Source organism: Leptodactylus fuscus, chromosome 4 (genome assembly GCF_031893055.1).
Source record: "Leptodactylus fuscus isolate aLepFus1 chromosome 4, aLepFus1.hap2, whole genome shotgun sequence".
NCBI lineage: Eukaryota > Metazoa > Chordata > Amphibia > Anura > Leptodactylidae > Leptodactylus > Leptodactylus fuscus.
Window position 1 is genome coordinate 19,544,918 of NC_134268.1, and position 72,089 is coordinate 19,617,006.

At 45.8% G+C, this 72,089-nt stretch overlaps 1 pseudogene; it reads right to left on the reverse strand.

The window, feature by feature from the left end:
- Nucleotides 1-33,346: 33,346 nt before the first annotated feature.
- LOC142201120 (uncharacterized) lies at nucleotides 33,347-55,403 on the reverse strand (annotated as a pseudogene).
- Between the last annotated feature and the right edge of the window lie 16,686 nt (nucleotides 55,404-72,089).

Genomic DNA, 72,089 nt, shown 5'->3' on the forward strand with positions numbered 1-72,089 from the left:
GAATTCCCAGTCAGACAATGGCACTGTATACCAGTAGTAAAAATTGTGGGTGCACGTAACCCCAATATATTCTTTGAATTCCCAGTCAGAAACTGGCACTATATGGCAGTAGCAAGAAATGAGGGTATTTATAACCCCAATATATTCTTTGAATTCCCAGTCAGACAATGGCACTGTATACCAGTAGTAAAAATTGTGGGTGCACGTAACCCCAATATATTCTTTGAATTCCCAGTCAGAAACTGGCACTATATGGCAGTAGCAAGAAATGAGGGTATTTATAACCCCAATATATTCTTTGAATTCCCAGTCAGACAATGGCACTGTATACCAGTAGTAAAAATTGTGGGTGCACGTAACCCCAATATATTCTTTGAATTACCAGTCAGAAACTGGCACTATATGGCAGTAGCAAGAAATGAGGGTATTTGTATTCCCAATATACTCTTTGAATTCCCAGTCAGACAATGGCACTGTATACCAGTAGTAAAAATTGTGGGTGCACGTAACCCCAATATATTCTTTGAATTACCAGTCAGAAACTGGCACTATATGGCAGTAGCAAGAAATGAGGGTATTTATAACCCCAATATATTCTTTGAATTCCCAGTCAGACAATGGCACTGTATACCAGTAGTAAAAATTGTGGGTGCACGTAACCCCAATATATTCTTTGAATTACCAGTCAGAAACTGGCACTATATGGCAGTAGCAAGAAATGAGGGTATTTGTATTCCCAATATACTCTTTGAATTCCCAGTCAGACAATGGCACTGTATACCAGTAGTAAAAATTGTGGGTGCACGTAACCCCAATATATTCTTTGAATTACCAGTCAGAAACTGGCACTATATGGCAGTAGCAAGAAATGAGGGTATTTATAACCCCAATATATTCTTTGAATTCCCAGTCAGACAATGGCACTGTATACCAGTAGTAAAAATTGTGGGTGCACGTAACCCCAATATATTCTTTGAATTCCCAGTCAGAAACTGGCACTATATGGCAGTAGCAAGAAATGAGGGTATTTGTATTCCCAATATACTCTTTGAATTCCCAGTCAGACAATGGCACTGTATACCAGTAGTAAAAATTGTGGGTGCACGTAACCCCAATATATTCTTTGAATTACCAGTCAGAAACTGGCACTATATGGCAGTAGCAAGAAATGAGGGTATTTATAACCCCAATATATTCTTTGAATTCCCAGTCAGACAATGGCACTGTATACCAGTAGTAAAAATTGTGGGTGCACGTAACCCCAATATATTCTTTGAATTCCCAGTCAGAAACTGGCACTATATGGCAGTAGCAAGAAATGAGGGTATTTGTATTCCCAATATACTCTTTGAATTCCCAGTCAAACAATGGCACTGTATACCAGTAGTAAAAATTGTGGGTGCACGTAACCCCAATATATTCTTTGAATTACCAGTCAGAAACTGGCACTATATGGCAGTAGCAAGAAATGAGGGTATTTATAACCCCAATATATTCTTTGAATTCCCAGTCAGACAATGGCACTGTATACCAGTAGTAAAAATTGTGGGTGCACGTAACCCCAATATATTCTTTGAATTACCAGTCAGAAACTGGCACTATATGGCAGTAGCAAGAAATGAGGGTATTTATAACCCCAATATATTCTTTGAATTCCCAGTCAGACAATGGCACTGTATACCAGTAGTAAAAATTGTGGGTGCACGTAACCCCAATATATTCTTTGAATTCCCAGTCAGACACTGGCACTATATGGCAGTAGCAAGAAATGAGGGTATTTGTATTCCCAATATATTCTTTGAATTCCCAGTCAGACAATGGCACTGTATACCAGTAGTAAAAATTGTGGGTGCACGTAACCCCAATATATTCTTTGAATTACCAGTCAGAAACTGGCACTATATGGCAGTAGCAAGAAATGAGGGTATTTGTATTCCCAATATATTCTTTGAATTCCCAGTCAGACAATGGCACTGTATACCAGTAGTAAAAATTGTGGGTGCACGTAACCCCAATATATTCTTTGAATTCCCAGTCAGACACTGGCACTATATGGCAGTAGCAAGAAATGAGGGTATTTGTATTCCCAATATATTCTTTGAATTCCCAGTCAGACAATGGCACTGTATACCAGTAGTAAAAATTGTGGGTGTATATAGCCCCAATTCTATTGCTAGGGGACTTGCAGGGTATTTCTGGGGTGAAGGTGGGGGGGCACACCGTTGGAACGGGTATCGGGGTATATATCGGGTATACGGGAATACACTGACAGTGTATTCCATTCAGGATCCTGGGAAAGCTGGGTTGCGGCGATTGAGCCCGTCAGTGCCACGTTACACTGACAAGCTTCTCCCTGGAATTTAGCTCTTACAAGAGCTGTTGGTTGTCTTCTCCTTCCTATCCTAGCCTGTCCCTGCCTACCCAGAATCTAAGCCCTAGCTAGCTGGACGGAAACCTCCGTCCTCGGTGAATTGCAAGCTCAGAATGACGCGAACCTGGGCGGCGCTGTTCTTTTAAATTAGAGGTCACATGTATTCGGCAGCCAATGGGTTTTGCCTACTTTTTTCAACGTCACCGGTGTCGTAGTTCCTGTCCCACCTACCCTGCGCTGTTATTGGAGCAAAAAAGGCGCCAGGGAAGGTGGGAGGGGAATCGAGTAATGGCGCACTTTACCACGCGGTGTTCGATTCGATTCGAACATGCCGAACAGCCTAATATCCGATCGAACATGAGTTCGATAGAACACTGTTCGCTCATCTCTACTCTGTATCCCTTCTGAATGACTTCTCAGTATTATCCAATTTTTTCATGACACTCATGTATAGCAGCATATTTGGTATCATTTTCAAAATGTTTCAATTGTGACTGTATATTAGTTAAATCAGATTCAATTTCTTGCAATTTAATCTTTCTTCTTCTACTATGAGTTTCATAAGTCGGAACGAACAATCAGACAGAATCTCATTCCTTGGAGACATAAACTTCTCATTATAAACTGTTGTAGGAAACTTCCTGAGGCGCATCGGTACCATCTTATATTGTATATATTCCTCCAGAGTCACACAATCCCAAGATGTTTTAAGTTCTAAATTCATACATTTCTCCCATCTTTGCATCATAACGTTATATCAGCATTAGTTTCACCAGAAATAGGCATGTCCAGATCAAACACTGTAGCAATTTTAAAAGCTCTTTGAACATCACTTGAAACAGGATCTCGTAATGATATATTCTCCATAATACACTCCCTTTGTCATGCGGGCAGATGTAAACCAAATCCACAGGGAAGATACTCAATATGTCATCAATTCACTGACGGGGAGTTTCTAAAACATAACTTCTATTGTCTAGAAATATTAAAAAAAACCTCCCTTAATATATGAATAAGAACAATATAAATAATATGCGGTGTGTTATAATTGTCTCCATTACTCAGTACACACTTTGCTGTATCCCCTTGCACTGTCCTCTCTGGTAGGGTGTGTTAAAATGATGGGATATATTGCAGCTTCAATTTTATATTGACCTCACTCACACTGTCAGTATCTCCAAAATCCCCCTCCGGGATCTCATTATCGGGCCAGGGACGAAAGCTGAAAAAGACTGAACGAGTCTCTGTGTGATTCCAGCTCTACATATAGTTTAATAATAATAATTGTATATCGCAACCTAATATAGTGATACAAATAGAAAACAGAACAGACACCTACATTCCAGACTATCGATCTTTATCTAAGGAGGGAGAGAGAAATGATCTCCTATAACACTAGATACCTCTATTAGTATTAGCATCCTACTGTATATACAAACCAATGCGTATATAACACACGTAGCATTTCTGAGCATAATTGATAACAATGCTCATCCAAATACACCAGGTAAGATGCAAGTTAATATCGTTAAGAAATGGCACAGTGCATGAAGTATATAGCCATTACAATCACTGTCCAATATACCATAGCCCCTATGTATAACTGTATGCCAATAAATACCCTCATAAACCATTACCTTTAACCTGGTAATCCCAAATAGAAAGCAAATCCGTAAAGAGTTGACATGTGCAGTGGTGCAATTCACAAAGTCCCTGATTTCATAACTTTGGTCAGTGGCTACACTACAAAAATTCTTCCCTGTCATGATAAACGGACATGCCTTACAATGGCCACAACGGAAGGTTCCATTAGGACGCCTCTGCCGTAGCCAGTTCTTATTTATAGGTACAGTAAAATGACTTTGCACTAACCGGTCACACAGATTGCGTCCTCTCCTATATGTGAGACTTGGGAAGTCTGGAATCAAATTTCTGATGTTTTGGTCAAGTTTCAGGATATCGCAATAAGATCTCAATATAGACAGGACTTTGTGATTGTTCTCATCATAGGTACCGATTATCTTAAGTTGTGACTGTGATTCCTGTACACGAGGATTTAGAAAGTAAGACCTATCCTGGCAGGCTGCTGAGGTACGTTCGGTGCCAACAATTTTTTCGGATAACCATGTCGAATGATCCTCCCCTCTAGTTCATCTGCTGCCCGCTTATAGCCACTGAATGCCGAGCAGTTGCGCCTCATACACAAAAGTTGGCCTTTCGGTATACCTTTTTAAGGGATGGAGGATGGTGACTATCCCATAACAACAAGCTATTAGTTACCGTTTCTTTGCGGTACACCATGGTGGATACTAACAAGGTCCAAAAAGGAAATGTTGGTATGGCTAATGCTTGCGGTGAACTTCAAGTGGAGGTCATTCCATTTAATATGTCCACAAAGGACCAGAACTGAGCTTCAGGTCCTATCCAGAATAATAGGACGTCTTCTATAAATCTATACCAGATGGGTATTAAAAATGTCCATTCCTCCATCTCTAAAACAAATTCATGCCAATTGTCCCACCAGCCCAAATATAAGTTGGTAAAAGTTGGTGCGGCCGGGTCCCTCCTAGAGGTCCCGACCGCCTGGAGGAAGAAGCGGCCATCAAAGAGGAAGTAATTGAGTCCATGAAGTCCATGACGAACTGGTTATGAGCCATAAAATGACTCCCTCTGGACTCTAGGAAGAGCCTCAAACGCCTTATCACGGGGTATGGAGCTTTAGAGCGCCTCCACGTCCTGATCATAGTGCCTTCTGGGAAACTAGAGCCCTCAAGTTGGTGTGACACATCCATTGTATCCCTAATGTAAGAGGGTAAAGATAGTACAAATGGCCTCAGACACTTATGCCCATGGATAAGCTGTCAATCCCTGCAACTATAGGTCTTCCCTTCAGGGGATTAACCCCTTCGTGTATTTTTGGCAAAGAATAAAATGTTGGGATCACAGATTTATATGGACAAAGATACAGCCACTCTTGTTTGCTAAGCAACCCATCATTCAGTGCTTTATCCAAAATCATGCACAATTCTCTAAAGAATAAATCAGTATTCTACAGGCTCCAGGTCACAACAAGATGTCCAAACATAGACTTGCATTTGTCCAAATCCATAAAGACAATATCCCCCCCCCCTTTGTCCAAACTCTTAATGACAATTTCTTCATTATTCTCTAGATTACGTAGTGCTTGAAGTTGACAGTTACTTAAGTTTCTGCTCCTCGGGCCTCTTCTCTCTTCCTAATTTTTCTAACTTAGAAGTTACCAACTCCTCAAAAACATCAGTGTGTTTGGTATTAAACACCGGTGGGTTTATAACACTTTTTGGGTGTAGATCAGTGAAGGATATAACACCTCCCTGTCCCTTCTACCAGAGTGACTGTAAAATTTCAATATTGGGAAGGTCTTCAATTTTTACCCCCAATTCCCTACATCGTTGTTCATTAGAGTTCTGTTACGTTTGCGTCTACTGTATGACCAGACACAGAATACAGACTGCACCGCTAAGGGAACAGGGGATGGAGACTTTCCCTGATGCTACGGCGGCTGTCTAGGCCCTGCCTGCGGGTGGTGGTCAGCTGTTCCCAAGCTAGCCCTGGCCCCGACAACTCCTGGCTCTCTAGCACGAAGACCTAGCCGAAAGATAGGGAGAGAGCTAGGGACTGCGGGTACTAAGGTGGTCACCCCTACAGAAACCAAGGTGCAGCTGCAGACAAAACAAACAGGATGGGATGTGGTGGACAACAGACACGCAGCACAACACAATACACAACAAGAGAATGAGAGGAACAGTGGAGAGGTGAGGAAAGGGTTAACAGGACTGGGGCAAAACAAACTGAAATCCGAACAACCTTACAAATCTCAAGACAGTGACAGGCAACTAGGACTGAAGGACAGGGTAGAGTAGAAGTGTGGAGGGGAAAATCAGACTCACACACAAGGCAACACTCACACTGCTTCCACGTCAGTTGTAGTTTCCACAAACACTCCTCCTCCCTGAGCCACAAATTCAAGTTGGTTACAACAAAAACCGGCAACTAGTGAAGCCAGCCCCTCCTCCTTATACACCTGAGGTTCAATCCAAAGAACCTGAAGTATATTCTGAAGGCCGATACTCAATGCACAAACTGATGGCTCAATGGCCAGAAGACCGCAGAACACCGGATCAAATCCCCGACAAAACCCCAGCAAAAACGCACACAAATTCTATACAAGTATTCAGGTTGTGACAAATTCACTATAAACTTCTCCCCCCTCAGTTTGTGAGTATACCGGACAATATCTTTAATCCATGTGAACTCAACATGTAGTAGGAAGGGACAAAAGACAGGCCCTGGGATAACACTTCAACCTCCGTTTTACTCAAAATGTAAGATGATAGGTTGACAATTCTCAGCTCGTCCTTATGTGGTTCCTGATCACCTTCGTCCACAATATTAGATCTAATTCTCCCCTGGATTCTGTCTTTCTGCCTCTTAGATAGTGAGTGATGTTCGGAACTTCTGATAAAAACACAGTTTGATTTCTTGTGCCCAATTTTTATCCCTTCTCTGTTCTCTATTTCTAGACTTGTTTCCTCCTCTTCCCCTATTAGATCTTAGTGTAGGTCTGAGTCGGATGTATCCTCATCCAATGTAGAGGCACCTGACTCAACTGCAGTTAATGCATTCCTATTGTAGGCCCTGTTTTCCTTGAAATCCGCCAGATCTCTCTGGAACTGAAAGTATTTTCTGATTTTTTTATCATTGCCGTAAATTTTTCAACATTGATGTGTAGCGCTCACTCTTTCTTTTTCAATTCTGATATTCTAATAATCGTTTGGACCCAGAAGCGTCGCCTTTGCTGCCGCTTCTGTCTTCTCCACTTCGCCCTCATCCGGATCACCTTTAAGTCAAAGAAAACAGATGGAGGAATCGTTTTCCTCCTCCAGTCTCACCCCTTCCAAGTTTCCACAATAGATCAGAAGTGTCCTGAATGAAAGAAGGCAGAGTGTTAACAAAAGGTCTAAAGATACCATCCAAATATATCCTAACATTTTGACATAAACTTTATCCCCAGACACAATTGGTCTGCCTTTTAGAGGGGAGAGGCCTTTGTGGACCTTAGACAGACAATAAAAAGTTGCCTCCACCGGGTCCAAAGGCAACAAACAATCCTATAAACTTTTCAGATATAGGCAGCTCAATTTTTGAATCCTGTAACATATGACGTAAAATATTACTAAACTCAATGGCTGGGTTACGAACCAAATTCTGATAGTTATCCCTTTGTAGAAGGAGGCCTTCACACATGGAGACCTATTGGGTACATCCATCCGAACCTTTCCCCACTTATCGAGTTTGTTTGATTATTAACCCCTTAAGGACCAGGCCTCGTTTTTCAAAACTGACATGTCACTTTATATGGCAATAACTTTGAGACGCTTTAACTTACACAAGTGATTTTGAGATTGTTTTCTCGTGACACATCGTACTTCATGTTAGTGTTAAAATCGAATCAATATTTGTGTATTTATTACAAAAAAAGATAGGAAATTTGATGGAAATTTGCAAAAAATTGCAATTTTCAAAATGTGAACTGCTGCTTTTCAAACATAGTTATATCACACAAATACATGAATAAATATTATCTACCATATCTCTGCTTTATATTGCAATCATCTTTTGATTGTCTTTTAATTTATTTTGGATGTTACAAGGCTTACAAGTGTAACAGCGATTTTTCCAGATTTGCAAGAAAATTTCCCAAACTAATTTTTTAGGGACCACTTCAATTCTGAAAGGAATTCTAAAGGCCTTTATAATAAAAAAAAAAAACACCCCATAATTCACCCCATTTTCAAAATGGCATTTGGGAAGTTTAACCCTTTAAATATTTCACGGAAATTAAAACAATATGGAGACGAAATTTAGACATTTCATATTTTTCGATAATACATTCGTATAGCCGTAAAATTATCACATTCACAAAGGGTTAAAGGAAAAATTGTATCTCACATTTTATTATGCAATTTTTCCAGAGCACAGAAATATCCCACATGTGGGTGTAAATTGATTTTTGGGCACACTGCAGCGCATGGAAGGGAAGGAGCAACATTGGGTGTTTGAAAAGCAGATTTTGCTGGAATAATTTTCAGGCACCATGTCTCATTTGCAGAGACCTTAGAGTACCAATACAAAGGAAACACCCCCAAAAGGACCCCATTTTGGAAACTACACCCCTCTTACAGATCTCAAGTTGCTCTTTAAGTTGGACCTCCAGGACACCCGTGTTCTAACTTAAATCAGTCTGAGTCTTTTTAGGTATACAGAAGGGTTGGTTTCTTATGCTTGGAGCATTACATTGGATCCAGCACTGCATTCTGAAGACACATATGATAGATATAATTGCTAATGATGTATAATTTATTATGCCAGGAATAACTTTGCATCAAGTTATCGGTGTATCTGAAAGAAAGATATATCAGTCTATACCATGAAGAAGTCTGTATTGTTGAAGGGCAAGCTACTCTCTCCCTATTCCACCCCAGTAGTTGTAAATTCAACATTGAGGCCCTTAGGTCTCTGTCTAGTCTATGGATCCACTCTGACTTAAGTAATTTAGTGCGATCATCCACCAGTCGTAACGTTGAGATGTGATCCACAATCCAAAACCTCAGTTTTTCTCTGACCTTTTTCAACTAAATGTTTGAGAACAGGCAAGTCCAATTTCTTTTTCCTAGTTGAGTATCTACAGTATGTTGGTTTAATCTGTTTTTTACATTTCTCCCACATATAGGAGAAGGTAAGGACATTGTAACATGAGGAATAGGGTTGAGCGATCGGGATCGGAAAAGATCGGAATCTGATCGGCGATCGAGTAAATTTCACGATCGGAATTCCGACCCAATCTTTTCAAGCGGGATCACATATAGGAGAAGGTAAGGACATTGTAACGTGAGGACTAGGGTTGAGCGATCGGGATTGGATTCCGATCGGCGATCGAGTAAATTTCACGATCGGAATTCCGACCCAATCTTTTCAAGCGGGATCACATATAGGAGAAGGTAAGGACATTGTAACGTGAGGACTAGGGTTGAGCGATCGGGATTGGATTCCGATCGGCGATCGAGTAAATTTCACGATCGGAATTCCGACCCAATCTTTTCAAGCGGGATCACATATAGGAGAAGGTAAGGACATTGAAACGTGAGGACTAGGGTTGAGCGATCGGGATTGGATTCCGATCGGCGATCGAGTAAATTTCACGATCGGAATTCCGACCCAATCTTTTCCAGCGGGATCGAGATCGGAGGTTATCGCAAGATCGGCTCAACCCTAAAAGTGACTTTTCCCATAGAAACGCATTGACTTGAGCATCAGGGTTGGAAAAGATCGGATTCCGATCGTAGATCGAGCAAATTTCACGATTGATTTTAAAATGCAATTCCCAATCTTGAAATCCCAAGTTTGGCTCAACCCCAGTGAGGAAGTGTTGGATGTGATAAGTAGCTCTAGTTCAGGGGTATAAAACATGAAATGCAAAGAAATGACACAGCTCACTCACGATAATCTCGATGCTGCCAATGTAGATACTATAGTTTGTTCAGCGGTAAGGAGATGCACGGATTGTGAGACCTCATCGGCCTGAGGCATGAAGTATAACAGAAAAAAAAACGTCCAGCAATCAATCCCATCCAGTTAAAACGTAGCTTTTAATTTAGGAAATCATCTTTGCAAGACAAAGTTAAAAATGACAAGTGAACCCATGATGAAAAGTGGCGTCCGGCTGACGCGTTTCGGAGATGCGACTCCTTATTCATAGCCTAACAGTGAATGGAATTGACCCACATTTTAAGGTTCCTCAATCAGGCTAGAACCTGCGCCAATATGTAAACACACACCTATTCACACAAAAAATCTTCAGACTAGACCTAAACAACCATTGACATGAAATAATAAAGTAAACCCCTAAGAAGGCACTGACTATGACAATACAGGTAGTCCTCCACTTGCGACGTTGATCTGTTCTTACGTGGCGTCGTAAACCGTTTTTTTTTAATGTAATTCGCAACATACGTAAACTGTACCATATACAGTACAGTGTATTACCATAATAACAGTACAGTACTGTACAACGCTGCTTTCACTGTCGCTTTCATAGGAGCAGATCCCTTCACATGTTCAAGGATACAATCTTTATCCTTGATAATCATAGCTACAGTCGGACTAAGTCCAAGTGACCGGCCAATGTTTGTCGCTGTTTCCCCCTTATCAAATCGCTTTACGATATCTAATTTCACTTCCATGGTGATGGCCTTCCTTTTCTTCGATGCACTGCCATCAGAAGAGTCTGCCTTACATTTGGGAGCCATAATGAAGGGCAAAAAGTGATTGTGACAACGATGTAAATGGCGTACTGGGATGCTGGTGACGCTATCTTCCTCGGTCCCGAGCCGCTGCACACCAAATCACGTACAGTAGTTTGCGGGCTTTTCATACTACTGTACAGTACTGCGCTGTAAATGGGAGTCCTAACCACGAAACGTCGTAACTTGAGACCGTCGTAACCCGAGGACTACCTGTATATAGGAGAACTATAGAAACACTGCAAAATACAGAACAACAGAAAAGTGCAAAAAACAAACGTGACACCAAGAAAACGGTTGTCCTCTCCGGGTACGCAGCTACCACAGCAGGACAACCAGTCATTCCAAGCTCTTAGGGTCCATTCACACAGAGGATTTTGGCGCTGAAAATCCACGTGGAAAAAAAAGCCTCCCATTGACTTCATTGGGTTCCTTTTTCCGCTATCCGTTTTCATCTTTCACAATCGGCAGCGTATTCATTTATGGACAATAAATTATGGTGGATGATTAAATAAATTTTAAAATGTGCGGAGTGAATTGGGAACACGAAATTCTCTTCTAGATCCCCGGTAGTTTCTATTGTTAGGGGTTGCTCTTTGGGGGTCACTTCTGGTGTCTTCATAAACTGTAAATCTGGGGTGTCCCCTGATATCCGCTCACACCTCTTATATATTCCCTTCCTTCCTGTTCTAATGATTTGGAAATTTTTTTGTCTTCACGTTGCTAGATGCTAGATTTTCTTTGTATTTCTGGTGACGTGGCCATATCAGGGCTTGTTGTCTGCGGGATGAGATGCATTTTTAACTTATTGAATACATTTTATTAACTCTTTTTGCTGGATTAAAAATAAATAAATAAAAAACTAATTCTGGCAGTGCGTTTTACCTTTTAAATTATTCAACATATAGCGTACAGTATAAGTAACATGTGACCCTTATTTTGCGGGTCGGTACGATTACGATACCTCATTTATATTATTTTTATGTGTTAGAGGACATAAATCAGTGTTTTTTGCATCGCCATCTTCTGAGAGGCGTAACATTTTTTATTTTTCGGTTGACAGTGTTGGTTGAGGGCATATTTTTCGACGGATAACCTGCGCTTTTTATTGGTACTGTTGTGGGGTACATAAGACTTTTTCATCACCTTTTACAGCATATTTTATAAGGCAAAAAAATTATTACATCTGCAGATTTTTTCATTTTTTTTCCCCCATCGGTTCTATTGAACAGCTTGTTACGGACGGGGCGATGCCAAATATATATTGTTTTAATTAATTTTTAGTAGTTTTTTTTTATATATATATATATAATTCATTTTCTATAGAAAAAGGGAATTTTGGGGGCTTTTGAATTTTTTGAATTTTTTTCATACTTTATTTTTTTCACTTGTTTGAAAAAAAAAACAGCGGTAATCTGATTGCTGATTTCAATACTGTAGACTGCAAGACACAGACTGCACATGTCTTGAAGTCTATATAGGAAGTTAGTCTATGGAGACGCTTAGGGTGACTTCCTCTGGTCCCAGCAGTATCAACCAAGTAGCGGGGCTTGTAGCAGCCTGGGGTCACAGGCAAGACCCCAGGCTGCAGATTATAGATACCGGCGACCCCTCCCCGTTCTCACTGTGGGGGGTGACGGGAAATGTGGCAACACAGCGGAACCCCTTAGATGCCAGAGTCATGTTTGACCGCGGCATCCAAGGGGTTAATACCTCCCGTCTATGAAATCATGTGGTGTTTATATAAGGATCTGCTGAGCGGGATCTCAGAGGCTTCTAGTTGGAGTTGAATTGTAAACTTGCTGTGTCTCTCCTGTAGTCTCCTCCATGTAATGTCAGATTCTTGTGCTCCTCTTCTCTCCCCCATTCTGTCTTCAGTAAACTGAGGCTCCAGCAATGAATTCTCTGTTGCCTTTTTACCCAAATATCTTGATTTTAATCTTTATTTCCTCTCTTTTGCAGTTACTTTTAGATAAGAAGATGATCAGAACATGTCTACGTTTGCCAGATCCAAGTGAGAAATGAGGGGCCCCAAATACTGAGGGGCCAATGTTATAATGGCTGGAAATGGTTCTGATAATATGTAGGACTAGATGGCACTACACGTTATCACCGCTTCTCCTGACTGCCATGCTGCACAGTGTTAGGATGGGGTCCTGCAGGTTTCCCTTCCAGTGCACAGCACCACCTGCGGGTCAACTCAGTTCTCGGCGTCGTGCAGTGGAATGTGTGGAGTCTAAGTCCAGCTTTCTGCCTACTGAGCATGCTCGGACCTTTTGGAGGCGCTCAGAAGCTAAGTCCCATTTTCTCCCTACTGAGCATACTCAGACCTGTTGGAGCCGCTCGGATACTAAGTCCCATTTTTCCCATACTGAGCATGTTCAGTGAAGTTATGGCCACCGCCCTGTGAGTGGGGACTTGCCTTTTTATGAGACAGGAGGTCAGGGCTAGGTTCTGGTGTTAGGGCCCCTTCACATGGAGTAAATGCTCGCTCATTTTGTTTTTGTTTTCTTTTTTACAAATGTAAAAATGCGAACTGTCGCGTTTATTTACGCGCCACGTTTTTGGAGCGTTTTTTGGAAGCGTAAAAAAGCCAGCTTCATTAAAAACAAGATCCAGCCCACTGGGCAGGACAAAAAAAGGACTGGCCATTATTTAACCCCTTCCCGACATGCGCCGTAATAGTACGGCGCATGTCGGGTCTGTAACTATGGCGACTGTTTTAAGCAGTAGACAACTGGCTCTAATGCCTCCGATCGGTCCCCAGACCGATCGGAGGCATTAACCCCTCCGGCACCACGGTCAAAGGCGCCGCCATTTTGCCGGCTCCTGGAACATGCTCCAGGGCCGACGTCACGTTGCCATGACAGCCGGGAGCCTTTACAAGCCTGCAAAAGAGAGGATGATTTTTTGCAATGCATTAGCATTGTAATGCAGTGCATTAGTGATCAGACCCCTCTCCAAGTCAAGCTGCCTGTCCGTTATCTGGGGGGAGTCCTCTCAGTCTGGGAACACGAGGGGTCTGACGTCGCCTAAGGCTCCGGGTGACTGGCGCCGGCTCCTGGGCGTCCTCACTATTGTGTGCTTGCAGCGATGAGACCCGCAAGGAAGCCGGCGAAGCCACCCTGGAGGACCTAGGGACGGGTAAAGACTTGTGCCCCTCTCCGCTTCATGAGAGGAGCAGGCAGGTGAGCTTGGTGGGATGCTCTCCCTCTGCTGCAGCTCCTCTTGAGGTGGTGGTGGTGCAAGCTCCTGGGACCCACTGGCAATGGTATTGATAGAAGCCTTGTGAACAAAAGGAAAACAAAAATACTGTATAAATATACATTTGCAAAATACAAATAAAGCAGCCACAAAAATTAGGCTTCAAATACTCCCGGGAACACTGCCAGTCAAGAGAAACTGCAGCTCAGCTCAGCTCTGCACTCAAGCGGCCTGCTCTGCCTCATGAAGCGGACCCTCACACTCTTCCACCGTGTGCGCACATCATTTTCTATCAATATCAAAGACAAAACAAGAGAGAGCTGAAAGGTTAAAGGGCTATTCCCAAGGACATAATTGATTTGTAGATAATGAAAAGTTACAAACATTTTAGCATCTAGGAGTAAGCCAACTTTTGTCTCACTTTTTAACATTTTCATAGAATATCTTGTGGTCACAGTCTCTTGTCTTCCTTGGTTGCCAATGTCTACCACCATCAATGCAGGAACTTTGCAAGGTCCAAAAATCAGACATGATTTCCTTTATTGTGGGCGGGATATGTTCGGATACATGTAGTGTCCCTGTCTGATAAGCCAGCTCCACTACTAAACTCAGAGCTGGGTTCCTGATAAGACCCAGACGATAGAACGTTTCCAGATTTCATGGTGGTAACCATTGGCCACCGATCAGCATACTGTCAGCACTTAAGAAAAAGTAACAAAATCTGGAAAAAATCTGCAGAATTAGTCATTACTTATATTTGCTAAAATGTCTAACTTTTAAGGATGTACAAAGATAGATTGGATTATGTGCATGTCAGTAGCCCTTTAATCTAAAATATTCTGAGACCAAATGATAAAGAGCAAACACAACAAAATATATACATATTATATACTCACCAATCTGCTGTTTTCGGCTTCGTGAGAAGCTGGACCAATCTGTGAACATTTGAGTGCGGATGTGGATCCACCCTGCATCCCGGGCATGGCGATCGGAATACAGGGCATGAGCCTTGTCCCACAGGTTGGGCTTGGCGTGCAACCGCAAAAAAATAAAGAAAATCATTTTAAGAACAATTATTGGAAAAAAACAACAAAAAAGGGATACCGGTTTGGGGGGTTTGTTAAGATAAGAGGCTACAATGTTTTAAAACATACAAGCTACATGGAGCAATTTATTATAGTACAAGGGCAAAAACATGCACTGCCTTAACTTTAAAACACGTTGGATATAAAGGCTACAAAATGAAAATTAACGAAAAACATTGCACATAAAAAATTATAGTTAACAATGGAATTAAACAGCATGCATGCCTAGCATCACCTTACTAAATTAACTAGACGCTTCACATCCAGATCCATCCGATGGTATGGGGTTGATATTTTTTTGGCCCGGGTAGATATGATGAGGCTAAAATAAACAAAAAAAGTTGGGAAAATCAAAGATGATTTTGTTTGTAAAAAATGCAAGCAAAGTTATGAAATTTAAATGGTATGCTAGCTATAATGAAAAGCCTAGGAAATGAGGCACGTCTGTGCACATGAACCACATCCCCTAGGAATCCCTATACAGGCTCGTGTTTTGGGGACTTTAAATACACATTTAAACTAGCATTTTAAGCAAAAAACAATACAATAAACTACGGGCGTAAAAAGACGCCCGTAAAACGAAACTAAGAGAAAAATCCCATAGAACTCTATGGGAACACATTTTACGCGTGTATTTTTACACGTGTAAAATAGACAGAATACATGGAGCGTTTACTTTGTGTGAAGGGGCCCTTAGGCAGGATGCCAGACTAGGCGGCTAGGATAGCATTCCTTGGCCCAACCAGGGAACTGCCGTTAGGGACCAGAAAGCTGACTTAACTGCTAGGCACATAGCCTGACTATGCGCAATATCTTGTAAGAAAACCCAGCAAACCACCCCCTCCCGGCTCTAAGGTATATTATAAGCAAATTAGGCACCAAAACAACAGGTGTGGGTAAAAATTGTGTGGGTTGGCCACAGCTTTATTAACAAATAAACATATTAGCAGAACCCTGCTACCCCATGGCGAAATGTAAGGCGCGCCACCAGAATGCCCCGCCACCGCTTGCGGTGGGCATGTGAGAGATGTTTTCAGCGGGTGACGCGTCTCCCTCTTCTCTCCGTAAGCCAAAGGGAAGGGGACAAGGTCCTGCCAACATGCCACCGGAGCACGGTTTAAACCTACACCGGGGGTCCGACCCCCCTTCAAAAGCATGAACAAAGCCCTCTCAATGCCATCCTGGATACCAGATAAAAATATATCCAGGCCAATGTCAGTGAGATGGACCCCGTCCCTGCGCAGCAAGTCCCTATTACTGTCTGTGTCGCAGCACAACACACACCCCCCCCCCCCCCCCCGTGACTGCACATGGTGGGAAACCCTCAAGTTAAGGAGCCACCTGGCTCTTTCCAGAGAGGCCTGAACATCCCACCAGCGGGCCCTTGGTAGGACTTCCGACCAAACAACCATATCAGTGAAGAAGACAGGAAAACGGTCAAAATCCGACCGTATCAGAGATATCCATTCCGACAGATGAACTATCCCCAAGGTCATTGCCCCCAGCATTTAACACCAGTACCACCGGGGCCTGGGAGGAACGACCAATGGACACCACCTGCGGCAGCACCTGCAGCCAGCTCAAACCCCGAACTCCTTGCCACCGAAGTTCAGCATTCTCAAAGCGCATCTGCAAGCCGCCAGGCCGGACCGCTGCACACCGTGCAGCCCAGAGTATGTAAGAGTGGCCCAGAATCCATACAATCGGGTACATGCCCGTGAGCTGACCATGTAGCCGCTGATACCGAATCCTGCAACAGAGGAGTCAAGATTGGAGGATTATGTCCCAAAGGAGGGCATGGGCAACCCTCCAAATCCGCCCTTGGGTGCAAATCTTGGTGCAAATCTCCCCACTGGAAACGAGAAAGAGCATCAGCAACCACATTGTCAACGCCAGGAACATGGTGAGCCTTAAAAAACAATATTATACTGTAAACATTTAAGAACAAGGCGTCTCAACAATGAAAGGACTAGCAAAGAACTGGCAGACACACAATTGATTGAAGACATTGCACCCTCGTTGTCACACCAAAACAAAGATGCGTTTGTCAACCATAGCAGTACCCCACAACTCTAGGGCGACCACTATGGGAAACAATTCTAACAACGTAAGGTTACGCGTCAGGCCCGCGGCCGACCAACTCTGAGGCCACGGTGCGGCGGACCAACGAGATCCCAAAAATAGCCCCTTAACCCGCAGAATCGGCGGCATCCGTGAAAAGCTGGAGGTCCGCGTTACACATCTCACCCTCCGGGAAACAAGAAAGGCCAGAATAGTCCAACAAGAAGGACTTCCACATTTTCAGATCATCCCGCAAGACATCTGGACAATCTGGACATTATGGTGCGGCATGCGAACTCCTGATGTGGCCATAACAAGGTGACGGGAGAAAACCCGCCCCATCGCAAAGGTCAGTTGCCCCAGTAGCGACTGCAACCGAGGCAACTGAACCTTTCTGACAGAAAAACAGAAGTCCACGTCCGCACGAAGCAGCGACAACTTATCCTGCGGGAGCTGAAGAAGCATACGCTCCAAATCATTTGAAATTCCCAAGAAGGAGAGAGACGTAACCGGACCCTCCGTCTTGTCACGAGCAAGGGGGACGCCAAAATGACCTGCAAAGAAACGAAAGGTATTAAGAAGATATTCACACAAGCAAGAACCGGCAGGCCCAACAAAAAAGAAATCATCTAAATAGTGAATAACCGATGAAGAACCCGATTCCTGCCGGACGACCCACTCCAAAAAAGAACTAAACAATTCAAAATAACGGCAAGAAATCGAGCACCCCATGGGCAAACACGTCATAATAAAAGGAACCCTTAAACTGACAACCCAGAAGGTGAAAACAATCAGGATGTACCGGCAAAAGGCGTCCTCGGATTTACCCGAGCCGGCCTTGGCCGCTCTGCCACGCTTGGCGCAGAGCTGAGTGGGCCCCACCGCAAATGGAGCACTCATGCTTGAACCTACAAGACGTGAAAAACCGGCAGTGCCCCTCGTTAAACATCCAGCAGGCCCCGGGCCTGCGAGCGGCCGTGGAAGGCGACAAGGCTCCCCCAGCGGCCCCGGATGGAAAGGGGGGAACTGTAGGCTTTGGTGTCAGCATGAGCTGAATCTATATGTCAGTGGCTTTTGAAGCCCACCTGCCCTCCGGCTGAACGGCCAACCGCCGCCGGAACTCCTCATCGTATCTCCACAGATAAACTATTTCAACTTTCAACCCCTCATAACTGACTCATAACTGCATGGGTCTAGGACCTCTCTTATTAAATGCCCACTGAATGAGTGGGAACTGAGGTCCTCAGGTTGGCTGGGGCTTGTGCCCTCAAAAAGGACATATTGCCCTTCAGTCTGCCCATATTGGCCTCGGATGGGGCCTGTTTGTAGGCCAGATTGCCCTTGCCTTGGGCCTGTTTGGATGCCTGATTGGCCTTGGGAAGGTCCTGGTAGGAGGCTTGTTTGTGTCTGGGAGGGGCCTGGTAGGAGGCCCGACTGGCCTTGGGAGGGTCCTGGCAGGAGGCCCGTTTGGCCTTGGGAGTGGCCTGGTAGGGGACCTGTTTGGATGCCCGATAGGCCTTGGGATGGGCGTTTGGCTTGGCCCGATTGGCCTTGGGTGGGTATTGGAGGGCCCGATTGGCCTTGGGTGGGGATTGGAGGGCCCGATTGGCCTTGGGTGGGGATTGGGGGGCCATATTGGCCTTGGGTGGGGATTGGAGGGCCATATTGGCCTTGTAAAGGTGGGGGGGCCACGTGCAGTGGGGCATCAGAAAGCCCCACTGCCTGCCGGAATTGGGTTATCAGATAACCCAATCCCGGCAGGTTAGGAGCAAAATGGAAGGCTGCCGCCACACAATGGATGTAGGCTTTAAAATCTTGCCTTTCGAGGGGCATTTGGCGACAGGAATTTGCCACCTCTTGACCAAAATGGTCACAATCATCCATTCTGTCCACCCTCTGGATAAGGGACAGGGCAAGATTTTCTAGCTTCTGCTGCCTGTCCGTTCCCCGGAGGGTCCCTCCGGTCTGCTCCTGGGTGGAAAGTGTGGGGGCAGAGGAGTCCTGACATCTCCTTCTCCTCTGGTGGGGCCTCACCGGCTCGGTCACCTCTTCCTCAGTAGATTCATGATGTGATGAGGCAGCGGTGACCGAAGCCTCCGCCAGAAGAGAAGGACCAGGCAAGACGTCAGGTCCCCTCTCCGATTCGGATCAAGAAGGCAGAGTCGGTGGGGCTTTCTCCCTCTGCTGCAGTTCCTGTACCTGTACAGGGGGCTCATCCGGGCCTTCTGTGGTGTTTCAGGAGATTCTGTCAGGAATAACAAAAACAATAAATTACTATTAAAATTTCCTATAAACATAATGAAGCAAAAATGTTTTTTAATACTTACGGCCCGGTTTCCCTGCAGGAGAGCAGGAACTGCAGCTCATCCTCAAAGGCGATTTTTCTTTTCTTTGAGAGAGAGGCCCCACTTTTCTCAACCTTCTTTATCTCCTTCATGAATCGGTTCCTCACACTCTTCCACCGCTTCCTAACGTCCCTTTCTGTATAAAAAAAAAAGGAAAAAAAACACGTTTAATAAAAGCAATTCCGACTAAAAACTTTCAAAACACAAATTTCCTAGATATACGGATTTCCGGGTACAGCGACTGGCAAACTGTAATCCAGGAGACGTCCCTGGCGTGCCGGTCTGAATACAATGGATCCTTTTTCTCATACAGATTAGGATGCGCTTGAACCTGCATAGGGAAAGAAAAAGAAGAAAATCATAAGAAAATAGTTTTAAAATTGCGAAATTTAACATGACTTACTGTAAGAAAAATTAAAATATTTTTTTTTTTAAACAAAAATGCTGAAAATTCAAAGACCCCCCCCCAAAAAAAAAAAATAACATTGAGCAAAATGGAAAATCTGAAAAAAATGTTTTAAATTTTTTTTAAAAAAAAAATAAATAATTTTTTTAAACTTGTTTTTATAAAATAAAGGAAGAAAAAAAACAAAAAAAAAGGGGTGTTGAAAGGAGATATCATACATAAAAAGGCAACCGCTATGTTGAACAAATTAGCACAGTACATTGTAGTGCAAACACTGCACCGTGCACATTTGTTCTACATCGGTAGAATCTACTTACACTCTCTATCAGCTTGTGGACATCCAGGTCTATCCTGTAATACCATCAAGGCTATCCCAGTCGGTGAGTTAATGCGTACTAGACGCAATTGCTCAAATGATGTAGTCTATTTAGAACAAAGTGAAATAACCCTACAAAGACTTCGAGATAGGGGTTATCCCGAGTGGGCATTAACAAGAGCTGTTAAGATTGTTAATTCGACATCTAGACAAGAGTTACTGAAAGATGATAAAACAAAATACATCAGAAAAAATAAAAGAACTTCTAATATACAACAAATAGAAAAAGGAGAGAATAATGTCATTTTTTCGACTCCTTTTAGTAACCAATTCAATCTCATTAAAAATATTGTGTATCGAAATTTACCGATTTTATACCAAGACACAGCTACTAAAAATATTTTGCAAGGTGGAGTTCGAGTAGTAGCAAGAAGAGGATGCACTATAGGCAATAAAATATCCCCCAGCTTATATGAAAAAACAAAAACTGGTACAGACACATTGTTGTCAGTCAGGGGGAGTTATAATTGCGGTTTATCACGCTGTAGTGCATGCAAATATATTAAAAAAACCAAAAATTTTCATGATTCTACAGGAAATAAAACATAATATAGAGAATTTTATGAATTGTAACAGCCAGTTTGTAGTATATATAGCAGAATGTACGGCGTGTGACATGTACGTTGGCTGTACAAAGCGTAAGTTTAAAATCCGGATTACAGAACATGTCAATGACAGTTCAAAAGAATTAGAAAATATGTCCAATCTGTCTCGGCATTTTTCTACCATACATCAAGGTAATGTAGATACATTAAAATTTTATGCCATAGAACAGGTACACAAACCGATTAGGGGAGGAGATAGGCGCAGGATGCATCAAATCAAATCAAAAAATGCTTTATTGGCACGTCCGAATAGGTATTTGGCATTGCCAAAGCTAGTAAAGTGGGTGGGTGGGGGGGGGAGTTGGGTTGGGTGGGTGGTGGGTATGGGGGGGGGGGGTTCGGTTATAACAGTCCATGGAGTCTCATCTTCCTCTTCGTTGGTGACTGCTATATGGGGAGGTGGGGGTGGGTGGGGCAGGTGTTTTGGGATAAATATAACAGTCCATGGAGTCTCATCTTCCTCTTGTTTGGTGACAGCTGGACACGTATTGGGCAGCGATCTCCACAGTGGCTTCTTCTTCTCCCAGTAGGATGTAGAGTTTCCTCTTCTTGTCTGCAGATATGAAGTCTGGGATGTGGGCAGAGAGTCTTTGGTAGTAGACGGCCCTCATAGCTGAGTATTTGGTGCAGTGTAGCAGGAAGTGGGTCTCATCTTCTAGGGCCCCCTGGTCACAGTGCTGGCACAGTCTGTTCTCCCGTGGCTTGTACGTCTGCCTGTATCGCCCCGTCTCTATCTCTAGGTTGTAGGCGCTCAGTCTGTACCGGCTCAGGGTCTGTCTGTGTTTGGGGTGACGTATTCTCTCCAGGTAGGTGGCCATGGTGTAGTCCCTTTGTAGGGATTGGTACACGGTGAGTTTCTTGGAGTTATTTATTTCGTTTCTCCATTCTTCAATGTACCGCTCTCTGTTTGCCTCTGTGGTCGCCTTTATTTCGGCCTTGGTTATCATCTGTTGGAGTTTTTGGTTTGGTGGTTGGCTGCTGTTTGGTTGTTGAATGTCTGGTTTGCTCAGGTGGCTTAGCCATGCTTGGTGGTGGTAGGAGTCAGGCTTGCTCCCCTGGATGTGTGCCTGGAAATCTAGCGCCCTCTTCTGTATGGTGAGCCATAGGGGGAGTCTGCCTAGCTCTGCCCTGCAGGCTATGTTGGTGGTGTTGCGATGGACATGTAGCAGGTATTTGCAGAACTCCAGGTGGAAGTTCTCTGTTGGGCTGGAATCCCACCTTGACTGGTCTGGGTAGGTGGCTGGGCCCCAAACCTCACTGCCATAGAGAAGGATCGGGGAGATGACAGCGTCAAATATCTTCATCCAGACCCTCACCGGTGGTTTGAGGTGGTACAGTTGTCTTCTGATGGCGTAGAAGGTTCTGCAGGCTTTTGCTTTCAGGGTTTCTATTGCTGCTTTGAAGCTTCCTGATTGGCTGAGCTCCAGCCCCAGGTAGGTGTAGCTGTTGGTTTTCTCCAGTGTGGAGCCGTTCAGTGTGAATTGTGAGGTGGTGGAGGCTTTATTGTGGCCCTTCTTCTGGAATACCATGATTTTGGTCTTCTTCTGGTTGATGGGTAGGGCCCATGTGGTGCTGAATTTTTCCAGCACTGACAGGCTTTCTTGGAGGTCTTTCTCGGTGGGGGCCAGGAGTAGGAGGTCATCGGCGTATAGCAGGAACTTCACCTCTCGATTGTTCAGGGTGAGGCCTGGGGTTGGTGAGGCCTCCAGGGCTGTAGCCAGTTCATTGATATAGATGTTGAAGAGCGTTGGGCTCAGGCTACAGCCTTGTCTGACCCCTCGGGCCTGTTGGAAGTATGCTGTCCTTTTCTCATTCACCTTCACACTGCACTGGTTTCCGGTGTAGGAGCTCTTGATGACGTCGTACGTTCTTCCTCCTATTCCACTCTCTAGGAGTTTTAGAAGTAGGCCTGGGTGCCATACTGAATCAAACGCCTTCTTAAAGTCCACGAAGCAGGCGAATATCTTGCCTCTTCTGGTGTTGTGGACGTGCGTCTTGATGAGGCTGTGCAGGGTGTAGATATGGTCTGTGGTGCGGTGGTTTGGCATGAACCCTGCTTGGCTCTTGCTGAGGACCCCGTGTTGTGTGAGGAAGGTGAGGATTCTGTTATTGATGATGCTGTTGAACAGTTTCCCTAGCGTGCTGCTGACGCAGATCCCTCTGTAGTTGTTGGGGTCATATTGGTCCCCATTCTTGTAGATGGGGGTTATGAGCCCTTTGTTCCAGTCTTCGGGGAAGTGTCCAGCATTGAGCACGAGGGTGAATAGCTTTGCCAGTGCTGCGTGTATTGCTGGAGGGCTGTATTTGATCATCTCTGGTAGGATGCCGTCAGGGCCACTGGCCTTTTTGCCTTTCAGCACGGCAATTCTTTCCTGTATATCTTTTATGGTGATTGGCGAGTCCAGAGGGTTCTGGAAGTCTTTGATGACTTTCTCCATGTCCCTCAGTTTGGTGATTATCTGTTGCTGTTCTGGAGTTAGTTCTTCTTCTGGGATGTTTTTGTAGAGACCTCTGAAGTAGTTGAGCCAGATATTGCCATTTTGGATGTGGAGAGAGTTTTTCTTGGGCTTTGTGCCCATGTGGTGCCAGGTCTCCCAGAATGAGCTGTCCTGGAGGGAGTCCTCTAGTTGCTCAATTTTGTGGGAGAGGTACCTCTGTTTCTTCTCTCTGAGGGTGCCCTTGTATTGCTTGCATAGATTGCTGTAGGCTTCCCTCACCTCCTTGTTGTTGGGGTCCCTGTGTTTTTGGTTGGAGGCTGTTCTTAGGGTATGGCGTAGTGCTTTGCAGTCGCTGTCGAACCATTTGTGGGACTGTTTGTTGGTTTGTCTTATGGGTTTGGTTCGTTTCAGGCCTGCTAGTTCTGCTGTGGTCTGTAGGATGTACTTGAGATCCTTCACAGCTCTGGTGACTCCCTGTTGGTCTGGCTGATAGGTGTTTGTATGGAAGTTTGTGAGCAGTGTCTTGATTTCGGGTCGGTTGGTTGCATTGCTATATTCTATGGCCTGGTGGTTGGCCCATTTGAAATGTCTTGGTAGGTTGTAGAGGCCGGACTGTTGGGGCTCATGTGTGGGTGTTTTGTTCCTGGTTCTCATGTATAGTAGGATCTGGTTGTGGTCTGATAGATGGGAGTCAGGTGCGATTGTGAAGTCTTCAATGTCTGACAGGTCTGCGTCTGTAATGGCATAGTCCACCACGCTGTTGCCCACTTGAGAGTTTAGTGTGAAGCGTCCTCTGGGATCGCCTGTGGTACGTCCGTTTATTATGTACAGTCCTAGGCTTCGGCACATGTTCAGCAGTTGTCTCCCACTCTTGTTGACAATTCTGTCTTGGCTGTTTCTTCTTGTCTGTGTGGGTTCTGGGTGGTGGATCTCACTACCATGCGTATGTGGGTTGTCGTCAGGAGGCAGGTAGTCTAACTCTGTGCCTGTCCTTGCATTCAGGTCTCCGCATATTAGTACTCTGCCTTTGGGTTGGAAGTGGACAGCTTCCCTTTGTAGGACCTCGTAAGTGTCGGGGTCGTGGTAGGGGGACCCTGGTGGGGGCATATATACTGCACAGAGATAGATGTCCTGCTGGCTGCTGAGGATGGAGCTGCTTATTTTTATCCATATGTGATTAGTTCCACGTTTGGTAGCTTTTACGTGTTCTTTGAGCTCCTCCTTGTACCATATTAGTATGCCTCCTGAGTGGCGGCCATGTTTGGTGGTCTTATTTTTCTGGGCGGGCACTGAGAATTCCTTGTAGCCCATGGGTGTTAGGGACTCGTCATCTGCCCGGGTCCATGTCTCTAGGAGGATTTGAATGTCTATGTTTTTTAGTCTGTCTATGAAGTCTGGATCTTTTGATTTAGATCCAAAGGCTGAGGCGTTCAGCCCTTGTATGTTCCAACTACTAATAGTTAGAGATTTCATCTTCAGTGTGTAAACCTTGTAATGAGCTGTCCTGCAGAGGACGGGCTGGGTTCTTGGTTGGTTGCAGTGTGGCCAGGTATTGGTTTATGTGCATTGCTGTTGTGGCCATTGTAGTAACCGCATGCTCTATTCTCTTTATTGTCTCTATGTTGGTGCTCTGGGTTGCTCTGGTTGGCTTTTTCTTGATAGGTGGCATCTTTGGGGGGTTCTGTCTTGGATATTGGCGGTTGTCGGGTATTATTTCCATGGTTCTTTGTCTTGTTTGTTGTCTAGGCCCGGGGGCTCTGTTGAGCACTATTACGGAGAGAAGCCTATTGGATCATGAAGTTAAATACACGATCCCCTGCAGGTTTAAATATACGGTCGGATCTAGCATATATATATTAAAAAATAGAAAAACTTATGATCAACTATTAGTTCAAAGAATAAATATGTAGAAGGATGTATGTTTCTAGCTAATAGTTACTGGTAGTTTTGTGATTAACATAAGAGAAATGGGGGACATACCTAATATTGAGGTGCTGTTCATCTTCTGTTTCATATGACAGATGGGTCGGTATGACCATAATGTCATGGTTTCAGACTAAGTTAGGATCTCGCGATAGGTGAATATGATAGTTGCGCTCACGTGATTTATTATCACGTGATCGCAAGTAATAGTGTTTACATCGTATTAGTATTCCTAAGACTGTGGTTACAGCAGGACGATTCATGATAGTGGAATACAGGTAAAAGTTATGTTAGTAGTGTGGTAGTAGGGATCATTGGTATAGGTAATTTGTGTAAATATAGACTAGGGCAGTATATATGGACACATACGATTAGGGCATAGTGAAATGATATGTAGGCCCTAATGTGTCTGTATATGTGTATATATAATTGCTAATGAAAGAAATGGACATATTGATGTATATAAGATCATTGTATAACTCATATGGATTTGTGTCTTGAAATGTGATATTGTAAGAGGTGTACAGGTGTAGCACAGCAGAGAGAGTGGTATCACTTTTTTAGGGGGATAACAAAGGGTTAAATATTAATTGGGACACACCCCTATGAGAGGGGTTTTTAACCACAATTTTGTCAGTATATTTTCATGCCATGAGGAAGGGACTATGTCCCGAAACGCGTAGCAACAATCTTTAAGCGATACGCCTGATCTGCTGGAGCAACACCTCTAAGATTATGGAAATTTTAATATGAAGAAATAAAGTACGAAGTTTTTATACTTAACCTCTGGATCGTGAGGGCTGGATTCTTTTCCTGTAATACTCCACGGGTGGAGCCATGCTTTTCTTATGTGGTTTCTGAAAATTAAATTTTTTTTTTATTTTTTATTTACTACCATTTTAGTATACATTTATCAATGCTAGTCAGTAATGCAAAAAAAAAAAAAAAAAAACATACAAAAAGCAAAATACAAGTGGATGGAATGCAGTGCTTGCACGGGTTAATGCCCCTGATCGATGTGGGCACCGCATAGGGGCGTTAACCATTTGGTGTCTACTGTATGAAACAGTTGACATTGGTTGCATATGCATATGAAAAAAAAAAAGGAGATTAGCATCAGGGGAAAAAGAGAAAAGCACTTGCATTGTCAGCTGCCAGTACTGATACGGCGGGTGCAAAGAAGGGGTTAAAAATGCGAAAAAGACAATACAGTTCCAAAAAATGCAACCATTTTGTACGCCATACTAACTTTTTGGGAAAGAGCTGTCAAGTGCACGGGAGAGGCAATTTTGCAGTTTTCTTTTGTACTGAAAAAAAAAAAAAGGAATAAATAGTTTATATAGTACATGAAAATGATTTCTATTCATTTATATTATGAAATATTGAAGCGGTACTTACATTTTTGCTGCAATTGAGAAGCCCGTCTGCTGATGGTGTGTTCACTGTGCTCTCCTGTGAGTGAAATGATCTCAAAATGGCTGCAGGAAGCAGCCAACACCAGGACCGCCCCTCTGGGGTGTGATTTCCTATTTAAAAAAAAATCACGCGGTTTTTGTGTGCAAAAAACCGTGTGGTTTTTACCTCCCATTCACTTCTATGGATTTCTTCACGCGTTTTCCGTCTGAAGAAAGGTCATGTCGCTTCTTTTTTCTGCTTGCGGCGATAAACCGCTAGGAGGAAAAAAGAAGCTGGCAGTCTACATAGACCACTATTGTAAAGGGGCGGTTTTTGAAGCAAAATCTGCTGTCAAAAACCTCCCCTTTGCCCACGTGTGAACTAGCCCTAAGTCAAAGAACTCCTCCTCGCTGTCAGGGACTACGTTCGGAGAACTATGCATAGCTCCAGGCACAACTATCACCTGAGCAGAGGAGGTGTCCTGGGAAAGCAACTCAAGCACCACATCAGGAGAAACGCCGGGTACATTAGCACCCACCGCCGCAGGAGCAGCAGACACCCGCCCAAACCACCTAGCTAAATGGCCCGGAGGAGGTGGTGGCGGCGGCATAGAAACAGAACCAGCCTGAGAAGCACTGGGACCAGCAAGGGAGCGGGGCTGGACCAAAGGGGGTGCCACCATAGGGGTAACACACCCAGTCCCAGCAGTCATAGACGGGGCTGGAGAAGGGACCGAAGTCGGCAAGGACACCAGCAATCCCTGCAAAACAGCTTCTGGTGCCGGCACTGCTAGAAGCGGAAGTCGTTCGCTGCCTGGTGCGCACAGAAGCCCGAGCGATTGTGACCGAGCAGCCCTTCGTGCTGGAGCCCTGCTCCTTGCACTAGGGGCTGCACTGAGGGATAGCCGCTCTGGCGACCTCGCCGCCCTGCTAGGGCGGGCGGGTGGAGGTCGCCGGCTGTGGTAGAGTGGGTACCTGGCCTGACGCCCCGCTAGATGAAAGCAGGGACGCCAGCCAGGCAGTCCCCTCCTCACTAACCTTAAGCTGCAGCAGCTACATAACATCCCGACGAAGAACTCTGAACACGACGCTGGCGGACAGAAACACCGCCTCTTCCCCCACCCACCGCAGCGTCACCAGCCGCGAGGAGGAGGGGGGGGGAGAGATGGAGCCTGCGCGAAATCGCGCACAGTCAGAAGCCGGCCAGCTTAAAGAGCTGGCCGGCTAACAGACTAAGGGCTCTGTGCAGTGGTTGCTGGTCCAGCCTGTGGCGCTGCTAGCAAGGCTCTGTGGCATATGCTATTGCCCGTGTTTGGACACGGTAGCTCCAAGCTGTTGTGGAGCGTTTTTGTGTTGCTGATCAGGGTGACGTTTAACCCCTGAAAGCCTTTACTTAATAGCACCTACACACAGGTGCAGGTTCCCAGTGAAGTTACCTGGTGTAAAGTCATTGCAGTCTGTTCACACTAAACCTGCACAAACACAACTCCCCAGTGCCTTACGTGGTCGTTCGTAGTTCAGGCCGCACACACTAACCGTGCATGTGTGTTAACTGATATACAGAGTGTATTGCGGCTTATAATCTGCTGCGGTGCTCAGTCAGACGGCTGGGACTTGTGGACCTCACTGCAGTGTCTTGCAGCCTAGAGGTTCTGTCAAACATTATAATTTTATACATATAGACAGAACCGTAACACACAGGATTTGCTCACTAGTGACATGGCTAGAGAATGGGGCTACATAAGAAGATCGCTGTATTGCATTTGTATAGAAGAGTAACTAAGGTCATGTGCAATCCACATGCTTATGGGTACTGCACTGGTGTCCAATTGACTTGAAAGGGATAAAGGTACAGTCCATACAACCACTATTATCACTAATACGAGGTGTAAGTAGCACCCGACATGTATACAATGATAGGTCGGAAATCTCACCGATTCTAACCGCATCTGTCCTGTTGTGTGCTAGTGTATGAATGTCCAAGAAGAGGACGGTGCGAGACCCTGGACCATGGTTTATAGGAGCGATGGTGGATTTACCGGATACTCACATTTACTTCCATTGTAACGTTCGTTTTCTATCCCTCCGGATGGCAGGAATAGCGCAGTGTATCAGAATATTCTTACTGTCAGTAGGACAAAACCAGACAGACCCCATTATAATTCAGAGAGGTCTTTGTGCTGCCATTTTTTCTTATATATATATATATATATATATATATATATATATATATATATATATATATATATATATATATAGTGTTAATGATGGTAACTGGAGATGGATTTTTCTATTAAAATTCAACAATATATTACCCAGAATTTCCAGGGAGCCGGACTTGGAAACCATCATGCAAGTCTGTGGGATGAGCGCTATTCTCTATGTACTGCTCCTTCTGCATAGGTAGGTTTGTAGCTAATATGCTGTCATATCCAGAGCAGCTTAGGAGATATAACATCTAGTATCCCTGGTGGTCTTGGATGTCAATGATGTTGTTATCCGTAAACCATGGTGGTGTAGGACAGTGATGGATTAATAAGTCATATCCCATAAGACTACTGTGCTTTGGTGGGTTACGCTTGTAGTGGGTATTTTGGGACTGACCTCTCTTTAGGAAAGGCCACTCGTCCTGGGTGAGACTTCTCATTTCTGATTTGGTTCTGATTTTATTAGCTCAGCCAAGAATCAAATTATACATGAGGCGCAAATCTTTGGATTATTTCCCGTCAATGTTCAATTCCAGCAAACATGAGATGCAGCATGGAAGAAGACCACCGCCTGCACACAGTACCACCACCATGTGCTGTATGTAAGACCACCACCTGTGTCAAGGAAAAGACTCCAACTGATCCATAGTTCCCTGTCTACACCTACTGCTACATCAAGATCTGCTCCCCTGTTGCAATACAGCCACTTCTTCTGCAAGTAAGTATAACCGCCATGTCTTCATGCCGCTAACAGTAACACCGTCTACTGTGTCTTTTAGGAATAAAAGCAACATCATCTCCCCACTGTCTGCATATGCTAACCGTACCACCGACGCCTGAAGATGCTGCTATTTGTTGGTACTGCTGTTGCACATATATGATGCCTTTAAGGATATGTTGATATGAAAATATTTGCTAAGGCTGAAATAAATCTGCATTTTATCTCCTGTCAAAAGTCCTTTTGGCATGTTTTTCTTTCTGCAAGCCCAGAGGGCATGGAGAACACCACCCAGCAAATTTCCAGGTGCTATTTTATTCACAGTCTGGTAACATATAATGTGCTCTTCATATTAGTAATAAAAGAGTGCGCCATCAATGCTGTGTAGTCACCCATGGAGCACATAACCAAGTACTAAAGATGAGGAGGGGGAAGTGCATTTCCTCCTGTAGAGTTTTATAAGCCCATTGTTTTACGAATTTTTCACGAATAGATATTTCATTCATGTATTTTATAATGTATTACAGGAACAAGAAAGGCAACTCCACTGCTCTCATCATGGCTTCCAGCCCCTGGAACGCAGATTGGTGAAGCCAGGAGCCGTCCTGAGGAACGGGGAAGGTATTTTTTCTATTGCACGTTATACCATTGGGTCTGCACTGTGCCAAATCTATTAAGGGGGATTTTATATTGTGGGGGCCACATTAACCCCATTAGGCAGAATCACGTACATGTATGTTGGAGAATGCAGTTACTTAAAGCACCCCAACGTACATGTACGTGATGCAGTTACACTCTCGGTGCTGTGACTATTCCATTATAGACATATAACACTCTAATTTAGTAGGGATCTGGAGAAGATTTTGTCATTGGCACTAGATGAGGGTATTATTCTGAGAGATCTCTACAAGGCCTTGATAGTTGAGGAACCCATTACTGAAAGTGCCCAAGAATAAAGAAGCCCCTCCCGCAGGCCAATTATAGCAGGTACCAATGGGCCTTTGGATAATGTATGCAAATTTATTGGCTACCACTTCAAAAAACTTGTGGAGACTTTACCTTCGTATCTTCAAGATACTTGCGATCTCCTTTGACGGATAGATGAGCTACCTTTGGACAGTGACGTGTGATGTAGAGTCACTGTACACTAATATCAGACATGAGGATGGCTTGCGTGCGGTCAAATTTTTCCTGGAGATGAGTAACATTTCTCCCGGTCTAGGGCAGCTACTGCTCATTTTATTAGAATTTATTTTGACACATAATTTTTTTGTTTTCAAAGGGTCCTTCTACCTGCAGCTCCAGGGTACAGCAATGGGGGCGGCCTGTGCGCCCGCACATGCAAATCTGTTCCTGGGGCTGTGGGAGAGGAACCTCACCCTGGACGATCGGTTGTCTGAAATCGGCCGCATCCAAACTTGTATGCGGTACATCGATGACATCCTGATCGTCTGGAGTTGTTCGGAGCAGCAGCTGTCCTCCTTCATTGGGGACATCAATTGAAATGATAGAAACATACATCTTACATTTAGATATGATCATGATAGGATTGACTTTTTAGATGTACACAATGTCTCCCAGACCGAGATTTATTGGAAAGATACCGCTGTCAATGCCCTTTTACACGCCACCTCATCCCACCCAATACAGACCATTAAAGCGGTCCCCACAGGTCAGTTCCTCTGAGTTAGGAGAATATGCTCTTCAGACAGATCTTTTGAACGGCATGCGGGGGACCTAAGGGAGCGCTTTCAGACTAGGGAATATGGTCGGAGGCGGATCAATAGGGCATATTTACGGACCAAAAAGACACAAGTCCCAGATCATACATTCAATCTCTACTAGACAGTCCACGCATGACAAGGTCCGCTTTGTTACAACTTATCATTCACAGTGGAACCTTATACGTAAGGCACTCAGCAAATTCTGGCCCTTCTTCCAGGGAGATCCCAATTTAGAACAATTTATTGCGATGGCCCCAAGCATTGCTGCTTGGAGGGGGAGAAATCTCAGAGATTATTTAGTCAGAAGCTGTTATGAGTAAACCTACGGGTATTTTTGGTGCCTCTGACCCCAAGTGAGGGGGTGTTCCGTGTGGAATATGTGTGGCCTGCCCTAACATCTTGAGGGCCACCCATTTTTCCAATGCAGATGGTACCAAAAACTATCAGATCAGACAACGTATTACTTGTCCCACTCGACATGTGATATATCACGCCACATGTCCCTGTTCATGGGTATATATCGGCCTCACGTCGGGGAATTAAAAGTACGTGTGGCAGCCGCCATTGGGGTAACTGAAGTTTTGTGGGCTCGGATACCAACTTTTGTCCGGGGCCCCCTATCCCGTTCCTAGAGCAAATTCTTGATAGTGGTGGTTACCGGCGCTAAAGCGATATCTCAGACACTGGAAAGTGATAAAGCTTTAGTATCCACAACTGCAGTTATCAAGAATACGGTCAGTAAGCTGTGTGTAAGCAATACTGGGACAGTGTATATATACACAAAAAGCAAAAGGCTAAATCACGAGGTGAAAATCCAAAAAAGACTGATAGAAAGCATTGTCAGAAGACAGGATCACCATAAAATTTTATATTTTATTAGAATGTAAATAAAACCACAGAATATACAGACATATAACGATAAATAGTGAAAGGAGGACCAATGAAACCAAATATAAACCAGAATGAGGGAGGCACAGATTATAAAGAATCAATAATAATTTTTCATATGCTAAGTTTTTTGTAAAAAAAAGTGTTGCAAGCGGAGAAACACTTCTCCAAAGGGTTACTGCGCATGTGCTTTAGTACGGTAATATCGCGAGAATATAGACGAACGTATTCATTAAGGATAGATATGTGAAAAATGGCGCATGCTCAGAAGGAAAACTCCGCTATACATACGACACCTGCGATGTTAATGCGCACGCGCAATGGCAAAAACACTGTCAGAGTTCTAAATGTTACCCTATATAGAAGGTAAGTATGAAGAAAGACTACAAATGTTACAAAAGAGTTCCGACACCCACTAGATGGAAATCAGTTGATTCTTAAGTACCAAACAAGGCTACACTTGTACTGTATATACTATAAGGCCAATAATAAGAGGACAGACAACTCACATAACAAAAAATACGACAATGGACAAAAACTACAGAGACTACATAAAAACGCATACAAAAAAAACGCAATAATGTGAATAGGAGTCAATGTTAAATACACCATAAGAGAAAGTGAACAATGCTATATCATAAAAAATATTTTAAGTAACAATTATAAAAGTTGAAAGTGCCGGTGCGCAGTGATTGAAAGTGAAAAAATGTGTCAATATGAGTTGACAATGACAATGGATAAAAAGTACAGAACATTAATATATACTGTACATCAATATAGATAAATAGAGACAATCAATGGAAAAAATAGAAGACGTAAATATATGCTATACATAACTATGAATAACAGTGACAATATATGAAGAATACAAGGCTGTGCATATTCCAGTCCAGATCCAACCAGAAGACTGAAGATAAATTAATAATATAATCAATAGCTGAAAGATAAAAAAACATGTGAGTAGACATGAATAAAAACAGGGTGCTGATAAAAAACAAATAAAATGAAAGAGAACCGTTGAGAATTATCCCAAGTATCTAAACAGAGCAAGGGAAACAAGGCAAAGGTGTAGAAAGCATATATCAACTAACCATTAGAGAAAGGGAGCAAAATTCAATGACTCATTCAATCCCTTAGAGAAGACAGTATCAAGTTGAAAAATCCATTTGCATTCCTTTTGGGCCAAAGTTTGTCGCCAGTTGCCCGAGCGTGGGTTGATTTGAACCCGATCCATTGCTCAAACTCGAAGTAATGTAGAGTCACAGTTGTGATGTCTGGGTATTGTCTTCAATGTCTGTATGTCTGAGCAAGACACTCCAATAACATGTTCTCTGACACGTCTCCGTAATTCTCTTGATGTTAGCTCCACATAGATCAAGTTGCATGGGCATAGTAGAAAATAGATCACCCCTAAGGAATGACGGTTAAAGGGGAATCTAATTGAATATGTCCGAGTATTATCAGAATTCCAAAAAATGTCACATGTATCGATGTTGCAACATGCTACACAATTACCAGACGGTCGACAACCATTTGTAGGGGGGCCGGACGATAATGGCTATGCACAAGCATATCGCGGAGGTTGCGACTTCTCGGATAAGTTATCGTGGGACAGTGATTTACATAAGAATGAATAGTTGGATCCTGAGTCAGGAGATACCAATATTTTCGCAAGATATTATACAGTTCGAAACTTCTAGATGAGTAATTAGTAATGTATCGAACCAAGTTGTCTGAAGTGGAGTTTTTATTCCGTTTCTGTAACGGTTAGTAGATATTGCTCTCCGGAAACGTGCATTACGTCATCCTCATGGTAGCCACGATTAGGAAACCGATTGCTCAAATTGCAAGAAGAACTGAAGAACGCTTCATCTGTGGAGCATATTCTCCTAGTACGGAGGAACTGACCAACTGGAATACTTTTTACAAAATTTTTAGGATGGGATGACTTTGTGTGTAGTAATGAGTTTGTGGCTGTGGGCCTCCTAAAGATATCGGTTTTAATACGACCATTCGCTGAAACCTCCATCCTAACGTCCAAAAAATCCAATATCGATGGGCTAAACCTATAGGTAAGAAAAATATCCCTATTATTGGTATTAAGAAAATTGAAAAACAATTCAAGTTCTTGACTGCTTCCCTGCCAAATCATAAAAATATCATCGATATATCGACCCCAAAATTGTACTTGGTCGATATATGGTGGGGGGTCAGTGAGAAAAACGGTGCACTCCCAAAAACCTAAAAATAAATTTGCATAGGCTGGTGCGCATGACGCCCCCACTGCTGTACCTTGTGACTGTAAATAAAAACCATCTTTGAAAGTGAAAAAATTATGCGTAAGGGCAAACTGCAACAAATCTAACCCAAAAACTCACCCAGTGACTCATCCGAGTTAGACTTTGTAAGGAAGGCACGAACGGCCTCCAAACCATCTTGATGGTGTATCGAGGTGTATAGTGATTCTACATCGCATGTCACCATCAACATGTTCGGTTCCAAATGGATGCCATCAATTTTGGACAGGAAATCAGTTGTGTTCTTAATGATAGAAGGTAGTGTTTCAACCAAAGGTTTCAGGTAGAAGTCAATATATTTACATTTACAAACTATTGGACGACCAGGGGGACACGTAGCGTTCTTGTGGATCTTGGGTAAGAGGTAGAAGGTCGCGGCAGATGGATTTGTTGGTAATAAATATGTGAATTGTTGTTGTGTAATAACACCATCATCGACAGCCTTCTGCAATAAAATGGATAGTTCATAACTCTCACTGCAGCTTTAAATGATAAAGATACTGTAACTTATCTCATCACTGATTGGAAGGACCTAAATAGATCCTCCCAACAAAAGTATCCATAAATATAAAATATAACCTTTATTAATTCCTTTAAAAACAAAAAGGTATGGTAATAAAAAAGTGCAAAGGCACCTAAGGTAACTAGACACCGCTGAGTCACGGTCAGTATACTCAGAGACAATAACCTATATGGCAATTGTATCATAGGGAATACATATAGGACTCTGTCCCTTACAAGCCCTATCTCCCTCAACCAGAATATAAAGAGTGTTGCTGTTACTCGGCTGATAAAACTCTTTCACAGGCTTAGGATAAACAGAGCAGTTCCTACTCCTGGGTCCTCTGAGGCTACTGACCTATCGTCACACCAACAGAGGCACACCAGAAGCGGAGACTGCAACCAGCCTTAAGTATCAGCCTACTTGCGAGCCACAGCAACTAACCCTCTTACTTAAACAGCCCTACGCGTTTCGTCTTTTGGACTCTTCAGGGGCTAAAAAATAGCATTGCGGCACTCAGCCTCTATTTGATGGGAGAGAAACGGTATATATTCTGACCGTCGGCAGGTCCGCATATGATATCAGCGGCGGCGCGCCCGGCCAAGCGTCACCTTTTTACGCATCACAACGACTCCACCCACAGCTCTATGGACCAATCACCTCATCTCTATGAGACGCACCTCCTTTTGGGTAAGCCAGATGATATTGACTTCCCATTTCTCTCCTCCCGCACCACGCCCATCTGCCATAAGCGTATCATGCTGTTAACTCTCTATAGGGCATCACTTGTAAATAGAATACTATTTGCTGACCGATGTTGGCACTCCTGTAATCGGTAATCATAGCACCTAGCCGATAACTGCCGATACCCGCACCCCATATCATAGGCCATAGGACCTTTAGATTGAATGATCCCTTAAGCCTGTTTGTGCTAATACCATTTCAGCCAGCACATATTCACATAAATGCCGCACCATGTGAACTCTCTCCCAGAGAGACACAGTATTACACATAACAAACAAAGTTCTCCGATACCAACTGGTCCCAGCCTAAATAGCTGCATTTTAGATACATACTTGTTACCAGTAAAAACGCACCATGTGAATAGTATCCCATTTAAGACAGCATCGCTGTTATTCAAAAACAGGGCGGATTTATATGTGGGGGAAATCTTCATAAGGAAGAAACTGCCTCTATAGAGGAAAAGTATTTTTATGGGAGATAGGAAAATGGATAGTTCAGTTTGAAACTTAGAAGTTGGATTGAATGTAAGTTTTTTGTAACATTAATTATTTCTAAGCTGTCTGAATGCTTCCCTTTCATATAGGCGTTTAGACCAAACAACGACATTTCCCCTTTTGTCTGATGGTTTTATTTCCATATCAGACATCTCAGATAGTTCCCGTATGGCTATTCGTTGCCTCCTACTACAATTATCACAATGTATAGTGGGGGAGATATTCTTAATGTCATTGCTGACTAGTTTAACAACCAGGGACAAGGGGGGGGGGGGGGTTGGGGGATTTTTTAGAAGTTGGAATAAGATGTTTCGGAAACTTACCCCTATTGTCACTGTCTGTTTCGTCTAATCATTCAATAATAAGGTCTTACAGATTAATAATATTTACATTAAAAAATCATTTTTATCTCTTAGTAATATAATATGTTCTATTTAGTGTTAGATTTCTGTCTATTTTTTTTTTTAATGAAAATATATGGTCTGTGTTGTGTCTGCAGCCCTCTGGTCCTGCCTCGGCTACTTTCCAGGGTGCACAGAGACTTGACCACACACCAGGGTAACAGTAGAGGTTTTGTGTAGGGAGCCACAGACACCAAGTCCCAGTGTAGATATAGATAGCATCAATAAATTGCGCCCCTCTTCCTTCCCATCTGAACACCAAAGTGTCATGGCTGCATATAGGTTGAACTAGAAACCAGAGAACTAAAGCTGCAAATAAAAATAATGGTTAAGTTCATAAACGTCCATACATAAGGAATAAAGGATAACCAAAATTTCTATGAAAGTTGAAAAATATAGTTAATGCTAAAAAATATTTAAAAATAAAAAATATGCATACATTAAAAAAAAATAAAACATTAATTTTGATTAACCTTACAAAAAAAAATTTGAAAAGTGCAGCAGAAATTTTTTTTCTTACAAAAAGCAGTTCAAACCATGCGCGCTTACTAGAGATGAGCGAACACTAAAATGTTCGAGGTTCGAAATTCGATTCGAACAGCCGCTCAATGTTCGTGTGTTCGAACGGGTTTCGAACCCCATTATAGTCTATGGGGAACAGATACTCGTTAAGGGGGAAACCCAAATCCGTGTCTGGAGGGTCACCAAGTCCACTATGACACCCCAGGAAATGATGCCAACACCTCTGGAATGACACTGGGACAGCAGGGGAAGCATGTCTGGGGGCATCTAACACACCAAAGACCCTCTATTACCCCAACATCACAGCCTAACAACTACACACTTTACACACTCAATACCACCTCTCTGACAGTAGGAAAACACCTTGAAACATGTGTATTTGGCACTTGCAGTGAGGAGAGCTTGTCACCAGCAGTGAATTTGGCCCTTGTAGTAAGTTGAGGTTGGCACCAACATTTGTTTTGAAAATCAGGGTGGATTGAGCCTCTAACCAGCAGAGTTTGGGCAAATTCATGGTGGAGGGAGCCTCTAAAAACCCCAGTTTGGACCAATTCATGGTGGAGGGAGACTCTAAAAACCCCAGTTTGGACCAATTCATGGTGGAGGGAGACTCTAAAAACCCCAGTTTGGACCAATTCATGGTGGAGGGAGCCTCTAAAAACCCCAGTTTGGACCAATTCATGGTGGAGGGAGCCTCTAACCAGCCCAGTTTGGACCAATTAATGGTGGAGGGAGCCTCTAAACAGCCAAGTTTTGGGAAATTCATGGTGGAGGGAGCCTCTAACCAGCCCAGTTTGGACCAATTCATGGTGGAGGGAGCCTCTAAACAGCCCAGTTTGGGCAAATTCATGGTGGAGGGAGCCTCTAACCAGCCCAGTTTGGACCAATTAATGGTGGAGGGAGCCTCTAACCAGCCCAGTTTGGACCAATTAATGGTGGAGGGAGCCTCTAACCACCCCAGTTTGGGCAAATTCATGGTGGAGGGAGCCTCAAACCAGCCCAGTTTGGACCAATTAATGGTGGAGGGAGCCTCTAAACAGCCCAGTTTGGGCAAATTCATGGTGGAGGGAGCCTCTAAACAGCCAAGTTTGGACCAATTAATGGTGGAGGGAGCCTCTAAACAGCCCAGTTTGGGCAAATTCATGGTGGAGGGAGCCTCTAAAAAACCCAGTTTGGACCAATTCATGGTGGAGGGAGCCTCTAATTAGCCCAGTTTGGACCAATTAATTGTGGAGGGAGCCTCTAACCAGCCCAGTTTGGACCAATTAATGGTGGAGGGAGCCTCTAAAAAACCCAGTTTGGACCAATTCATGGTGGAGGGAGCCTCTAATTAGCCCAGTTTGGACCAATTAATTGTGGAGGGAGCCTCTAACCAGCCCAGTTTGGACCAATTAATGGTGGAGGGAGCCTCTAACCACCCCAGTTTGGACCAATTCATGGTGGAGGGAGCCTCTAACCACCCCAGTTTGGACCAATTCATGGTGGAGGGAGCCTCTAAACAGCCCAGTTTGGGCAAATTCATGGTGGAGGGAGCCTCTAACCAGCCCAGTTTGGACCAATTAATGGTGGAGGGAGCCTCTAAACAGCCCAGTTTGGGCAAATTCATGGTGGAGGGAGCCTCTAACCAGCCCAGTTTGGACCAATTAATGGTGGAGGGAGCCTCTAAACAGCCAAGTTTTGGGAAATTCATGGTGGAGGGAGCCTCTAACCAGCCCAGTTTGGACCAATTAATGGTGGAGGGAGCCTCTAACCACCCCAGTTTGGGCAAATTCATGGTGGAGGGAGCCTCTAACCAGCCCAGTTTGGACCAATTAATGGTGGAGGGAGCCTCTAAACAGCCCAGTTTGGGCAAATTCATGGTGGAGGGAGCCTCTAAACAGCCAAGTTTTGGGAAATTCATGGTGGAGGGAGCCTCTAACCAGCCCAGTTTGGACCAATTCATGGTGGAGGGAGCCTCTAAACAGCCCAGTTTGGGCAAATTCATGGTGGAGGGAGCCTCTAAAAAACCCAGTTTGGACCAATTCATGGTGGAGGGAGCCTCTAATTAGCCCAGTTTGGACCAATTAATTGTGGAGGGAGCCTCTAACCAGCCCAGTTTGGACCAATTAATGGTGGAGGGAGCCTCTAACCACCCCAGTTTGGGCAAATTCATGGTGGAGGGAGCCTCTAACCAGCCCAGTTTGGACCAATTAATGGTGGAGGGAGCCTCTAACCAGCCCAGTTTGGACCAATTAATGGTGGAGGGAGCCTCTAACCACCCCAGTTTGGACCAATTCATGGTGGAGGGAGCCTCTAACCAGCCCAGTTTGGACCAATTCATGGTGGAGGGAGCCTCTAAACAGCCCAGTTTGGGCAAATTCATGGTGGAGGGAGCCTCTAAAAAACCCAGTTTGGACCAATTCATGGTGGAGGGAGCCTCTAATTAGCCCAGTTTGGACCAATTAATTGTGGAGGGAGCCTCTAACCAGCCCAGTTTGGACCAATTAATGGTGGAGGGAGCCTCTAAAAAACCCAGTTTGGACCAATTCATGGTGGAGGGAGCCTCTAAACAGCCCAGTTTGGGCAAATTCATGGTGGAGGGAGCCTCTAACCAGCCCAGTTTGGACCAATTAATGGTGGAGGGAGCCTCTAAACAGCCAAGTTTTGGGAAATTCATGGTGGAGGGAGCCTCTAACCAGCCCAGTTTGGACCAATTAATGGTGGAGGGAGCCTCTAACCAGCCCAGTTTGGACCAATTAATGGTGGAGGGAGCCTCTAACCAGCCCAGTTTGGACCAATTAATGGTGGAGGGAGCCTCTAAACAGCCAAGTTTTGGGAAATTCATGGTGGAGGGAGCCTCTAACCAGCCCAGTTTGGACCAATTCATGGTGGAGGGAGCCTCTAAACAGCCCAGTTTGGGCAAATTCATGGTGGAGGGAGCCTCTAAAAAACCCAGTTTGGACCAATTCATGGTGGAGGGAGCCTCTAATTAGCCCAGTTTGGACCAATTAATTGTGGAGGGAGCCTCTAACCAGCCCAGTTTGGACCAATTAATGGTGGAGGGAGCCTCTAACCACCCCAGTTTGGGCAAATTCATGGTGGAGGGAGCCTCTAACCAGCCCAGTTTGGACCAATTAATGGTGGAGGGAACCTCTAACCAGCCCAGTTTGGACCAATTAATGGTGGAGGGAGCCTCTAACCACCCCAGTTTGGACCAATTCATGGTGGAGGGAGCCTCTAACCAGCCCAGTTTGGACCAATTCATGGTGGAGGGAGCCTCTAAACAGCCCAGTTTGGGCAAATTCATGGTGGAGGGAGCCTCTAAAAAACCCAGTTTGGACCAATTCATGGTGGAGGGAGCCTCTAATTAGCCCAGTTTGGACCAATTAATTGTGGAGGGAGCCTCTAACCAGCCCAGTTTGGACCAATTAATGGTGGAGGGAGCCTCTAACCACCCCAGTTTGGACCAATTCATGGTGGAGGGAGCCTCTAACCACCCCAGTTTGGACCAATTCATGGTGGAGGGAGCCTCTAAACAGCCCAGTTTGGGCAAATTCATGGTGGAGGGAGCCTCTAACCAGCCCAGTTTGGACCAATTAATGGTGGAGGGAGCCTCTAAACAGCCCAGTTTGGGCAAATTCATGGTGGAGGGAGCCTCTAACCAGCCCAGTTTGGACCAATTAATGGTGGAGGGAGCCTCTAAACAGCCAAGTTTTGGGAAATTCATGGTGGAGGGAGCCTCTAACCAGCCCAGTTTGGACCAATTAATGGTGGAGGGAGCCTCTAACCACCCCAGTTTGGGCAAATTCATGGTGGAGGGAGCCTCTAACCAGCCCAGTTTGGACCAATTAATGGTGGAGGGAGCCTCTAAACAGCCCAGTTTGGGCAAATTCATGGTGGAGGGAGCCTCTAAACAGCCAAGTTTTGGGAAATTCATGGTGGAGGGAGCCTCTAACCAGCCCAGTTTGGACCAATTCATGGTGGAGGGAGCCTCTAAACAGCCCAGTTTGGGCAAATTCATGGTGGAGGGAGCCTCTAAAAAACCCAGTTTGGACCAATTCATGGTGGAGGGAGCCTCTAAACAGCCCAGTTTGGGCAAATTCATGGTGGAGGGAGCCTCTAACCAGCAGAGTTGGGGGAAATCAGGGTGGAGGGAGCCTAGTATTAGCAGAATTGTGCAACGCTTATGGTGGATGAGTATGAGGATGCGGAGGAATTGGAGAGGTTGAGTACAGACATGGAGTTTCATGTTGGGGTGCTTTACACAGGTGGGCACAAAAATGACGGCTCTACCCAGTGGTGGTTCATTTTTATCAAAGTGAGCCGGTCGGCACTCTCAGCTGACAGACGGGTGCGCTTGTCAGTGATGATGCCACCGGCTGCACTGAACACCCTCTCAGATAGGACGCTGGCGGCAGGACAGGACAGCACCTCCAAGGCATATAGGGCAAGTTCAAGCCACAGGTCCAACTTCGACACCCAATACGTGTAGGGCGCAGAGGGGTCGGAGAGGACAGGGCTGTGGTCGGAAAGGTATTCCCGCAACATGCGCCTATACTTCTCACGCCTGGTGACACTAGGACCCTCCGTGGCGGCACTTTGGCGAGGGGGTGCCATCAAGGTGTCCCAGACCTTAGACAGTGTGCCCCTCGTTTGTGTGGACCGGTGAGAACTTGGTTGCCTACTGGAGGAACTGCCCTCCCTGCCGCCAACGTCACATGCTGGAAACATCTCCATCATATTCTGCACCAATTGCCTGTGGCAAGCATTGATGCGATTGGCCCTCCCCTCTACCGGAATAAAAGACGAGATGTTGTTTTTATACCGGGGGTCAAGGATAGCAAAGATCCAGTACTGGTTGTCCTCCATGATTTTGACAATACGCTTGTCGGTTGTAAAGCACCCCAACATGAACTCAGCCATGTCTGCCACAGTGTTAGTTGGCATGACTCCTCTGGCCCCACCGGAAAGTTCAATCTCCATTTCCTCCTCATCCTCCATGTCTACCCATCCGCGCTGCAACAATGGGACGATTCGAAGTTGCCCGGAAGCCTCCTGTATCACCATCACATCATCGGACAACTCTTCTTCCTCCTCCTCCTCCTCCTCCTCCTCCATTAAACGCAGTGAAGCGGACAGATGTGTGGACCTACTCTCCAGCTGTGACGGATCGGATGCTATCCCTAACTCCTCTGTGTGATCTGAGTTATCCCTGATGTCAATCAGGGATTCTCTCAGAACACACAAGAGCGGGATTGTAAGGCTCACCATCGCATCCTCAGAGCTCACCCTCCTTGTGGACTCCTCAAAGACCCGTAGGATGTCACAAAGGTCTCTCATCCATGGCCACTCATGGATGTGAAACTGAGGCAGCTGACTTTGTGGCACCCTAGGGTTTTGTAGCTGGTATTCCATCAAAGGTCTCTGCTGCTCAACCACTCTATTCAACATCTGAAACGTTGAGTTCCAGCGTGTGGGGACGTCGCACAAAAGCCGGTGTTGTGGCACATGCAGGCGTTGCTGGAGAGATTTTAAGCTAGCAGCGGCTACTGTCGACTTGCGAAAGTGGGCGCACATGCGCCGCACTTTCACCAGTAGCTCTGGAACATTGGGGTAGCTCTTTAGGAAACGTTGCACCACTAGGTTGAAGACGTGGGCCAGGCATGGAACATGTTGGAGTCCGGCAAGCTCCAGAGCTGCTACCAGGTTCCGGCCGTTATCACAAACGACCATGCCTGGGCCCAGGTGCAGCGGCTCAAACCATATTGCCGTCTCATCGAGGAGGGCATCCCTCACCTCGGAGGCAGTGTGCTGTCTGTCCCCCAAGCTGATCAGCTTCAGCACAGCCTGCTGACGTCTACCAACGCCAGTGCTGCAACGTTTCCAACTCGTAGCTGGGGTCAATCTAACAGCGGAGGAGGAGGCGGTGGCGGAGGAGGAGGCGGTGGCGGAGGAGGAGGCGGTAGAGGAGGAGGAGGGGGGTGTTCTTCTCGTGTCCCTGCCAGGAATGTTAGGCGGGGAGACGAGGTACACCGGGCCAGTTTGGGAAGCAGTCCCAGCCTCAACTACATTCACCCAGTGTGCCGTCAGTGAAATGTAGCGTCCCTGTCCGCATGCACTTGTCCACGCGTCGGTGGTCAAGTGGACCTTTGTGCAAAGCGCGGAACTAAGGGCCCGCCTGATGTTGAGTGACACGTGCTGGTGCAAGGCGGGGACGGCACACCGGGAGAAGTAGTGACGGCTAGGGACGGCATAGCGAGGTGCCGCAGTTGCCATCAGGTCCAGGAAGGCGGGAGTTTCAACAAGCCGGAACGCCAACATCTCCTGGGCCAGCAGTTTAGCGATGTTGGCGTTCAAGGCTTGCGCGTGTGGGTGGTTAGCAGTGTATTTCTGCCGCCGCTCCAATGTCTGAGAGATGGTGGGTTGTTGTAAAGAAACGCCTGATGGTGCCTTTGATGGTGCAGGAGAAGGAGATAAGACAGGACCAGGGGAGGATGAGGTAGAAGTCAACAAAGTGGCGGAGGCAGATGAAGTGGTGTCCTGGCTCGTCCTCTGGAGTGCATCGCCAGCACAGTCAGCAGTGGCAGTGGCAGAGGCAGAGGCAGAGGCAGTGGCAGTGGCGTGAACGGCAGTCGGCCTTTGTCCTGCCGTTGCTGCCTGCCACTGATTCCAGTGCTTGGATTCCAAATGACGGCGCATTGAAGTGGTGGACAGGTTGCTCTTCTCAGAGCCCCTAATCAATTTCGAGAGGCAAATTGTGCAGACAACACTATATCTGTCCTCGGCGCATTCCTTGAAAAAACTCCACACCTTCGAGAAACGTGCCCTCGAGGTGGGAGTTTTTCGGGGCTGGGTACGAACTGGAACATCTTGGGAGATTCCGGGTGTGGCCTGGCTTCGCCTAAGCTGCTGACCTCTGCCTCTGCCTCTAGCTACCCTTTTTGGTGCTGCACCTGCCTCAACATCCACACTACTTTCCCCGCTTGACATCCCCCCTGTCCAGGTCGGGTCAGTGTCCTCATCATCCACCACTTCCTCTTCCAACTCCTGTCTCATCTCCTCCTCCCGCACAATGCGCCGGTCAACTGGATGCCCTGACGGCAACTGCGTCACATCATCGTCGATGAGGGTGGGTTGCTGGTCATCCACCACCAAATCGAACGGAGATGGAGGAGACTCTAGTGTTTGAGCATCTGGATACAGATGCTCCTCTGTTAGGTTCGTGGAATCGTGACGTGGAGAGGCAGGTTGAGGGACAATGAAAGGAGCGGAGAACAGCTCTGGGGAGCAGGGACAGTTTGGGTTATTGTTCTGTAAAGCTTCGGAATTTTGGGAGGAAGGAAGACAAGACTGTTGGGTAATAGGAGGAGAGGAGGCAGAGTCTGACTGGCTGCTGGACAATGTGCTGTAAGCGTTCTCTGACAGCCATTGCAAGACCTGTTCCTGGTTCTCGGGCCTACTAAGGTTTGTACCCTGCAGTTTAGTTAATGTGGCAAGCAACCCTGGCACTGTGGAGTGGCGCAATGCTTGCTGCCCCACAGGAGTAGGCACGGGACGCCCTGTGGCTTCACTGCTACCTTGCTCCCCAGAACCATTCCCCCGACCTCGCCCACGGCCTCGTCCACGTCCCTTTCCGGGAGCCTTGCGCATTTTGAATTCCTAGTTAGAAATTGGCACTGTATACCAGTAGTAAAAATTGTGGGTGCACGTAACCCCAATATATTCTTTGAATTCCCAGTCAGACACTGGCACTATATGGCAGTAGCAAGAAATGAGGGTATTTGTATTCCCAATATACTCTTTGAATTCCCAGTCAGACAATGGCACTGTATACCAGTAGTAAAAATTGTGGGTGCACGTAACCCCAATATATTCTTTGAATTCCCAGTCAGAAACTGGCACTATATGGCAGTAGCAAGAAATGAGGGTATTTGTATTCCCAATATACTCTTTGAATTCCCAGTCAGACAATGGCACTGTATACCAGTAGTAAAAATTGTGGGTGCACGTAACCCCAATATATTCTTTGAATTCCCAGTCAGACACTGGCACTATATGGCAGTAGCAAGAAATGAGGGTATTTGTATTCCCAATATACTCTTTGAATTCCCAGTCAGACAATGGCACTGTATACCAGTAGTAAAAATTGTGGGTGCACGTAACCCCAATATATTCTTTGAATTACCAGTCAGAAACTGGCACTATATGGCAGTAGCAAGAAATGAGGGTATTTATAACCCCAATATATTCTTTGAATTCCCAGTCAGACAATGGCACTGTATACCAGTAGTAAAAATTGTGGGTGCACGTAACCCCAATATATTCTTTGAATTCCCAGTCAGAAACTGGCACTATATGGCAGTAGCAAGAAATGAGGGTATTTATAACCCCAATATATTCTTTGAATTCCCAGTCAGACAATGGCACTGTATACCAGTAGTAAAAATTGTGGGTGCACGTAACCCCAATATATTCTTTGAATTCCCAGTCAGAAACTGGCACTATATGGCAGTAGCAAGAAATGAGGGTATTTGTATTCCCAATATACTCTTTGAATTCCCAGTCAGACAATGGCACTGTATACCAGTAGTAAAAATTGTGGGTGCACGTAACCCCAATATATTCTTTGAATTCCCAGTCAGACACTGGCACTATATGGCAGTAGCAAGAAATGAGGGTATTTGTATTCCCAATATATTCTTTGAATTCCCAGTCAGACAATGGCACTGTATACCAGTAGTAAAAATTGTGGGTGCACGTAACCCCAATATATTCTTTGAATTACCAGTCAGAAACTGGCACTATATGGCAGTAGCAAGAAATGAGGGTATTTGTATTCCCAATATATTCTTTGAATTCCCAGTCAGACAATGGCACTGTATACCAGTAGTAAAAATTGTGGGTGTATATAGCCCCAATTCTATTGCTAGGGGACTTGCAGGGTATTTCTGGGGTGAAGGTGGGGGGGCACACCGTTGGAACGGGTATCGGGGTATATATCGGGTATACGGGAATACACTGACAGTGTATTCCATTCAGGATCCTGGGAAAGCTGGGTTGCGGCGATTGAGCCCGTCAGTGCCACGTTACACTGACAAGCTTCTCCCTGGAATTTAGCTCTTACAAGAGCTGTTGGTTGTCTTCTCCTTCCTATCCTAGCCTGTCCCTGCCTACCCAGAATCTAAGCCCTAGCTAGCTGGACGGAAACCTCCGTCCTCGGTGAATTGCAAGCTCAGAATGACGCGAAGCTGGGCGTCGCTGTTCTTTTAAATTAGAGGTCACATGTTTTCGGCAGCCAATGGGTTTTGCCTACTTTTTTCAACGTCACCGGTGTCGTAGTTCCTGTCCCACCTACCCAGCGCTGTTATTGGAGCAAAAAAGGCGCCAGGGAAGGTGGGAGGGGAATCGAGTAATGGCGCACTTTACCACGCGGTGTTCGATTCGATTCGAACATGCCGAACAGCCTAATATCCGATCGAACATGAGTTCGATAGAACACTGTTCGCTCATCTCTAGCGCTTACCAATCTACCCATCCAGAATTTGATAGAAAGTACTCGGCAAACTGGTCTTGCTTGTGGTTGATAGCAACAGCAGACCATGGTCCTGAAGAATCAAGAGTTTCCAGGGTAGACTCCATCTCCTCTGGATTTATTGGAAGAGGCTCTTTGGAAAGTAGAAAATTGTGAAGGACAACACAGACTTTCACCACTTCATCAGCTCCCTGTGGTACCAGTTGGATGGGCCGAGTGAAGATCCTCCATTTTGTTGATAGAATGCCGAAAGCGCGTTCTACTTGTCGTCTGTCTCTGGAAAGACGATAGTTGATGATCTGTTTCCAATAGCCCATGGCAAGCATATGGCTGTAACAAGTTTCCACACATCTGGAAGGCCTCGTCTGCAACAAGAACAGAAGGTATTGGAGGTCCATCTGTTCCAGGAAAGGGTCTTGGCTGTGCCAGCTGTAAGCCCTCTTCCCCTCGCAAAGTTCTTCAATACTCTGGAGTCGTTGGTTCGGCCATATGCCCCAATGTCCACAGCAATGAAGCGATATTGGGCATCTGCAATGGCCATAAGGATCACTGAGAAATATTTTTTGTAGTTAAAGAACTCGGACCCTGGAGGCTTGTAAACGTGTATGTGCTTCCTGTCCACAACACCAACACAGATCGAGACTTGGGTCACTTGCCAGAAGAATTCTACGGCATCATTCCATAGTTGAGTTAATGGCTCAGGGATGAGTTCATCATGTAGGATGTCCCACAGGGCTTCCCTAGCCGGAACTGAAAGTGTAGGGAAGCGAAACTCTCTTCAGATGCAAAGTACCCAAATAATAAAGGCTATTAATACAAATGTACACATATTAACATTAATCAAGGAATAAAATAAATAAAAATATTCTTTTCAAAATACACTATAGTATAAACTGCAGAATAAACTACAGTATACACTACCAAATACACCATAGTGTACAGCAAACACTATAGTATAAACTGCAGACAGAGGCATAGCTAGCAAGGAGGCAGAGGGGACACCGGGCCCTTGGGAAAGCCACAACACATTTTCCATGTTACCTGCATTGGCATCTGAATGACACTGATGCGGTTGAAGTGCATAATAGAGGAGGAATCCTCTTGCTTCCTTCTCTACCAGTAAGTAGCTCGTAAACCACAAGCCGCAACAGGCCTGTGGCCTACAAGCTGCCAGAAGATGTCTGCATCCTTTTTTTTTTTTTTTTTTTTTTATCAAAGGCCTCAAACAGTGCCAACGTAAACACCAAGTGCACGAAAAAAGTGGGGTGTCACTAAAAAAAACGTGCCCAGGGTGCTATCAGTCAAAAACGTACCCTTCCCCTCCCCAAAAGGAGAGAGGGGGGGGGTCCCAACTAACTCTCCCCCCACAAGGTCCAAAAGGAACCAAGTGGAGCCGAGTACCAGTGGACTAACAGCCGAAAGCCCTCAACTGCCCTTTTCCCCTTGGGGCTGCCACCACCCAAGGTACTACGAGCTGACCTTTGTCCAGTTTCAACTAGGGCTGCCACCACCAAGGTTACTCCTGGACTCAGACCAAAGACCTGCGTCCTCCCCAGTCTACTCAGGGAGTATCAACAAGAGAGAGAGGTAAATGGCCACTTCTTTGTACCAGGTTTTTGTTTTTCGTTTTACTAAATAGGGCTGAGAGATCTGATCACTTAAATCCCCCCCCCATGTGTTTATTGTACTCGGTCACACTTATCGGCTTATGTCTGTCTGTTGTTGCCCCTGTTTGGTGTATTGTGCTCAACACATACAGTAGACATCTCTCCGATCTCTGTATTTCACCGCCATCAACTGTTTACAAGCATAAGAACAGGACTCCCCCTTTTTTATGCCCTTCCCCACTAGCTGCTACGGAAAACCAATTCGGTTTTTGCGCATGGTTCCACATGCTCATGTGCTTGTATGAAAGACAAAAGCATAGCACGACTGGAAGAAATTGTCTCTGCAAAGTAACAAACCAACAGTGTGTAAACCAGTCTATACAGCGTTTTGCCACCTCCATAAAGGACCACACAATAGAGAAAAATCCCTATTATAAAATATTTCTGGGGTAATTTCTAGTGTCCGGGCGTCTTTTGGTAGGTGTTCTGGATTGAACCTTCTTCCGTTTATTGCCTCTCCTTAATCGAACATGTACGTCTGAACTAACTGACGTATTAGATTCATCAACAGAAGAACGAGATGAATGGGATGTTGATCTTGACAGATTAGTACATTTGTGATTCCATCGATAAAATAGACTCAGAATTAAATTCTATCAGGAGTTCCATAAAAGTAACAGAGCAGGTACTACAAGCCAATTCCAATCATCACTAGATACAGTCCTATGAAAAAGTTTGGGCACCCCTATTAATCTTAATCATTTTTAGTTCTAAATATTTTGGTATTTGCAACAGCCATTTCAGTTTGATATATCTAATAACTGATGGACACAGTAATATTTCAGGATTGAAATGAGGTTTATTGTACTAACAGAAAATGTGCAATATGCATTAAACCAAAATTTGACCGGTGCAAAAGTATGGGCACCTCAACAGAAAAGTGACATTAATATTTAGTAGATCCTCCTTTTGCAAAGATAACAGCCTCTAGTCGCTTCCTGTAGCTTTTAATCAGTTCCTGGATCCTGGATAAAGGTATTTTGGACAAACAATTCAAGTTCAGTTAAGTTAGATGGTCGCCGAGCATGGACAGCCCGCTTCAAATCATCCCACAGATGTTCAATGATATTCAGGTCTGGGGACTGGGATGGCCATTCCAGAACATTGTAATTGTTCCTCTGCATGAATGCCTGAGGATTTGGAGCGGTGTTTTGGATCATTGTCTTGCTGAAATATCCATCCCCGGCGTAACTTCAGCTTCGTCACTGATTCTTGAACATTATTCTCAAGAATCTGCTGATACTGAGTGGAATCCATGCGACTCTCAACTTTAACAAGATTCCCGATGCCGGCATTGGCCACACAGCCCCAAAGCATGATGGAACCTCCACCAAATTTTACAGTGGGTAGCAAGTGTTTTTCTTGGAATGCTGTTAACAACTCAATTTTTGTTTCCAAAATGAAGCTGCCTTGTCCAAATGTGCTTTTTCATACCTCAGGCAACTCTATTTGTGGCGTACGTGCAGAAACGGCTTCTTTCTCATCACTCTCCCATACAGCTCCTTGTGCAAAGTGCGCTGTATTGTTACCGATGCACAGTGACACCATCTGCAGCAAGATGATGCTGCAGCTCTTTGGAGGTGGTCTGTGGATTGTCCTTGACTGTTCTCACCATTCTTCTTCTCTGCCTTTCTGATATTTTTCTTGGCCTGCCACTTCTGGGCTTAACAAGAACTGTCCCTGTGGTCTTCCATCTCCTTACTATGTTCCTCACAGTGGAAACTGACAGGTTAAATCTCTGAGACAACGTTTTGTATCCTTCCCCTGAACAACTATGTTGAACAATCTTTGTTTTCAGATCATTTGAGAGCGGGCTGTCCATGTTCGGCGACCATCAAACTTAACTGAACTTGAATTGTTTTGTAGAAAGAAATGGTCCAAAATCCCTTCATCCAGGATCCAGGAACTGATTAAAAGCTACAGGAAGCGACTAGAGGCTGTTATCTTTGCAAAAGGAGGATGTACTAAATATTAATGTCACTTTTCTGTTGAGGTGCCCATATTTTTGCACCGGTCAAATTTTGGTTTAATGCATATTGCGCATTTTCTGTTAGTACAATAAACCTCATTTCAATCCTGAAATATTACTGTGTCCATCAGTTATTAGATATATCAAACTGAAATGGCTGTTGCAAACACCAAAATATTTAGAACTAAAAATGATTAAGATTAATAGGGGTGCCCAAACTTTTTCATAGGACTGTATAGGGAATGATGGGAATACTTGGACCCTTAAACCCCGAGGGATTAACTTTCTCTTTATATAGTTCTGTATAAAAGCATGGTTCCACCAAATCTTGGTTCTCTTGTTCAATAAACTTTTGATTCTATTCCATGTCTCCTGGACACCACTCACATTTGTACAAGCCTGTATAGTGTTATCATCCTTAAATATGACATCAAGGCGTGTAAGCCGGGATAGCTCCCTGGCTCTGAAGTCCATTGGGGTTGCGCTGTTTGTATCTGTGAGAAACACAAAAGCATAGCACGACTGGAAAAAATTGTCTCTGCAAAGTAACAAACCAACAGAGCATTATTCTGCTCTATTTTTTTAAATCCTTTTTTAAGACAATCTTTCACGGATTATATTATTGTTTCATTCACATGCTTTTTTGCACATATATTTTCATATTGGACACTAATTATTGGTTATATTGCTATATATTATCTGTTTATTGTATATAATTTCCTTTTACATTGGTAGTTATGGCATTGCACATTCACTCGCAGTTCTCTTAGTTAGTCACTAAGTACTTTGTATTGCCATATGCGTGTATCACACATGTGACATAGCGATACTTACCCTTCTTTTATATATCAGAGTCTTTGTTTCTTCTTCAGCTGTTTCTATTGATGCTGCACTGCTCGATTGAGTGCACATGCGCGTCGTTGGATGCCGCTCACGTGGTATCCTCGATTCTAAACGAGGCTCGGTTGTCGGCTTTTGCTGGCTCCAGGCCTCGCTATCGTGGACGATCACGTGGTCCTTCCTATACGGCTCACATGTGCTGCCTTTCTCACTCGGCAGTATAAGGATTGGCTTAGCTGCATATTAAAAGTATAAGGATTTGGTATAGGCTGTTTCATGACATAATAAGGATACCGATTGGTCATGGTATTACAGGTGTTTCGAATCAAGAGGCAGCTCGCCGCTTTAACCACATGAGGACCGCTGTACGTGAATTTACGGCCTCATGTGCTGGTACCGAATGACCGGACTATTGCCGAAATACGTCCGGTCTTTAGGTACCTTATTTGGGGGGGGGCAGGGGTTAGGTGTTACTAACACCTAACCCCTTCCTCCATAACGTACAGTCGGAACTGAGTCTGACTGGACGTTTTAACCCTTTCGATCACGGCGCGATCGAAAGAGATCTGCCGCAGATTTAACCCGATCGGCACCCCCCGCGGTGAGATCGGGAGGTGCCGATAGCAGTAAAAGGTAGTCTGGGGTCTGGCCAGTGACCCCAGACTACCAGAGCCCCCACATATCTGGTGATCCTGCCAGGCGGTGGAGGAAGTGAGCGATGTGTCTCACTTCCTCTGTAGCTTGCAGGACACTGAATCCTGTGTCCTGCAAGCTACAATGCAAAAATCAGTTGATGCTTTCATCAAAGCATCAACTGATTCAAGTGTCCTAAAGGAACACATAAAAAAGTTAAAAAAAAAAAAAAAATGTATGAAAAAAGTAATAAAGTTATAAAGACCAAAAATCCCTTTTTTTCTATACAAAATGAATTATATAAAAAAAAGCACTAAAAATTTTAAAAAAGCAATGCATATTTGGTATCGCCGCGTCCGTAACAACCTGTACAATAAAACTGAAATAATATTTAATGTTCACGGTGAATATTGGGGGGAAAAAAAACGGAAAAAACTTGCCGGAAGTAATGATTTTTTGCCATCTCATCCTACAAAATGTGCTATTAAAAGTGATCAAAAAGTCATATGCACCCCACAACAGTGCCAATAAAAAGCGCACATTGTCCCGCAAAAAATAAGCCCTCAACCAACACTGTCAAACGAAAAATAAAATTGTTACGCCTCTCAGAAAATGGCGATGCAAAAAACATTGATTTATGTCCCCAAATGTGTTTTTCCTCTGCAGAATTAGTATCGCATAAAAAAATAATATAAATGAGATATCGCCGTAACCGTACCGACCCGCAGAATAAAGGACACATGCTACTTATACTGTACATCTGAGGTTTTTGTGTTCTGCACGCAAGAATACGGAAACCACAGAGCGTGTCCGCCTATCAGCGGTGGTGGTCATTTGCTGCTCTCCGCTGAAAACCGTGATTTAGAAATCCGGACAGAGTACTGCAGGTGCGACTGTGTGTTCATATTGTCCAAAGAGCTTTCTAGGGGGAGAGCATCAAACGCTCACCACCACTTTGCTGTCCCAAAAAAAACACATGCATACAAGAAAGATGACACTTTTTTTTTTTTTTTGCAAAATTTGTAATGGCCAAAATGTACATTTTTTTTAAAGTATATGTGACCATATGAAAGAGCACGGCTGCATCACACACTACACATTCATAATCAGTACAGAAATATACATCTTTTTGGGCCTCACAAGCTTTGCCACAAATACATAACAAACAACAGCAAGAAAATTAAAAATGACACCACGATGAGGAAGGTCTTCAGTCCAGGTCAGGCGGGTCATCACTGAGGCGAGAAAAAGGCCTGGGCACGGCACCTTCGGGACTCACGAAGTAGTCCGCAAAGGCATCTCACACCTGTACAGCTGCGTTGGCTGTCCGACCTGAGGACCGAGATGGTAATAGTGGGTGACCCAAAGCTGCCTGTGGCTCCACTACAATGTTCGGCCTGTCATAGTCCAAGACAAAGTTGTGAAGCACGCAGGCAGCTTTGATCACCAGGTCCACAGTATCGGGAGCCAACTGCAGTGCAGAGGTGAAGACCCTCCACTTACTACTCATGATCCCGAAGGCGCACTCCACGAAGCGTCGTGCCCGGCTCAGCCTCATGTTGAAGACCCTCTTCCGGGCATCTAGTCTCGACCGTGGGAAAGGGCGCAGCAGGTTTTCCAAGAGGGGAAATGCCTCATCCCCTACCATGACGAACGGGACTGGATGCGTGGTACCCGGAAGCGGTCTTGGTGGAGGTAGTCACCTGATCTAGCAGTACTCTGCGTCCCAAAACCGATGACAGTAGCGCACGGGAGTCCCCAGTACTACCATAGGCACCGACTTCGATAGCACGAAAACGGTACGTGGCATCAGCGACCGCCATCAGGACCACTGAAAAGTACTTCTTGTAGTTGAAGTACAGTGATCCTGAGTGAGGTGGCTTCTGCACACGTATAGGCTTACTGTCGACGGCACCTATGCAGTTGGGGAAATTGCCCACAGACTGAAAGCCTGCTGCTGCCTGCAACCAAATCTCCGGGGTCGGACTGGGCATCACTATGGGTTGCAAGTGCTGCCAGATCAGATAGCATGTGCTCCTCACAACTCCGGATATTGTGGATATACCAACTCGGAATTGGAGGTGCAGGGATGCAAAACTCTCCCCTGTTGCCAAAAATCTAAAAGAAAAGAAAAAACAAAAAACCATCAGGACACAATCGCAGATGCAATGACAGCATTTCAAGAAATGGTCTGCTCAACTGTATCTAACCATTTGGTCAAACTATTGCTAAGTATATATGGCCACATTTGAGGGACTATGCAAAGTAGACAGACCCATATTCCACACAGTATTGTTGTATTGAAACTATATCGAGAGTCAATTAGCCCGGTATTGTAATCTATCTCGACAACATTGACAACACATTACAGACGGAGAAAATCTTTCTTTATGGAAACCTTGGCCAGACTATGGGAAACACACAGACAGTTTGTATCTGATATGTTTGTGTTGGAGGATTTTGTAGGTTTGGTTCTTGCACGTCGCATTTTTTTTTTTTTATAGAGCCAAAACTCTCGATTTCAACATTACTAAGAATGAAAAAATTAATACAAATAACACATACCGCAACGTGATGACCAGCCTTTCCGTAGGACTGAGGGCCTTCCTCATGATGGTGTCTTGGTGCTGCAGATGTGTGCCCAGGTGCTCCAGGAGCACATCAAATGCTTCTGGAGGCATCCGCAGAAAACTGTAAAATTTCTGTGAGTCCCTTTTTGGAGAACACAAAAATACAATTCAATTTAATATTGAACACAGCGTTACGTTTTCGATTGTTGAGCACTTTCACCTCCACACAGTGAAATACAAAAAAGGTTCAAAAACAAAAATTTAAAAACAAAAACAAAAAAAGTGTCCATCCACCAAAAAAGTGACACTTGAAACTTTATACACTGAAATCTAAAAGTTGACTACATACAGAAATGTACATCACTTAACTACATTGTGAAAACTTAAAGGAAACTTACAGCAACAACTCATGATACAGCTGTGCAAAAACACCCCTGGATGGCCTAAATTCGTTAATGGGGTGTACCCAATAGCGCCGTTTTTTTGCAGCGGCCCAGCATCTGGGTCCTCCAAATGCTCCTCTTGGTCCTCCACATCATGTTGAAGCACCTCCTCCTCCTCCTCCTGTTCATGTTGGTGCTAGTGAAATTAAAAAAGTATGATGAAAAGAACCGGTAGAATCTGAAAAAGCGTACCAAAACTATGTATTTATGAGCGTACCTCGTGTTGTAGTGTGCGTTGGTTCACCAGATTCGAAACCACAGACAGGAGTAGGGCAGTGTCCTGGCTGACTGCAGGAAGAGTCCCCCCCCCCCCCCGTGGGTCGTCGTCATGCTGCAGCAATATAATGAAATGGGCATAAATGTCAGTTAAAAAAGACTCCTAGCCACATCATACAAACTAGAAACAAATCTGTATTTGTTAACGTACCTCCTCTTGTAGTGTGGCAGGATTACTAATATGGGCTAGTAGGCCCAGCTGCAGCGGGGGTGACATGGCTTTGGCCACCAATTTCCGCATTTTGGCTCTCGTCAGGATGCTGGGAGAGAAATGCAAAAATAGATCAGCAACAGTACCAGCAACCTCCTGAAAAAACATTAAAACAAAAGATGTATTTATGAACGTACCTCGTGTTGGAGTGTGCGTTGGTTCACAAGATTGGGCGCTATGCCCAGCAGGAGTGCCCTGTCCAGGGTTGATGCTGCAATGTGGGGTTGGTTTTCCATTGTGAATTTCAAACCAAATGTGACCAGAGCATACACAGCTGTGTGTTGATTAAATAATGGGCTGTTCTTTTTGGGCCGGCCCAGTGGGCTTGACTAGAGTTTTTAATGAGTTGCCTTGATTTACGGCCGTAAATTTACGGAAGCGTAACGTTAGCGTATTCGCGATCAGAAGACGCGCGCGCGTATACGCTGCCACTTACAAAGAAACCATGTGTGAGGAGAAGAGGAAAGGGAGAAGACTTCAAGATGCAGCTTACATACTGTAAATAGAAAGGATCGCTGTGACCTTCTGTCACAGCGATCATGTGACCGGGGACCGACCTGATTGGTCCCCGGTATCTTCACTAAGTCCCGAGCTTATAGTGGGGGCAAGACTGTTACCGGGGAGGGGGGGGCGCGATCTCCTCCAAAATGTTGCCTTAAGACCAGATGTATTTCGGCAATAGTCCGGTCTTTAGGTACCAGGACCGCCGGCCGTAATTTTACGTCCTTATGTGGTTAAGATAAAAGCACCTCCGCCCCTGAAATACCCCAAAAACGTTCCAGAACGACTGAATATGGTTTTAGTCGGTTGGCCACAGCTTTATTAACAGCATTTAACAGAAACTAAATAAAAGGAAAATGTTTGTTTTTGTTACCGTGTTAGCCAGTGGTTATGAAATATAAAAAAAACAAAAAAAAATTTCCAAGTCTTCAGTAGGTGCTAACCTTTTTTAATGGCTAACTCATAATGATGACAGAATATGACGTTTCGAAGCTTCCTCAGAGCTCCTTCTTCAGATACTAAATAGTCATATTAACCAAAAGTCAGACAGCAGGCCTGCATAACTGTCCTCCCCACGGAACGTGGAACACTCCTGCCACGGAGGAGACAGTGTATCCCAACTACATCTGGCTCCGACCAACCCTACCAGCCAAAACAAGGGGATCTCTCCAAGCCATCCTGCAGATCAGACAGGAAGATATCTAAACCGATGGGGTTCAAATGAACCCCATCCAGGAGCAGCAGATCCTGATTATCCCCTGCCAGCTTGGCATGCCGAATGGAGACACCACCCAAAGAATGCACGTGTTTAGAAACACGGACATTCAAGACCTTTCAGGAACGCTGTAGCGCAGCATGAGAGCGAGCGCCGCGCCACCGGGCCCTCAGGACCACCTCTGACCACACTGGAACCAATCCGGGAAAGAACTTAGAAAAACTAGAGAAATCTTGGCGGATAACAGAGATGAGATAACTCAGCTTAACTTTGCCTAGGTCGTTCCCACCCGTGTGAACCACCAAGATTACCATCCCCATGGCCTCACGGCTGAGCTTAGCCACTTCCACCAAAACCCGCAACCACTTAAGGCCTCTAATTCCCAACCAATGGACTGAAATACCGGGAAAACTGAGGGAGAGACTGCCTGGACGCACCGCCACTCTACGCTCCGCCCAAAGAAATGTACGAATGGCCCCGGATCCATACCGAGACAGAGGACGGTTCTGAAAAAAGAATGAAAAGAATAAACGAAAAGAAAATTCACAAAAGTAGCAAATCAGGCCTAACATAACGATGGAAGCAATCAGATCTCCACCTACCTAGCTTCTTAATGGACTCAGGGTCCAAACCACAAAGGTCGACCGTAGTGGCCGCACCTATGCAAAAAGAATGAGTACCAAATTCACCCGGATTAAACCCCAAAAACCGCAGGGACAAGCGAAAAACCGCCGAGAACTGAAAACGCGTAAGCGATAAACCAAAACTATGAACCAACAAGTTGGGTGACTGAAAACGGCACTCCAAAAATTCCCCAACCAAGCGTACCAGACAAAAAAGCGAACCAGTAGGGCGAATAGGGACCCAAGACCCCTGGCCATAAACCGTCGCATGCAAATTCCAACCCCAGCATCAGAATCGAAAACAACCCCAACCGCTAAACCTCCCCCGGAGGAATTACTGGAAAGAAGTTCGCCAATCTGCAAGGCACAGAAGAAAGCTAGGGAAAAGGCGACTCTGAACAAAAGAACTTCACCATCATCAACGCACACACAAGGGAGAATTTGTAAGTTTTTCTAGTAACTGGAAGGAGACTGGGCGGCGCCTGTCGCAGCCGGCCGACTTTTTCTTTAAAATTTGCTTCACAAGAAAGGACTTAGTAACGTCTACCCGGCCAAAAAGTTTTAACATAAAAGCTATCCCCGCGAGCTTCTGCGGCGGCAGAAATCCCCCTATCACGGAGATTAGCTAAAGAGGATAGAACCTTATGGGACCAAGAGGAGGATAAGCTGTTCACCGCCTGCACGACCGACATATTGTCAGTCCAAAAACATATGCGATGATTGCTGAGGTCACGCCCCCACAACTCCACGGCCACTACTATTGGAAAAAGCTCAAGGAGCGTCAAATTCTTAACTAAACCCCTGTCAACCTAGGAAGAGGGCCATTGAGTCCTACACCACTTGTGTCCTAGGATCGCGCCGAATCCGTTGCTACCTGCAGGATCTGTAAAGAGAGCAAGGTCAGAACTAGACAATAACTCAGATTGACAGACTTCTCTACCATTAAACAATGACAAAAAACATTGCCACACCGGCAAATCTTCTCGTAGCGTCCTAGTGATTCTAATAAAACGGTGTGGCTGAGTAACATCGTTAGTAGCTAGGGACAAGCGACGGCAAAAACTACGACCCATTGTGATTACCTTGCATGCAAAATTCAAGAGTCCTAAAACTTGCATTTGATGCAAAGTCACCTTCCTGGAACGCTCAATGGTATTAACCTCCTGGACCAGACGGTCCACAGTTTGTCGTCCGGTAAACGGAAGACCAAGACAACTGAATTGATTTTGATTCCAAGAAAAGAAAGGCAGGTCAGAGGACCGACCGTCTTTTCCTTGGAAAGGGGAACCCCACACGACTCCATAAAACTCTGGAAGGAACCTAACAAAAACTGGCAAACAGGGGAATTGGGCGGCCCAACGAAAAGGAAATCATCCAAATAATGCAGAATGGATTGATATCCTGTCTCGAAGCGCAAAACCCATTCTAAAAAGGAAGAAAACATTTCAAAATAGGAACAAGAAATTGAGCAGCCCATTAGCAAGCACATATCCACGAAAAAATTTTCACGTAATGAACAGCCAAGGAGATGGAAACAGTCAGGATCAATGGAGAGTAACCCAAACGTGGACTCTATCAGATTTAGCTAACAGGGCTCCTCTACGTGCAAGAAACAGGCGATACCTCCAGACAAGTGATGGATGAGCCAAAATTTACCGGGTTCCCTTTTGGGCACTAAGCCCAAAGGAGAAACCCTCAAATTAGCAAAAGGTGGCTCATCAAACGGGCCCTACATTCTGCACAAAGCAACTTCATTCATCACTTTGTCCCAAGTCAAAGGTCCGTTGGGCAAAACAGAACGAAGATTACTGGAAAAGGAGGACACCAGCGATTCCTCAAACGGGATGACAAAACCAAATTTAAAACCGTCTTCAAGCAGTTTTGCCTCCGCGGGTACAGATTTAGCCACTGCTGAAGAACTGGAGCTCTCACTGGAGTTCTCTCCTGAGCCGGAAGAACCCACCTTGGATAACTATTTACCCCGTCACGAACATCTAAGGGCCGCGCGATTACCTCCGCAGATCGAGCAGTCATGCCAGAATCTGCTGGAATTGAAGAACCTACAATGTCCTTTATTATAAAGCCAACAGGACACTGTTGGCTTGGGGGAATTGAGGTTCGACTGGAGGGTAAACCTGCCTGAAAGGACCTTTGAGATTTTTGCGAGAGGATGAGTTGAACCCAGACGTCCATTGCCTTGGACGCCCAGCCAACTGCCAGGGTCAGCGCCAATCGACGTCTAAATTCTTCATCATAACGCCACCATTCCAAACCTCCGTGCAGCTTGTTGGCACTATAGATTGTATCTAAATAAATGAAGAGTTTGGGACCTTTGACGGGGCAATGCTGGCACAGGATGTGCGCAAGAACCGCAAAGGCCTGAAGCCAATTACCGAAGGTCTTTGCGACCTTCGGCTTCCTTCCTGAACCTCTCTCAAAGGTCCTTTCCTTGTCCACTGTCGTATGATTCCATGAAAGGAGTAGGCCCCGCCCCCTTCCTGCACCGCCGGCAACCCACTGACCCCTACCAAGAGCAGGGCCTGTGCGCCCCCTGCTCCGGATAAACACAGCTCACCCAGTCTGGATTCTTCACCTCCAGCGGCCTAGTGATGGCGGGGCTTCGCCTCCCAATGGGAGGCCCGCCTCCTGGCTGCTGCTATTCACGACGATGGGCTCCTCCAAGATGGCGCCCGACACCGCTACCAGGCTCCAGCCTAGCAGGGGGCGCGGCTTCGCCACCTGCTCTGATCCAGGATGTGGAGGCAGAGGATGTGCACCCTCGATGCGGCTCCGGCCTGGCAGTGGGCGGGGCTTCACCCTGCGGGAGGTCTTGCGGTGGCCATTTTGGGACGGCTCCGGCATGCCACAGGATGAAGATGTAGGCCGCACCTGCGGCCTAGGACGGTCGGAGCGGCACTCTCACCAGATCTGAGGCGAACAGGCCAACGCACCTGTCGATGCGGCCTGCGAGAGATACAGGGGACAGCAGAGGATTACTGTGAGTCCCGGTCTTCTACTGGAGGCAGCCACTCAGAAGCTCTCTGGATGACATCCTGAAGCCAGCGACCACCTCCAGCCTGCAACGACTGTGTAGACCAGGGGTAGGCAACCTTTTTTGTTCGGCGTGCCGATTTAAATTAAAAAATCAATGAGGTCCTCGGAGTGCCGGGCAATAATTGTAAAGCTGACGACACCTACACTAAAGTCATATAGCACAGGGGTGCTGTCATACTGTGATCCAAGCCACATGCGCTTACCACTATTTGCCTCGATACACATGTTCTTTTCCATCAGAAGCAATGTAAGTACATGTGTAACCCACAATTAGTGGTAATGTATGTGACTGGGAGCAGAGTGAGGTCATACCTGTAAAGAGCTGACACACAATGTACCTGTATGCTCCATCCAGTCCTCGGCTGTTAGTAACTTCAGTGTTCTGTAAGGGAGCGTTCACACTACCGTCGGTGTCCACTGCTAATGTCCGCACAAGATTTTGAACAGACATTAGCAGCGGACACTAGCTGTTGGACACAGACAGTAGTGTGAACGCTCCCTAAGTGAAACGCGGATTAATTTCAGTCACTTTTAGTTCCTGGCGGTGCAGTAACAGCAAAACCCCAGCCAGGAATTAATGGGTGTCATACTTTCAACAAAGTGAATGCACTGGTGCCCAGGAACTGGATTTGGCTTTAATTGCATCTAGTGACAGTGTCACCACCCAATAGAATCACACAAAGGCCGAGGCCCCACATTACAGAAATGCAGCTTTTTGTATTGCAGATTTAGCTGCGTTTTTTTTCCCCGTAAAAGCCAAGAATGCATAGAAAAGGAACGGGAAATATATAGGAAGCTTCTTATATGTCTCCCTCCAGCTCAATCTACTCCTGGCTTCGGCTAAAAAAAACCCAGCAAAATCTGCAACAAAAAAAAGCTGTTTCTGCAACGTGGGGCTTTAGCCTAAGGCTGAGGCACAGGGAACACAGCTTTTTTTGTTACATATTTTGCTGTGTTTTTCTGAGCCTAAGCCAGGAGTGGATTGAGCAGAAGGGAGACGTATAAGAAGCTCCCTATATATTTCTCATTCCTTCTGTAGCCATTTTTTAGCTTTGGTTGAAATAAACCGCATGAAAATCTGCAACAAAAACGCTGCATTTCTGCAATGTGGGGCCTCAGCCTTACGCCTCCTGCGCACAAATGGCATGGATGTGGTTTTCACTGACCTATATGTTAAAAATAAATTGACAGGGCTGCAAATGCAGACAGATATAGGGTATATATAGGACAGATATAGGGGATGTGCCTCATAGTAATAGCAGTTAACCCAATCATGTCCCTCACATTAACCCCCTGTGTGCTTTACATAAGGGTGTAAGGATCCAGTTCTGTTTTTACGTTTCACCTGTCTGTGGGCAAGTCTGCCTCATTGTAAGATGGCCGCTATAGCTTCGGTGGCCATCTTGCCTGCTCTTGAGGCTATATTAATGAATGCACCTGTGTTCCTCCCTGCTTGAGTATCAGTCAGATCTTTGTCTCGGCTGCCTCTAGCTCTCCGCCTCTATTGTGAAGAGTCCTGTGGTTCTCTTGTTCCAGAGTTCTGCCATTTCCTACCATACCTGCATCTAGATACCTGTCTTCCTCCCGGCTGTTGCCCTTCAGCTTATCCCCTCAGCTGCACATGAGCTCCCCCTGATTGATTCAGTCTCTCATCAGGAAAACCTCTAGTGCTACACAACCTGCCTTTTACTACCGGCCGAACGCTACCCAGCTGTGCTGCAACTGACTGTAAGTTCGTCTCTTCTTTGCTGTAACTATTGTCTGCTGTGCATTTCCCCTATCAGCCATAGGTGTCCACAGAGCGTTCACACATAGTGTAACAGGATACTCAAGCCGCACAAGATGGAGGCCGCTGAGTCTGGGGACTTGGAGACCCGTGTTAAGAGAATACAGCAATACACAACTTCTTTGTATACAGAGTTGCAGTCGCTAAAGTCCAAGATAAATTCTCTAGAGATACAAGCTAACAAAAATGTGCAGGATCTTGGCAAAGCGATGCAGGACTTGCATACACGGACAACCGCGGTTGAGGCTTTGAAGTCAGCTCCCCCCGTAGTACTGAGCCCACCAAAATTGCCACCATTTAGGTTTGGTGGAGACCGCGACAAGTACCGTGGCTTTGTAAACCAGTGTAAACTCTATTTTGATGCACATATCGGTCAATTTCCAAATGATCGCGCCAAGGTACTCTGCATCATCATGCTTCTGACACACAAGGCTCTAGCATGGGCAAACCCGCTAATTGAGACCGCTGATCCTTGTCTAGATAGTCTGACTCAGTTCCTTGATGGCATGGCCCTGATGTTTGATGATCCTAATCGTCGCGCCACTGCAGAGACCAACTTACTGGCGCTTCGACAGGGCCGACGTACGGTCACAGAGTATGCCATGGAATTTAAGAGATGGGCAGTGGACACGACTTGGAAATCTGAGGCGCAACTACCGTTGTTCAGGAGAGGATTATCCAGCGCCATTAAGGACGAACTGGCCCGTTCTGAGGCTCCCTCCAAGTTTGAAAAGTATGTACACCATTGCATACGGATTGATATCCGCTTATCCGAACGAAGACAAGAGAGATGGGCAGCAATGAATCGCAGGGACAGCCCACCAGCATTTTCTCCTGCATTTCCCAAGGAACCTTCTAATAGGCCCCCACAGGAGACTGAGCCAATGCAACTAGATGTTGTACAGAGGTCTGAGAGTAATGCTCGTAGGGAACGCCGGCTGCGTGACGGTCTATGTCTCTATTGTGGGGAGTCCGGTCACTTTCTCATAAATTGCCCGAATCGACCTCGCAGGACTGTCGCAGCCGTGGCCGAAGGAGATTTGTCTGACTGTGAATCAGAAGCCTCAGAAGCGTCACAGCCTTTGAATGCAGTTATTCAGACCCTGTCGTCGGTGGCTTCACACCTGGAGAAGAGGAAGAAGGAGACCCATTGCCTCCTGCCAATTCAGATTTGGACCAACACTCGTTGGATTTCCACCTCAGCAATGGTGGATTCCGGAGCTAGTGGCAACTTCATGGATCTGGCCTTTGCTAAAGAACATGGTATCGCAACCCAACATAGGGCCTCACCCGTGCTTATGGAGACTGTGGATGGTTCCCCCCTGGTATCGGGGCCAATAGATCAGGAAACCAGACCCCTAAGGGTATCCATGCCGCCTGATCATCAGGAAGAACTATCCTTCATGCTTATCTCCTCTCCTCATTTTCCAGTAATCCTAGGCCTCCCATGGTTGAAAAAGCAGAACCCAGCTATCAACTGGGAAACTAGAGAGTTACGCTTCCCTGCAAAGAAGAAGTCAGCCATTTGCCCGGTCACATCTGTTCCTGACAATCCTTCTAACCTTTTTTCATCAGTCTATTCTGACTTCTTGGGCGTGAGTGACAAGAAGAATGCAGATAAACTTCCACCACACCGGCCATATGACTGTCCAATTGAGCTTTTGCCCGGTGCAGCAATACCGTTTGGCCACATCTATCCTCTAGCCGGGCCGGAGTTAAAGGCCCTCAAGGACTACGTTGATGAAAACCTGGCAAAGGGGTTTATTCGTCCTTCCTCATCTCCAGCAGGTGCTCCAATCTTTTTTGTGAAAAAGAAGGACGGGTCCCTCAGACCCTGCATAGATTATCGGGAACTCAACAAAATCACTGTTAAAAACCGTTATCCACTTCCTCTAATCCCCGAACTTCTGGAACGAGTTCGCCATGCCAAGATTTTTTCCAAATTAGATCTTCGAGGAGCATACAACTTACTGCGGATTAGAAAAGGAGACGAGTGGAAAACTGCCTTTCGGTGTCGGTACGGACACTTTGAATATCTGGTCATGCCGTTTGGTCTATGCAATGCCCCAGCTGCTTTCCAACATTTGGTTAATGACATCTTCCGGGATCTCTTGGATCAGTTCATGGTGGTGTATTTGGACGATATCCTTATTTTTTCCAGCTCTCTACAAGAACATGAGGAACATGTGAAGATTGTTCTGGACCGCCTACGAGTAAACCAACTTTACATTAAACTCGAAAAATGCGAGTTCCACAAGACTGAGATCCAGTTTTTGGGCTATGTAATCTCACAACAAGGATTGTATATGGATATCAGTAAGATCCAAGCAATCATGGATTGGCCGGTCCCGAAGAATACCCGAGAGGTACAACGTTTCATAGGCTTTGCCAACTTTTACCGGCGCTTTATTAAGCACTTCTCAGAGATTGTCAGTCCCATTACCCAACTTACCAAGAAGGGGACAGTGTTCCGTTGGACACCCCAAGCCCAGGAGGCATTTACTCGCCTTAAGTCAAGGTTCACATCCGCCCCAGTATTAATACATCCTGATCCGGAGTTGGCATTTATAATAGAGGTGGACGCTTCAGACAGTGCCGTGGGAGCTGTCTTATCTCAGAGAACAGGAGAGAAGGGTCTCTTGCACCCTTGTGCATACTTCTCCCGAAAGTTATCTTCTGCTGAGAGGAATTACGATGTCGGAAACAAGGAACTGTTGGCGATCATCTCCGCGTTCAAAGAATGGAGGCATCATTTGCAGGGGGCTTCTCAGCAGATTGTCGTACTCACCGATCACCGTAATTTGGAGTTTGTCCGATCCGCAAGATGTCTTTCTCCCCGACAGGTTCGCTGGAGCCTATTTCTAAACCAATTTAATTTTATCATCTCCTATCGACCGGGCTCCCGTAATGGCAAGGCTGACGCCCTTTCCCGGATGTTCTCTACCGAATCGGATTCGGCTCCCTCATTTGAGACTATAGTACCCGACGCCAATGTGGTGGGAGTGATACAGAATGAAGACTTAATTAACGCCTTTAAGGAAGCCTATGTCACTGATCCTCTCTTGTCCCAGCCGGCTAATGACGTTCATCTGACCTTTAAAAATGGAGTATGGTTCCAAGGCCAATGCCTCTACGTGCCTAAGTCTGCCAAACTAAGAGTACTAAGACTGATGCATGACTCCAAGGTGGCAGGTCATAAAGGGGTGCAGAAGACTCAGGAGTTCCTCTCACGATTCTTCTGGTGGCCGGGGTATCAGAGGGATGTTAAAGACTATGTCTGTTCTTGTGTCATCTGTGCCAGATGTAAGACACCTCGGTCTGCTCCGACTGGATTGCTACAACCTCTGCCAGTGCCTTCTCGTCCATGGGGATCCATATCTATGGACTTTATTGTCGAATTACCTATCTCTAAGGGTATGAATACCATTCTAGTTGTGGTTGATCGATTAACGAAGGCTGCCCACTTTATACCTTACCCCAGACTACCAACTGCTAAAGACACTGTGGAATTAATTATTCAAAATGTCTTTCGGCTGCACGGGGTCCCCGACGAAGTCATTTCAGATCGAGGAGCGCAATTCTTGGCGAGATTCTGGCAAGGATTTTGTTCAGCATTAGACATTAAAGTCCGCTTGTCCTCTGCCTACCATCCGCAGTCAAACGGCCAGACCGAGAGGACCAATCAGACTTTGGAACAGTACCTGCGTTGTTTCATCAGTCATTTGCAGGATGATTGGCTGGATCTCCTTCCTCTGGCAGAATTCTCCTATAACAATTCCCAGAGTGCTTCTACAAAGGTGTCACCCTTCTATGCCAATCTGGGGTTCCACCCCAAAGTTTTTCCCAGGCTGCCAAGTGATGTCACCATACCGGCAGTTACGGAACGTGTGGCAATCATTCAGCAAAACTTGAAAGTGTTGAAGGAAACCTTGACTGCAGCTCAGGAGAGATATAAGAGATCAGCGGATCAGTCCCGCAGACCAGAACCCATATTCAAAGTTGGAGACTTAGTCTGGCTTTCTACAAAAAATTTAAAACTGAGAGTACCCTCCCCCAAGCTGGGGCAAAAATTTGTAGGACCATTTAAAATAAGTGCCATCATCAGTGCAGTGGCCGTTAGATTAAAGCTCCCCAACACCATGAAAATCCATCCAGTATTCCATGTTTCCCTATTGAAGGCTGCTATCCCTAATCCGTTCCCGGGACGCGCTGCCCAACCACCCGATTCAGTATTGATTGATGGTGAGGAACAATTTTTGGTGGAAGAGATTCTGGATTCTAGAATCCATAGGAACCAATTACAGTATCTGGTCAAGTGGGAAGGGTACCCGCCTGAAGAAAATTCTTGGGAACCTGTTGATAATATAAATGCTACCCGTCTGGTGTCCAGGTTCCACCGAAGACATCCCGGTAAGCCTGCCCATAGGGTGTCCGGAGGCCACTCCTAAGGTGGGGGTAGTGTAAGGATCCAGTTCTGTTTTTACGTTTCACCTGTCTGTGGGCAAGTCTGCCTCATTGTAAGATGGCCGCTATAGCTTCGGTGGCCATCTTGCCTGCTCTTGAGGCTATATTAATGAATGCACCTGTGTTCCTCCCTGCTTGAGTATCAGTCAGATCTTTGTCTCGGCTGCCTCTAGCTCTCCGCCTCTATTGTGAAGAGTCCTGTGGTTCTCTTGTTCCAGAGTTCTGCCATTTCCTACCATACCTGCATCTAGATACCTGTCTTCCTCCCGGCTGTTGCCCTTCAGCTTATCCCCTCAGCTGCACATGAGCTCCCCCTGATTGATTCAGTCTCTCATCAGGAAAACCTCTAGTGCTACACAACCTGCCTTTTACTACCGGCCGAACGCTACCCAGCTGTGCTGCAACTGACTGTAAGTTCGTCTCTTCTTTGCTGTAACTATTGTCTGCTGTGCATTTCCCCTATCAGCCATAGGTGTCCACAGAGCGTTCACACATAGTGTAACAAAGGGACACTGATATGTGAGACATATGGAGGTAATAAGTGAATATCTTCATTATATAGGTCCTTCATTAGTACCTCCATATGTCTCACACATCAGTAACCCTTATGTGAGCCACACAGGGGTTAATGTGAGGGACATGATGGGGTTAACTGCTATTAATGTGAGACACATGGAGTTACTAAAGTAATAACCCCAAATGCCTGACATTAATAACAATAGTTAGTAACACACACGTACCTGGTGTTGTGTTTGCTTTCACTTTGCTCACAGGAGCTTCTCTCCTCCTCAGGGCTGCAGACGGCAGGAGCTCCTCCTCACGTGTAACAGCAGGTCCAGGGAGCCCTTATCCTGTGCAATGAGAGGCTCACCTCTGATTGGTGGGCAGTGAGAGAAGGGGACATGTCCTACACCGCAGCTCTAGCAGAGCACTGAAGGGACGCTGTCTCTCTCTGTTTAGTGTATGAAAGTTGCAGGCTGGCTGCCGTGCCAGCAAAATATGCCTCGCGTGCCACTCTTGGCATGCGTGCCAGGGGTTTCCGACCCCTGATGTAGACTAAACTACCATTAACTCAATGATCTCCCATCCCTACTAGAAATAAAGACAGAGACAGATATAACACTCAAGTGGACGGGGTCGGCCACAGCTTTATTAATTAATTACCATAATTAATTAACGTAACCATTAACGCTTAATTATCCTTTAATTAACAACTCCAGACGTCAAAGCCACGCCTACGTGGCGACGTCCTACTACACCGAGTGACGCCATCACCCTCAATTACTACTACAAACGCCACGGAGGAAACCTGCTTCAAGCAGGGCTCCGACCGCCACTCAAAAGGAATAACGCTTGCTCGACCCCATCCTGAATGCCCGAAAGGAATATATCCAACCCGATGTCGTTCAGATGAACGCCGTCCGGTCGCATAAGACGTCTATTATCCCCTTCTAATTGTCGGTGGCAAACAACTACAATTTGTGAGGGTAGTGAGAGAGTGGAATAGGCTGCCACGGGAGGTGGTGGGTGCTCCATCAATGGAAATCTTCAAGCGGAATCTGGATAAACATATAGCTGGGATGATTTAGGAAAACCTGCACTCGCAGGGGGTTGGACCCGATGGCCCTTGAGGTCCCTTCCAACTCTACCATAAGAATAAGAATAACTACCCCATCCTTAGCCCGAACAAATCTAGCCAACCTAGCGTTAATACCCCTGCGAGACCGTTCCAACGCTCCTGCCTCTTTGGCCCCTTGCCAAGTAACCCTCGGAACCATCTCCGACCAAACTAAAACCACCTCTGAAAAATACCCCACTACCCTGTCTAAATCCGCCCGCATAAGTGTAATCAACTCAGCCATACTGAGCGTGCCCATATCATTTCCACCTGCATGCAAAACCAAAACCACCGGTGAAGTAGTCAGACGGCTAACTTCAATGGCTTCAGGTAACACTTGACTCCAGCGAAGTCCACGTATGCCACACCAGGACACCTCAACGTCCCGAAATCCCAAGGTCCTTCCTCCCGGACGCACTTCAGCGCGCTGAGCCGCCCAAAACACATAACTATGACCCAGTATGCATACGAGCGGGCGGCGGTAACCTGGAAAACATTAGTGCAACAGCTCAGGCCTAACATAACACGCGGACTTCCACCTACCGATCCTACGCACCGCATCCTCCGGCAGACCCGCATGCGCCACTTCCGTAGCTGCGCCTATGCGAAATGAATGTGTCCCGTATTCCCCAGGGGGGACTCCCAGGGCCGACAAGCATCGCTGAAAAACCGACCGGAACTGAAATACTGTGACAGGGTCGCCTGACATATGAAGGAGGAAAGGCGTCCCTTCAGGCCTAACTGCAATGTACTCCGAAACCACCCGCACTGGACAAACCGGGCCGCTCACCGCCCGCAATGGCAACCACGTCCCCCTCCCCGACTGATCCATCTTTGACCGACGAATACGCAAGCACAAGGTCCCATTAGCTACCACCACATCGTCAGCGCGCAAACCCCCCCACCTGCTCCTGAAGGGAGAGACCAACTCCCCCACGCGAAGCGCTCCAAAAAAGGCTAGCGAAAAAGCAGCAAAGAACATAGCCGCCTCATACGGATCCGCACTAACTGACTGCAAGATAGAAACAAGTCGGCACAACAAGCTATACGACACAGGGCGACGGGAGTCCACTGACGCTCTGCTCCGTGACCAACCCTTCAACGCTTGTCGAATAACAAATGACGAAAAAATGCTCTCCCAACCCCTCAATTGAAAATGAAAATTCACCCCGGAAAAACGCTTCCTCGCCCCTGCCGCCGACACACCAGACGCATGCAACCAAGACAAATAACGCACAGACACCTCAGCTCTGACCTGTGCCGAGATCGACACATCAGCACCATGGATCAAGGCACACCACTCCTCCCACGCCTTACCATAACCGGTCCATGTGGCAGGCGCCACCGACTGCTGCACCAAGGACATCACTCCACTATCGGCAAGTCCCACAGGAACGGCGGGCAGGAAAGCCCCTCCAGGGACGCACCCGGCAACAACTGACGGAACACCTGCAAATGACATCGAGAGAGAGCATCAGCCACAGAGTTTTGAATACCAGGAACATGTCGAGCCCGGAACCAAATATTCAGCTCCAGGCAACGCAAAACCAAAAACCTAAGAAGGGACAAAACAGGAGGGGAAGAAGAAGACAAATGATTAATAGCATTAACCACACTTTGATTGTCACACCAAAAACAAACACAACGGTCCCTAAGAGACTCACCCCAAAGCACGACAGAGACCACTATGGGAAAAATCTCGAGTAACGTCAAATTAGAACACCAACCCAATTCTCTCCAAGACGGAGGCCATGGCTCCGCGCACCATTCAAAACCGAACACAGCACCAAAACCATACGAACCTGAAGCATCGGTATACAAAGACAACTCACTGTTACCCACTTCCAACGCCTGGGCACAAGTCATGCCGTTGTACGAAACCAAAAAGGAACGCCACACCGATAAATCTGCCTTCATAGAGCGGGTAACCCGGATACGGTGAGAGGGCATAGAAACACCACGAGTCGCCAAAGATAAGCGCCTACAAAAGGCCCGACCCATGGGCATAATACGGCAAGCAAAAACTAACAATCCAAGCAAGGACTGCATTTGAAGCAAGGTAACCTTGCGCACACCCATAAAACCGTCTAACAATCCCGACAGCTTTTCCAATTTCTCCCGAGGAAGGCGGAAGACCATGGCAACGGAGTCAAGCTCAATGCCCAAAAAGGACAAAACCGTGCACGGGCCCTCTGTCTTCTCCAGGGAAAGGGGAACACCAAACCGGAACATCAGTGAACGGAAAGTATCCAACAAAAACTGGCACCGATCATCCCCGCCCGGAGCCACAAAAAGGAAGTCATCTAAGTAATGAATTATTGCCCTAGAACCAGTCTCACTGCGCACCACCCACTCGAGAAAAGAAGTAAACATCTCGAAGAGATGGCACGAAATGGAGCAGCCCATAGGGAGGCACATGTCATAATAAACACATAAGCCCAACAGATGGTAACATTCCGGGTGTACAGGCAACAACCTAAATGCCGACTCTATATCAGATTTTGCCATAAGGGCACCAGGGCCGGCCCCCTGAGCAACGCAACTGCCTTATCAAACGAAACATAGGATACCGATACGTCCTCTCTGGGGATACCTTCATTCACCGATGACCCTCTGGGGTACGATAGGTGGTGAATCAACCTGAACTTACCGGCCTCTTTTTTGGGTATTATGCCAAGGGGGGAAACCCGCAGGTTACTAAACGGAATAGCGTCAAAAGGACCCTCAAAACGACCCAAACTAACCTCTTTAGCAACTTTGTCTCTCAAAGCGCCAGGGTTCGCCTTACATGACCGCAGATTATCAGCAAACGTGGGATATGGGGAGAAATTAAACGGAATGTAAAACCCAAAACTAAAACCATCCCGCAAAATCCCCGCCGCCTCCCAGTTAGGGTACCGGTCTAGCCACGGGGACATCGCGGTTACGCTCACTGGCGTCTTTCCCACTAGTAGGGCCTGATGAAGGGGCAGCGGGCTTGGCAGGCTTGCTGCACTTAATGACTGGGTGAGGACCTCCGCATGAGGAACAATTTACACAAGCCCGCGAACCGGCACTGTCCGTCATTAAACAGCCAGCAAGCCCCTGGTCGTCTGACGGCCACTGCCCCTGAGGAAGTAGACGGAGCAGCGGCCCCTGGCTGAAAGGGCTGACGCTGCGACAACATCAGTCGCATCCAAACCTCCGTGGCCTTGACACCCCAACCGATATCCGACTGGGCTGCCAAACGCCGGCGGAAATTATCGTCATACCTCCACCAGGCGCTACCGTCGTAAGTCTTAAACACATTATAAATGGCATCCATATATATAAACAACTCCGAACACCGCTGCGGATGCCTCTCTCCCATAATACAACCTAGAACGCAAAAAGCCTGTATCCAATTATTCATCGTGCGTGCGACCTTAGGCTTACGCTCGACCGGGCGGTCAGAAAACTGCCGTCTTTCCCGGTCGACCGTATGCTGGTCAACTGACAATAGGGACCAAATATCTATCAACTGATTGTCCCAAATCTTCTGCTTAACCTCCTCACTAACATGAGCCCCCAAAGGGCTAATGCCACAAAAGAAGGAATCTCTCATGACACTAGCCCTAGGAGGCGACGGAGGCGCCGCAGGAGGCTTATTCGCTACAAAAGACAACAGAGCCTGGAGAGCCGGGCCCCAAGATGAAACATCCGAACCCGCCCCCCAAGCCCCTGCAAAATTAAACTCGCCGGAACCAGTAGGTACAGTCGATACCGAAGGAGTAACCGGCAACGATGGCTGGGACACCACACTGGCTTGACTATCAACCCTGGGCGGCTGCCCAACCGCAGGAGGAGGTGGTGAACTTCCAAGCTGACGACACCGACCATGCCGGCGATGACGACTGTACAACCTCCACCGACTCCCAGAACCGTCTCTGGAAGAAGGCGACAGCCATCTATATGACCTCGAACGCCTAGAACTGCGGCTGCTCCTGGAACTACGAGAACCATGACGCGAACGACTGCCCCTATGCCCAGCAGATCTCAGCCTTCGCTCCCTACGAGATCCCTGGGAGGAGGAACCAGAGGAAGACCTGGAACGCCGTCTCACCCTTATCCTCCCAGCAGCTTCCGGAACGGCAGTAGCAGGAGTGTGCTCAGGACCTAAGACAGGAGGAGCAGGGACGTGTC